This window comes from Chiloscyllium plagiosum, unplaced genomic scaffold, assembly GCF_037043375.1.
Source record: "Chiloscyllium plagiosum isolate Xiang-an unplaced genomic scaffold, Cpla_swu_hap1 HiC_scaffold_38, whole genome shotgun sequence".
Lineage (NCBI taxonomy): Eukaryota > Metazoa > Chordata > Chondrichthyes > Orectolobiformes > Hemiscylliidae > Chiloscyllium > Chiloscyllium plagiosum.
In genome coordinates, this window is record NW_028270176.1 from 7,843,733 (window position 1) to 7,915,821 (window position 72,089).

At 43.3% G+C, this 72,089-nt stretch overlaps 1 protein-coding gene and 1 pseudogene across 1 annotated transcript; one reads left to right on the top strand and one right to left on the bottom strand.

The window, feature by feature from the left end:
• The first annotated feature begins 20,394 nt into the window (after window positions 1-20,394).
• Window positions 20,395-24,896, top strand: LOC148138987 (putative G protein-coupled receptor 139). The gene is made up of 2 exons (XM_087980801.1): window positions 20,395-20,461; window positions 23,986-24,896. The coding sequence occupies exons 1-2, from the start codon at window positions 20,395-20,397 to the stop codon at window positions 24,894-24,896; spliced, it is 978 nt and encodes a 325-aa protein (XP_087836927.1).
• Window positions 24,897-44,915: 20,019 nt separating this feature from the next.
• LOC148138988 (putative G protein-coupled receptor 139) lies at window positions 44,916-51,959 on the bottom strand (annotated as a pseudogene).
• Between the last annotated feature and the right edge of the window lie 20,130 nt (window positions 51,960-72,089).

Consider the following 72,089-nt stretch of genomic DNA (forward strand, 5'->3'; position numbering starts at 1 on the left):
TTCCCAATCCGTTTCTCCACATCTCTGCTGCTATTGGGGGGCCTATAGTAAACACCCAACAAGGTGACTGCTCCTTTCCTCTTTCTGACTTCAGCCCATACTACCTCCAAAGGCAGATGCCCCTCGAACTGCCTTTCTGCAGCCATCATACCATTTCTAATTAGCAACGCCACCCCCCCTCCTTTTTTACCACCCTCCCTAATCTTACAGTAACATCTCTAACCAGGAACCTCCAACAACCATTCCTGTCCCTCTTCTATCCACGTTTCTGTGATGGCCACAACATCGTAGTCCCAAGTACCAATCCACGCCTTAAGTTCACCCACCTTATTTCTGATACTCCTTGCGTTGAAGTATACACACTTGAACCCATCTCTGTGTCCGCAAGTATTCCCTGTCAGTGCTACCTTCTCCACAGCCTCCCTACATTCTTGGACATCCTGACAAACAGCTAGCCTACTTGCTGGACTACAAGTCCGGATCCCATCCCCCTGCCAAATTAGTTTAAACCCCCCGAAGAGTGCTAGCAAACCTACCTCCCAGGATATTGGTGCCCTTCTGTTTCAGGTGCAACCCATCCTGCTTGCACAGGTCCCACCTTCCCCAGAATGCAGTCCAATTGACCAAATACCTGAAGCCCTCCCTCCTACACCACCCTTGCTGCCACGTGTTCAACTGCACTCTCTCCCTATTCCTTGCCGCACTGTCACGGGACTCCGGCAACAACCCAGAGATGACGACTCTGTCCGTCCTAGTTTTTCGCTTCCAGCCGAACTCCCTGAGCTCCTCTTCCTACCTATGTCATTGGTGCCAATGTGCACCACGACTTCTGGCTGCACATCCTCCCCCTTAAGGATTCTGAAGACATGGTCCGAGACGTCTCGGACCCTGGCACCCGGGAGGCAACAAACCATCCGAGAGTCTCGCCCATGTCCACAGAACCGCCTGTCTGTCCCTCTAACTATAGAGTCTCCGATAACTAGCGCTCTCCTCCTCGCCCCTTTTCCCTTCTGAGCCTCTGAGCCAGACCTCGTGCCAGAGACCTGGTCACTGCAGCTTACCCCTGCTAGGCCGTCCCCCGAACAGTATCCAAAGCGGTATAAATATTGTTGAGGGGAACGACAACAGTGGATCCCTGCACTGCCTGCTTCCTACCCCTCCTACCCAGCTACCTCTGTTCTCTGGCATAACTAAGTCCCTGTAGCTTCTATCCATCACCCTCTCAGCCTCTCGAATAATTCTCAGTTCATCCAACTCCAGCTCCACTTTCCTAACGCGATCTGTGAGGAGCTGGAGGTGGCTGCACTTCCTGCAGATGAAGTCAGCAGGAGCATCGTTGGTCATCCCTACCTCAAACATCCTGCAGGAGGAACATTCCACTGCCTGCACTGCCACAACTCTACACTTACTCTCCAAAACAAGAACACTAAGTATCTTACCTGGTCAGCCGACTGAGTCCTTTTTTTCGGTTAGAGGAGGAGGGAGGGTGGGAGACACGACACCTGATGAAGGGCATTTGCCGGAAACATCAATTCTCCTGCTCCTCGGATGCTGCCTGACCTGCTGTGCTTTTCCAGCACCATACTCTCAACTCTAATCTGCAGCATCTGCAGTCCTCACTTTCCCCTGACTGTTGCAGCTGCACTTGTCCAAAAACTTCTTGCGTTCGAAAGGAGCAAATATTTGATTTCAATAATGTGTATGTAGCTGCCCATCATCGTTGGTGGTGAGGGGTTGAATGTTTGTGGAAAATAGTTTGCTCGTTGCTTTGTCATGTATGGGATTAAGCTTCTTGAATGTTGTAGCTGCACTCATCCAGTTCAGTGGACAGTAGGCAATCCCGCTCTTGCCATGATGTAATGAGCCTTCTCAGGCAGCCTCCATCGAACACCATCTCGGTAGGTTCACAGAAGCCCTGATGGTGTATTGTGGAGGGCCAGATACACCAGCCACCCCACACTGATATCAACAAGTGAGAATGGATTGAGATTTCATTTTGTTATAAATCATCCGCCGACATTTCCGCCACCTCCAAACAGACCCCACCACCAGAAATATATTTCCCTCCCCAACCCTTTCCGCCTTCCGCAAAGACTGATCCCTCCGTGACTATCTGGTCAGGTCCACGCCCCCCTACAACCCACCCTCCCATCCTGGCACTTTCCCCTGCCACCGCAGGAACTGTAAAACCTGTACCCACACCTCCTCCCTCACCTCTATCCAAGGCCCTAAAGGAGCCTTCCACCTCTATCAAAGTTTTACTTGCACATCCACTAATATCATCTATTGTATCCGTTGCTCCGGATGCGGTCTCCTCTACACTGGGGAGACTGGACGCCTCCTAGCAGAGCGCTTTAGTAACATCTCCGGGACACCCGCACCAATCAACCACACCGCCCCATGGCCCAACGTTTCAACTCCCCCTCCCACACTGCCGAGGACATGGAGGTCCTGGGCCTCCTTCACCGCCGCTCCCTTACCACCAGACGCCTGGAGGAAGAATGCCTCATCTTCCGCCTCGGAACACTTCAACCCCAGGGCTTCAACAGTTTCCTCTATTCCCCTTCCCCCACCTCTCCCGAGTTCCAAACTTCCAGCTCAGCACTGTCCCCATGACTTGTCCGGACTTGTCCTACCTGCCTATCTCCTTTTCCACCTATCCACGCCACCCTCTCCTCCCTGACCTATCACCTTCATCCCCTCCCCCACTCACCTATTGTACTCTATGCTACTTTCTCCCAACCCCACCCTCCTCGAGCTCATCTCTCCATGCTTCAAGCTCACTGCCTTTATTCCTGATGAAGGGCTTTTGCCCGAAATGTCGATTTCGAAACTCCTTGGATGCTGCCTGAACTGCTGGGCTCTTCCAGCACCACTAACCCAGAATCCACTTCGGCTCTCAGTCCCTCTCTTCCCTCCCACAATAACAAAAGGCCTCCCACCCTCCCATCCTCACCTACCATGGCCTTGAATATCAGATAGTCCTCCCTGAGTCACCATCCATCACATCCTTCTCCTTTGTGAATACGAATGCAACATGTTCATTAAGGACCTTACCCACTTCCTCTGGCTCCACACATAAACAACCCTTTGTCCTTGAGTGAACATAGAACATAGAACATAGAACATAGAAGAACACAGCGCAGTACAGGCCCTTTGGCCCTCGATGTTGCGCCGATCCAAGCCCACCTAACCTATACTAACCCACTATCCTCCATATACCTATCCAATGTCCGCTTAAATGCCCATAAAGAGGGAGAGTCCACCACTGCTACTGGCAGGGCATTCCATGAACTTACGACTCGCTGAGTGAAGAACCTACCCCTAACTTCAGTCCTATATCTACCCCCCCTTAATTTAAAGCTATGCCCCCTTGTAATACCCGACTCCATACGCGGGAAAAGGTTCACACTGTCAACCCTATCTTACCCCCTAATCATCTTGTACCGACCTTTTCCCAAGTTACTCTTTCGCTCATTATACAGTTCCTGAGAATTTTCCTTAATATTGTCTGGCAAAAACATTTCGTGGCCTCTTTAAGCCCTCCTGTTTTCTTGTTTGAGTTTTTCCCTGGGCCCTTCTATTCTTTAAGGATTCTGTTGGTCTTCGGTCTCCTAATCTTTATCTTTTGGATAAACTCTCAATTTCTCTTGTCATCCTTGTCACCCTTATCCTTCACTTTCACAGGATCTTACTGGTCATGAACACAAATTAACTGGATTAAAGAGATTCCTGTGTGCCAGATGTAAAGTTATACTCAACCAGTGCCCCCAGTCTACGTTCTCCAGTTCCTGCTTAATGTCCCCTTCCTCGGTCACCTCCTGGCTGTTGACAGGCCTGGAGTAGAATCAAGTCAACATGATTGTATCCTTCCCTCCCTGAGCTCAAACCATATGGCTTTGTGGGTGAGCCTTCCAAGGGTCTTGCCTCAGTAAAGTTCTGATATTCTCCATTATCAGGAACACAGTTCCCCCATCTGTTAACATCCCGATCTCACTTGAAACCATCAAAATCTTGGAATGGTAAGATACCAGTGTTGCCCCTCTTACAATAAAGTCTCTGTCGTAGCTACAGCATCATAGTTTAACATATGAATCCAAACGCTAAACCCATTTGCTTTACCTGCCATCCCCTTCACATTCAAACAAATACAGCCCAGACCAGCAATCCTGATATATTCAGTTCTCTCCATGTCTGTTCTTCCACTGAACCTTATTGCCCTTAATCTCTGCCTCATCCAGAGTCATTTCATTCACTGACCGACTGCTCTCATTCCTGACCCCCTGCCACATCAGTTTAAACTCTGCTAAGTGACACTGGAAACCCTCCCTGTCAGTATATTGGTGCCCCTTTGGTTTAGATGTAACCTTTACTTCTTGTACAGGGCCCACCAGCCCAGGGAGACTTCCAAACTTCCATGTACCTGAAGCCCTCCCTCTATTACCAGTTCCTTAGGCACTAATTTAACTGTACTATTCCTCTTCTCAATGGCATATGGCACAGGAAGTCATCCCAAATTACAACACCAGAGATCCTGCTTTTCAACTTCCTACCTACCTTCCTGAACACCCTTTACAGAACCTGATCTCTCTTTCTGCCGATGGTGTCAGTACCAACATAGACTGCAACCTCTGGCTGCTTACCCTCCACCTTCAGAATATCCTGTTCCTGCTCAGAGATGTCCTTGACCTTGGCAACAGGAAGGCAGCACATCAGTCAGGAGCCCTGCTTACAGCTCAGAAATGCCTGTCTGGGCCTGATTATACAGTCTGTTACCAATACAGCTCACCTACACATCGACCCTCCCTGCTGTACAACAGAGCCGGTCATGGTGTCATTACATTGGCTGCTGCTGCTGCTGCTGCTTTCCACTGAGAGGCCATTCCCAGCTCCCACCCCTCCCAAAATATATCCAAATCAGTGTACCTGTTTATGAGGGGGATGGCCACAGGGTCTCCTGCACTGCCTGCTAACGCTTACTCATCTTCCTGGTGGTCACCGTATTCCTCTCTGTCTGTGTAGCCCTTCATGGTGATGTGACTAGCTTGGTAAACGTGGTATCCATGACTTCCTCAGTCTCATGGATGCTCCATAATGTGTCCATCAGCCTCACTCAAAAGGCAAACAGTCTTTCATTTGACCTTTTATTCTGATAAAAGATGTGTTCAAACTTTCAGTCCCCATTCAGTGTGGGTTGCAGTAACTTAAATAGGCTGGTAATCCACAAATTGTTCCCTTAACCTCAAAATGAAGAAACTGATTTCCAAGAATAGAAAATTAATGCGGTTTAACAGACCTCGATCTGGTTCCTCAGTTAACATAAGTTCTTATCAGTTCCCATAGAAACATAAAAAACATTTAACCACATTCCCTCCACACTCCGTGATGCTTTTAATAATTTAAACATATATCAATCTCTTTCTGGAATGTCCTCAGGGAGTGTCTTTAAGACAGAGACAGATCAGTTCTTGATTTGTAAGGGGATCAAAGGTTACAGGAGAAGGCAGGAGAATGTGGTTGAGAAACAGAGCAGCCATGTTTGAATGATGGAGCAGACTCTCCGGGCAAAATGGCCTCATTCTGCTCCTATATGGTCTTTATGGTCTTATGTTGGCCTGACCAAGTAAGGACGGCAGATTTCCTTCCCTGAAGGACATTGGTGAATCAGAGCGTTCAATCCATCAGGACAAATAATTTTCAGAAAATGTTGATCTCAAGGAGATTCAAGATGGCGGCAGTGTGAACAGTCTGCTGTGTTGGGTTCTGTACCATACACCAGGCAAGTAGCCCAGGCAAGGTGGGCTCCTAATCCCCGTCCCCCCGTTAGTCACCCCTGAGGAATGTTTGCAGCATAAAGTAGGTAGAGCAGTTAAAGCCCCTTTAAATAAAGGTTTGGAAGATTTGGAAGTGATATGAAGCTCTCTAAGGGAAAGGGAGCGAGGGGAGTGCAGCAGGCATACCACACGATGTCGGCTATACCAGCAGCCGTTACCTCATCTCCCTTGGCAGCGCCCTTGGATTCAGTGGAGCAACAGAATTTGCTAACGGAGACTGCAAAACTCCGTCAAAAATTGAGGGAGCGCTGGAACAAGTTGCTGCCATGCTGACAGACCATGAGCAGGAGATCCAGGCTTTGGATCAGCGCGTGGACGTGGTGCAGCAGAGGACCGTACCTCGGAGGCTGGTCTTATGTTGGCTAGACCAGGTAAGGACGGCAGATCTTACCTGGAAAGGTCCGAGGGGCAGATCCGAATGTTGGAAGGTCAGGTTCAGGCCTGCAGGAACAAGGAGACGACCGCTAAAATCGAGGTCAGCAAACAAAATCTGTGGATCCTGGATTTACCTGAGCATGAAGAAGGTGAAAACCTCGCTGATTTAGTCGAGAGGTGGCTTTCCGGAGTTGCTGGGCCTGGAGATCGAGTCAGGCTGGGTGAGTGTGGAGCGGGCCTACCGGATCACAATGTCCAGGTCCAGGTCGGTCCAACGCTCCCGCTCGGTCTGAGTGTAGCTCCAGCATTACAGGGAAAAGCATTTAATAATAGAAACAGCCAGAAGACTGGGAAGAGACCCACAGGCTTTGGCTTATAAAGGTTCAAAAATAAATGTTTTTTCATGACTTTTCTGGGACCATAGTTAAGGAAAGGAAGACCTTTGATAAGGTAAAGAAAAAATAAAAAATTTAAACATCCAATACTCTCTGAGGTACCCGGCAATGCTACGTTTCAAATGTGAGGGAAATGTCTATAACTTCAACTCGGCGGAAAAAGTAAAAGAACTTTTGAACTCGGTGAAATGATAGACTTTGGCCGAAGAGGGAGGAGGAAAAGAGACAGACGGACAATGGCATAATATAACTCTTTTGTATCTTCTCTATCTTTGTTCTTCTCCCTTTTGGGTCTCCGAGGTTACAGGTTTGATATTGTTGTGGAAGAATCACTCAATGTTCGAGAAAAAAAAATACCAGGAGACGCAGAAAATCCTTCATGAAATTAAACTTTATCTTTCGAAACTAATCATCGTCTGCCACACTGATTCCTTCCATCACACTTAACCTATCACATTACAACACCATCATCTTCAGCATAAACTAACCTATTACAATGCACTACCATTATCTGTTACTGGAGCCCTGTAGCATGATCCCGGGCATACATTGCAACGCTAAGTTAACTACGTTACTGCCATAATAACTTCCATAGTAGGAAAAGATATGATAGCAAGGTTTACGAGGCATTTAGACACAGACATAATCAGGCTGGGAGGTGAGGATACAGAATATACGTACAGACATGGGATTAATTCAAAGTAGCATCATGATTGGCAGACACTTTGGGGGCTGAATGGCCTCTCCTTGTTCTATAGTGTTCTATGCTTAAGTTTGTACAGGTGTCAGGATTGAATTGTCCTTGTGAAACCCCAAATAGGTATCAATGAGGCGATTATCTAGCCTGTGATTTGAAATGATACATTGCCTTATAAATGGTTCTTATCATATTAAATATCTAATTAGAATTAGTTCCACCAGGACGTTTTGAGTCCAGGGGATACAGGGTGACGGGTGACATTCAGAAGTAAGTCATAACAGTCTCAGAATAAGGGATTGGTTGGTAGAATTGACGTGAATCTAAATTCCTTTAATTAAAGAGTTGTGTTAATCTGAAATTTGATATATGTAAGGGCAAGCGAGCAACATAATATTGAAAAGGACAGAGTGATAAAGTTTGCTGTTAGAACCGCACAGATATCTCACCATTTTATTTTGTTTAAATTTTGATTCAGAGCTGTGTGCTGAGAGATGGAAGGTGACCTTTGGAGTGTGAGTAGCAGCTTGTGTTAAGAAAAAAACAAGCAAGATCTATTTTGTTTTTGAGGCCAGGCCTGAAAGGTAGTTGCAGGTTGTTTCTTGTAGATTCTTTTACTTTGAAGTGGGAGTGTGTTGACTCAGAGAGCAGGTGTTTGGACACTAATAAGGAAATGAGATCACCAAGCTGGGAAGAAAACAGATTGATCAGACAAAGGCAGGAGTGGTACTTTTTAAAAACTGTTTTGGTCTGGGGATTTCTGAGAGAAGGATTGGGCTGTTGTTTCTACAGAAAAAAGGCATGAGAGCTCCCTGCCAAACATCCAAATTCAGAGAAAAGTAACAAAGCTGTTCGCATTATTACCTTTTCATCTGAAAGAGCTGGAAAAGATGGCAATGAACAGAGAAGTACACCACAGGAACAGGCCTTTCATCCCTCAAGCCTGTGCCAACCATCGTGCTCTATCTAAATTAAAAAATAAATTTTCTGCTCTTATTCAGTCTGTATCCCTCTATTCCCTCCCTATTCATGCAACCATCTGGATACCTCAGATATGTCGCCAACAAACCTGCTTCTACCACCTCTTCCAGCAGTGTCTTCCAGGATCTACCAAACTCTGTGTGAAAAACTTCCCTCACACATCTTCCTGAAACCTTCCCCCCTCTAACCTTTAACCTGTGCCCTCCTGTTGTAGTTGAAACATCAAAGCTGGGAAAAGCCTCTGACTATCTACCCCATCTCTGCTTCTCATAATTTTGTGGACTTCTATCAAGTCTCCTTTCAGCTGCCATCTTTCCAGTGAAAACAATTCCATTCTTTTTAACCTTTCCTCCATACCCAACGCCCTTGAGACCAAGCAACATTCTGGTGAACCTTCTCTGCACTCTCTCCAAAGCTTCCACGTCCGTCTGGTAGTGCAGCAACCAAAACTGCACACAATACTCCAAATGCAGCCTCAGAAGGGTGTTATAGATCTGCAACATTGTTTGCCAACCTTTTCACTCCAATGTACTGCCAAGGAAGGCAAGCCCGCCATTTGCCTTCTTAATTACCTTGGCCATCTGTATTGCCACATTTAGGGAAATATGGACCTGCCCACTCAGATCCGTCTGTATGTTAATGTTCCGAAGGATTCTGCCATTTACTGTATAATTCACACTTCAATTTGATCCTCAAAAATCCATCACCACACATTTGTTTGGGTTAAACTCCATCTGCCATTTCTGTGCAGAAGTCACTCATCCTGTTGCATCCTTTCAGTATCAGCAGTATCAGCACCTCCACCAATTTTCATGTCATCTGTAAACTTACTAATCAGCGCACCCACATTTTCCTGCAGATACCACAAACAACAGAGTACCTAACACTGATCCCAGTTGAACACAATTAGTTACCTGTCTACATTCTGAAAAATCACCTATCCATTGTTACCCTCAGTCTTCTATGATCAAATCAGTTTTGTCTCTATCTGTCCAGCCCACTCCAAATCACAAACAATTTTAGATTTTGTACCAGTCTGCCACGTGGGACTATATCAAATGCTCTACCAAAGACCATATAAACTGTAACCACAATGCTTCCCTCATTAATTACATTGGTCACTTCTTCAAAAAATTCAGATTGGTGACACATGATCTTCCCATGCAGCCTGTCACTAACTGGCCCATTTTCTTCCAAATGTGGGTATATCTTTCCCCTCAGTATCTTTTCCAAGAGCTTCCTCACCACAGATGTCAGACTCACCGGCCTATAATTTTTTGGATTATCCCTACTTCCAAGGGAACAATATCGGCTAATCTCCAATTCTCTGGAAACTCACTTGTGGTCAAGGAGGATGTGAAAATATCTGCTAATGCCCAACTATTTCTTCCCATGCCTTTCATTGTAACTTTAGATAGATTCCATCAGGCCCTCAGGATTTACCTACCTTAATGCAATTTAGGATACCTAAAACATATTTAGGATACCTAATACATTGACATTTTCTCGAGTACTCTCGTAATCATCCCTGATCTCAACATCAGTCATGTCCTTCTGAGTGATTACCAACACAAAGTATTCATTGAGGATCTCTCCCACTTCCTGTGGCTCAACTTGTCTTCTTTAACCTTGAGTGGGCCTAGTCTTTTACTTCAAAACATTAATGTTTCATCCTCCCCATTGACGCTGACAGACCTGCTGAGTTTCTCGAGCAATATCTGTTCTTGTTTAAGAGATGACATTTTCCACATTAAAAAAAGGATTCTTTAATTGTGCTTGTCTGTATATCTTCTGTGTGAGAATGTGATCTGAGAACAAATGTTATTGGGTTTAAGTTTTCCATTTCAGCCGGATATCTGGTGTCGATTATCATCTATTCTCAAAGTTTGGGTCTGAACATTCAGTTAGTCTGACTAGGAAGCTTTGAGGTTAATTTTTAAGGTACATGGACATTCTCACTTTACTGTGTTATGAATCCAGATGGAGGGAGGCTGATTTGATTTGGTTCTGGATCTCAGTGTGGTGAATGTGTCCTCAGGGATGAGAGATAAACCGTGATCATATGGAATGACAGAGCAGGCTTAAAGTGCAAATAGGTTACTGGTGTCCCTCATGATTATGTGACATTCTGTCCTGTAAAAACAGCCAAATAATTTCTGCCACTCAGCCAAAAGTGAGCTTCAGCTACACTATTTAAAAATGTAGATTCGAACTGCAAAGTTCCATGAATAGAGTAAAACTTGTCTGTTTGTGGAGTCGTGGGATTTCTTTTTACCCAAAGTCATAAACGTCAGTGAAAATGTCAGCATGTGTGAGCAAGTTGAAAACAACTTTCAGAAAATGAATGCTACTCATCGTGCTATTTTCTGTTTAAGGCAATGTCTGCATTTTAAAGTATTTCTTAGTCGTCCAAAATATCTTTTAGAAAGAATTCAATAATACTGCCGTAATTTGTTGTTTTTTTCTCTCCATTTGATAGCAATAATCAGGAGAGGAACTGTCCCAGTGGAGACTTACACACCATATAAATGAGGGCTCATTCAGAGATCTCACAACAGAGTATTTTCAGAAGCTAACATTTCCAGATAAACAGAAATCACTTCTGAACACAGAAATGGGATATGCGCATTCAGTAATAATTCAGGTAGAACGTGTTTACTATCCAATTCTTGCGGTGTTTGGAGTCACTGGTGAGCCACTATCTCATATTACTGCTGTGAATCGGAGTTTATTGCGACTATACAATCGTACTTCTGTTATTCCATCTGAGTTTTGCATGGCCATGTCTTCTGATTTATCTTGTGGTATAATAAAGTGCCAAAACTCTGCTATTGTATTGCGTTAATGAAATTAATGAATTAAAAGTCTTTTGTATCCAACTTTTGTGAACTTCCTGGATTATTCCCTCCATTTGCTGTATTGAGATGAGATATTAGCTTAGAAAATGCATGAAATAATGATGTTCAGAAATGGCTTCATCTCGAGAAGCTAAGCTATTTCAAAGTTTGATTCACAAATTATAGCTTCAATGCCAAATATTGAGATAGCTCATCGTCTTTGTGTTGGATTGAGATAGCATGCCCAAAATAAACCGGTACATCAATGTATTTATAAGCTACGACTGTTCTGAAATGTTATATCCATTACCTAAAATTACTTCACAGATTGACCAATGAATGGAATTCTCTGCTATCCTCTCCAGATATTCCCCTCGATCTAACTGAGGATAACACTTGCCAACTGGCTGTGAAATTAAACACTTTTAAGTCTTTGGTTACCTCACTTTCAAGTGTGTCAATTGGAATGATGCACTGTTTTGTTTCTCAGTATGTCAGACATCATCGGATTGCACTGATGATCACTAATTGTAGAGTTCTGTCTTTTAACATTGTAAATGGATTTCAAAAGAGTTGCCTGCCATTGTGTAATACTTCCTGGAGAGGAATGCTGCCCAATTCTTTCAATTATTTCTATTAATGCAATGATTTATGGAAATATTAAATATAACAAAGTTCCAGTATTCTCTGAGTGAGATATTTTAGTGAATCATGTGAAAATTGTGCTAAGTTTACTCACTTTATTGTTTGATGTCCACATTGATGATAATTATCTTTAATATAATCACCTAAGAGTGTGCTTTTATTCAAACAATAAGTTTTGAATGCTTACTGTACCCAGAGGATTAGATGTGCCATTCTACATCCTCTAAAACTATTGGCTGAGGTATTGTCTGGAAACATTTTTATGTTTGTTTTCCTTTTTCTCTCTTCAAGCTAATATGTTGGTGATTATTATTCTGTCTCGAAGAAATTGTGGCCTCTCCAGATGTATTTCTTGCTACTTGATTGCAATGGCAGCAGCCGATCTCCTGGTCGTTATTGCTGAACCAATATTCTACAGGATTGCTCAGATGTATTTCTATGGTTCATTCCTGTTCATTACTCCGGTGTGTAGCTTTATTTATGCGCTCGTTTTCACATCAACAGAGATTTCCGTTTGGCTCACAGTTGCTTTCACCTTCGATCGGTTTATGGCCATATGTTGTGATAAATTGAAAGCAAAGTATTGTACAAAGAAAATGGCAGCTGTTGTAATAGGGACAGTGACTGTTTCGGGTTGTTTAGTATCTGTCGCCTGGTATTTCAGATATGAACCTCTGTACATGATTGATAATATTCCCTGGTATTGCATTACAAAAGCCAGCTTCATCACTTCGACTGCATGGTCTGGTTTTGTCATCTTTTATTTCATTTTCATTGTTTTTGTGCCATTCTTAATCATGTTACTCCTCAACCTTCTGACTGTCAGACGTATTTTAATAGCAAGTAAAGTCCGCAGGGCACTGCGTGGCCAGCTCAATGGAGAGAATGGCAAGGATCCAGAAATGGAGATGCGAAGGAAATCCATCATATTACTCTTCAGCATATCTGGCAGCTTTATAACGTTATGGGTGACCCAGCTTGTATTTTACATTTATCAGCGAATTGTAAAGGCATATTCTTACTCTGTCACAGATCCCCTTTATTACCTGGAATCCATCGCCAATATGGTTCAGCTTCTCAGTACCTGCAGCAACACATGTATATATGTCCTGACCCAGAATAAATTCCGAGAGCAGCTGAAGACTGCAGTTAAATACCCCTTTGACCTCATTATGAATTGGCAAAATTTCATGAAAGGCTAAGTTATTTAGGTGATCAAACTAAATTCATTTCATTACTACATTCCATTTGTGCCCTTCCCCTGTATAATATACTCTGGGTGGAAAGTAATGCAGCATAGACCCAACTGACATCTGTTTATGATATTCCCCATGCAGGTTATGCATATCTGTGAAAAACATAACTCAGTGTAAGACTTATTCAGCAGACCCGAATTGTAGGGAATACCCGCATTTCGCGCCAAATGTATGGCTCTGAAACATTCATCATGTCTTCAAATATGTTCCTGTATGGCACAAACAGAACTAAAGCAAAATTCTTTAGCAAAAACCTGACTGCAAGCCTGTTTATTGATATGGTACAGTTGAGACAAATATAAAGAAAGACAGTAATGGACAAAGTTTGGAGAACTGCTAAAGACCATTGTGCGTGTTAAGAGTACGTGATCATACACATAAATAAGTCACAGGTAAGCACATTTAATATAACCGTATGCTGTAATTGGCAAATACATTTATGATCATGTGAGAGATACAGGATGGCTAAGTCATAGATTATTAGGGAAACTGTCATTTCATTATTAAGTAAAGGTAAACCAATGATGAAATTTAGAGATATAAGTAAACACTGCTGACGATACCAAACCCACCGGTGAGATGTTTCTAACAAACAGATGTTTCTATCGGTTAAGAAAGCAGACCATCCTGTTCAGAAAGCTAATGAGGTTACGAAGATTGTGGAGAATGCGGAAATATTTCTAAAACAATTACACCAGAAATATCAGGTGATCAAAGTACTAAGGAAATGGGTCTGTATTATTGAGAAAGGCAAAGAACAGATAGCTGTCATGGTGCAACATTGTACAAATCTTATCTGTGTACAGAGCTGTTTTGGATTGTGGTACATCAGCTCAGTCAGGAACTCATGGAAAATAACACAACACAGGGAGCCCTCAAACAGGAACTGTGTGACGGTAGAGGAACGTTAAGAGAGTCAACTACAAAGAGCTGACAGAAAAGCAGGTTAATCTTTGCGTAGACTTCAGTTCCTGGAGTTAGATGAATTTGGGGAAATGCCGTATTAAAAGTTGGTCAGTTATAGAATGATTGTGAGATCTGTTCAGGAGAAAGCACGGATTTGAGATAACCAAGTGAAGGAGCTATTCGGGATGGTACCGGGGCAGCTGTCCAGCTGACAGCTCTGCCCTTGAATAGCTGCAGGTAAACATTTCAGTTGGTCTTGTTATTGAACACACAAATGACGATCTGCAGCATCACGTATTAAATAGGGAGTTGAGTTCTCACTGTCTTACACCAAGTATACAGAGGTTTTATGTGGAGAATTAGGATTTATTGAATTGGAAGATGATCCTTGTGATTGAGCAGGAAGTGAAGAGTATCCCGAAGTGGATACGATGGATATGACAGGCCTACACAGAGCAGCATGCCCTACTGGCAGCTGAACCCACCACCCTTGTTCACAAAGATCTTACACACGTCAAAACATTTGCATCCACACTTTCATCACTCAGCATCCAGAGTTGGATCCAATTGCAGGAATCAGTTAAATTCAACAATAGTTTGTTGACGCCCTGAGAGTACTTGCAAAATGGTTTTAGAATAATTCTCAGCTTACTCAGTCCCAAGGTGCCAATAATATCTTGGCAGAGAGCATGATGAGAAATTTAAATCATTGAATGAGTACTTTTCTTCAGTATTTATGAACGAGAGGGACCGTATTGTTGAAGAGGAGAGTGTGAAACGGACTGGTAAGCTAGAGGAGATACTTGTTAGGAAGGAAGATGTGTTGGACATTTTGAACAACTTGAGGATAGACAAGTCCCCTGGGCCTGATGGGATATATCCTCGGATTATGTGGGAAGCAAGAGAGGAAATTGCAGTACCGTTGGCAATGATCTTTTCGTCTTCACTGTCAACGGGGGTGGTACCAGGGGACTGGAGAGTGGCGAATGTTGTGCCCCTGTTCAAAAAAGGGAGTAGGGATAACCCCGGGAATTACAGGCCAGTTAGTCTTACTTCGGTGGTAGGCAAAGTAATGGAAAGGGTACTGAGGGATAGGATTTATGAGTATCTGGAAAGACACTGCTTGATTAGGGACAGCCAGCACAGATTTGTGAAGGGTAGGTCTTGCCTTACAAGTCTTATTGAATTCTTTGAGGAGGTGACCAAGCATGTGGATGAGGGTAGAGCAGTGGATGTAGTATACATGGATTTTTGTAAGGCATTTGATAAGGTTCCCCATGGTAGGCTTATGTGGAAAGTCAGGAGGCATGGGATAGAGGGAAATTTGGCCAATTGGATAGAAAACTGGCTAACCGGTCGAAGTCAGAGAGTGGTGGCAGATGGCAAATATTCAGCCTGGAGCCCAGTTACAAGTGGAGTTACGCAGGGATCTGTTCTGGGTCCTCTGCTATTTGTAATTTTTATTAATGACTTAGATGAGGGAGTCGAAGAGTGGGTCAGTAAATTTGCAGATGATACGAAGATTGGTGGAGTTGTGGATAGTGAGGAGGGCTGCAAAGAGACTTAGATATGATGCAGAGCTGGGCTGAGGAGTGGCAGATGGAGTTCAACCCTGCCAAGTGTAAGGTTGTCCATTTTGGAAAGACAAATAAGAATGCAGAATACAGGGTTAACGGTAGGGTTCTTAGTGAGGTGGAGGAACAGAGGGATCTTGGGGTCTATGTTCATAGATCTTTGAAAGTTGCCACTCAGGTGGATAGAGCTTGTAAGAAGGCCTATGGTGTATTAGCGTTCATTAGCAGAGGGATTGAATTCAAGAATCGTGAAGTGATGTTGCAACTGTACAGGACTTTGGTTAGGCCACATTTGGAGTACTGTGTGCAGTTCTGGTCGCCTCGCTTTAGGAAAGATGTGGAAGGTTTGGAGAGGGTGCAGAGAAGCTTTACCAGGATGTTGACTGGAATGGAGAATAGGTCGTACGAGGATAGGTTGAGAGTGCTAGGCCTTTTCTCGTTGGAACGGCGAAGGATGAGGGGTGACTTGATAGAGGTTTATAAGATGATCAGAGGAATAGATAGAGTAGACAGTCAGAAACTTTTTCCCCGGGTGCAACAGAGTGTTACAAGGGGACATAAATTTAAGGTGAAGGGTGGAAGGTATAGGGGAGATGTCAGGGGTGGGTTCTTTACCCAGAGAGTGGTGGGGGCATGGAATGCGCTGCCTGTGGGAGTGCTAGAGTCAGAATCTTTGGTGACCTTTAAGCGGCAATTGGATAGGTACATGGATGGGTGCTTAAGCTAGGACAAATGTTCGGCACAACATCGTGGGCCGAAGGGCCTGTTCTGTGCTGTATTGTTCTATGTTCTATGTTCTATAGAATCCCTACAGGCCACTTGGCCATCAAGTCGACACCAACCCACTGAACATCCCAGCCAGACCCACCACCCCGATCTATCTTAGTAACCTTGCATTTCTCATGGCTAATCCACCTAGCCTGCATTTTCCTGGACACTCTGGGCTATTTAACATGGCCAATCAATCAAACATCTTTGAACTGTGGAGGGAAACCAGAGCACCTTGAATAAACCCATGCAGACACGGGGAGAATGTGCTAACTCCATACAGGGAGTCTCCTGAGGTTGGAATTGAAACCAGTTTCCTGGCGCTGTGAGGCAGCAGAGCTAACCATTGATCTACCCCGCTACCCCACATTGAGGTTAACTCCATGCTTAAGTTAGCCCTAGGTGTACCTAGTCATGCTGCTGAACATGGACAGAGTGGAAGGTGACTCCAGTCAGGCAGAAGAGACAGTCAGGGGAGGATATAAGTTACAGCTAAACAAATAGCAATGTTGCATCAGATAGTATCCATCAGCTAATGTCTGATTCCCTCAGAGTATTTTCCACTGCACTAACTCGGTAACTCCCCGCTGGAATTCAGCTCTTGAATCCAGGTTTGACCCAAGGCTGTACTGAGATCAGGAGCTGGGTGATCCTGGCAAAACCCAAACTGGGGGTCACTGAGCAGGTGCTGTTTGATAGCACGGTTGATGACCCCTTCCATCACTTTACTGATGATAGAGATTAGATTGATTGGACAGAAATTGGCTGGGTTGAATGTGTCCTGCTCTTTGTTTACAGGACATACCTGGGCCATTTTCCACATTGTCGGATAGATGCCAGTGTTGGAACTGTACCAGAAGAGCTTGGTGAGGGGCGTGGCACACAAGTCTTCAATACTATTGCTGGAATGTTATCAGAGCCCACTACCTGTGCAGTATCCAGTGCCTCCAGCAGTTTCTTGATATCACGTGGAGTGAATCAAATTGGCTGGGGACTGGTATCAGTGATGCTGGGGAACACTGGAGTAGCCCAAGATGGATCAATCACTCAACACTTCTGACTGAAGATTGCTGCGAATGCTTTGTGCTGATGTGCTGGGCTCCTCCATCATGGACGGTGGGGATATTTGTGGTGCCTTCACCTCCTGTGAGTTGTTTAATTGTCCACCCCATTACGACTGGATGTGGAAGGACTGCAGAGCTTAGATCTGATCCCTTGGTTGTGGGATCACTTAGCTCTGTCTGTGCCATTTAGCATGCTAGTAATCCTGTTTGGTAGCTTCACAAGTTTGTCACCTCATTTTTAGTAATGCTAGATGCTGCTCCTGGCATGCCCTCCTGCACTCTCCATTAAACCAGGGTTGATCCCTTGGCTTGATGCTAATGGTTGAGTGGGGGATATGCCAGGCCATGAGGTTACAGATTGTGTTGGAGTACAGGCCTGCTGCTGTTGATGGCCCACAGTGCCTCATGGATGCCCGGGCTTGAGCTACTAGATCAGTTCAAAGTCTGTTGCATTTAGCGCGGTGATAGTGCCACATAACACGATGAAGGTCATTCTCAATGTGAAGGGGGGACTCCATCTCCACAAGGTCAGTGCAGTGGTCACTTTTACCTGGACAGTCATGGACAGATGCTTCTGCAGATTAATAAAGATGAGTCAAGTATGTTCTTTTTCCCCCCTTGTTGGTTCCTTCACCACCTGTCACAGACCAGTCCAACAGTGAAATCCTTTAGGACCCGACCAGCTCAATCAGTAATGTTGCTGCCGAGCCACTCTTTGGTGGTGGACATTGAAATCCCCCAGGCAGAGTACGTTTTACACCCTTGCCACCTTCAGGGCTTCATCCAAGTGTTGTTCAACATGGAGGAGTACTGATTCATCAGCCGAAGGAGGAGGGTACGTGGTAAACAGTAAGGGATTTCCTTGCCCATGTGCTGGGTCTGTCCTACCAGTCAAGAGGTGGTAATGGTGGTGTCTGGGGTGTTATGTGTAAGGTCTGATTCCATAAAAATGACCTTGTAAGGCTGTTACTTGACTGGTCTGTGAGACAGCTCTCCCAATTTCAGCACTGGCCCCCATGGTCGATAGGGCTGTTTGTGGTGTTGCTGTTGTCTTTTCTGTTTCCAAGGTCGATGCCAGGTGGTCTGTCCAGTTTCATTTCTTTGCTGTTTTCTTCTCGCGATTGATACAACTGAGTGCCTTGCTGGGGCATTTCAGAGGGCAGCTGAGAGTTAACCACATTGCTGTGGCTCTGGAGTCACATGTAGGCCAGACCAGGTAAGGATGGCAGATTTCCTTCCCTGAAGGGCATTACTGAACCAGATGGGTTTTTCCGACAATTGACAATGGTTTCATGGTCATCGATTGACCCTTAATTCCAGATTTTTTTTATTGAATTCAAATTCCACCATCTGTGGCAGGATTCATACCCAGGTCCCCAGAACATTATACTGGGTTTCTGGATTAATAGTCGAGTGATAATACCACGAGGCCATCACCTCCCCATAGCCTTGATTAGTCAGGGCATAGAGCTTCAGAGCAGGGAGGTTATGTCAGAATCATAGAAAGCCTTGGCGGGGCCACAGCTAGAGTATTGTGTGCGGTTCTGGAATCCATATTATAGGAATGATATGAAAGCACAGGAGAGGGTGCATGGAAGGTTTTACAGGATATGCTGAAGAACGGTCACTGGACTCAAAATGTTAACTCAGCTTTCTGTCCACAGATGCTGCCAGAGCTGCTGGGATTTTCCAGCAACTTCTATATTTGTTTTGCAGGATTATAGAATCTCTACAGTGTGGAAACAGGCTTTATGGCCCAACAATTCCACACCGACCCTCTGAAGAGTATCCCACCCAGACCCATTCCCCTACCCTACGACTTGACATTACCCCTGACTAATGCATCCAGCCTACACATGACTAGACACTATGGGCAATTTAGCATGGCCAATTCACCTAACCTGCACTATTGGACTGTGGGAAGAAACCCATGCGGACACAGGAAGAATGAGCAAACTCTACACAGACAGTCACCTCAGGCTTGAATTGAACCCAGGTCCCTGGCGCTGTGAGGCAGTAGTGCTAACCACTGAGCCACATTTCTGCCCCAAAGCCATTGGCACTCATAAGGATGTTACCGAGACTGGAGGGTTTGAGCTATAAGGAGGGACTGGATAGACAGACTCACACTAATTCTTCCTTGGAGTGTCAGAGGCTGATGGTGGACTTTATAGAGGTTTATAAAATCATAAGGGGCATGGACAGGTTGAAGAGGTGAAGTCATTGTTCCCGGGGGTAGGGGACTCCAAACCGAGAAAGCATAGTTTGAAGGTAAGAGGACAAGATTTGAAGATTTAAATTTGAAAGAGCGGCAACTGTTTCACATGGAGGGGTGGTGTATGTTTGAAATGAGCTGGCAGAGGAAGTAGTCCAAAGATGTGCAGGTTGGTTGAATTGGCCATGCTAAATTGCCCATAGTGCCTAGTGATGTGTAGGCTAGGTGCATTATTCAGAGGTAAAGACACATAATAGGGAGTGGAATGGGTCTGGGTGGAATACTCTTCAGGGGTAGGTGTGGACCTGTTGGGCCATATAACCTGTTTCCACACTGTAGGGATTCTATAATCCTGGTAAACCAATACAGAGGAAAAGGCTGGTGCTATTACAACATTTAAAACTCATTTGGATGGGTCCATGAATAGGAGGGGTTGAGAGGGATGTGAGCCAACTGCTGGCAACTGCTGGATGAGGTCGGAATGGGATGTCTAGTTAGCATGGACGGGTTGGACCGAAGGGTCTGTTTCTGTGCTTTATGACTGTTGACTCAATGATTTCTCCAATCCATCACTCACAGGGATTGTCCTATTATTGGGTCACTCAAGCTGCAAAGCTTCTCTTTGGTGTTTTCCTCTGAGGTCTCAGAACTGAAACATTCTAATTAGTGACTTAATATCTCTGTGGGAATATATGTTCCCAACCAAAACTGAAATAGCAATGATACAACTTGAAAATTCCCCTGGGAATCTGAAACAGTATAACACCATGTCCCTGAATACAGCAATACCGTGTTTAATTCAGAGGTTTTGGCTACAACACCCAGGAACAGATCCTTCATATGCAAAATGCTGGAGTTGTTCACCATTGTTGACAAAGTATATTACATCACAATTGCTGCTATCGGTGTCCCTGGTAAGGCATTTTTAAAATTTGTTAATGGAATGAGAGCCAGCATTTATTTCCCATCCCTATTTGCCCAGAGAGCAGTTTCAGAGTCAACCACATTGCTGTGGGTCTGGAGTCACCTGTCAGTCAGACCAGGTAAGGATGGGAGTTGCTTTGTTTCAAGGGCATCAGTGAAGCCGATGGGTTTTTCCAAAAATCAATTCATGGTCATCATTAAACGTTTAATTCTAGAGTTCTTTTCATTGAATTCAAATTCAACCGTAAGCACTGCAGGATTCAATGCCAGCTCCCCATTACCGGGCTCTCTGGATTACTCGTCCTGTGGTAATACCTGATGAGGGGCTTTCGCCTGAAACGTCGATTTTCCTGCTCCTCAGATGCTGCCTGACCTGCTGTGCTTTTCCAGCACTACTCTAATCTAGACTCTGGTTTCCAGCATCTGCAGTCCCTGTTTTTACCTGTGGTAATGCTGCTTGTCCATTGCTTCCCTTCAGTGTAACTTTGGGCGTTGCATGAATCTGTGCTGTGGAGTACCATGCTTCGGAGGTTATATCTCACTGGAAGTATTTGCCACTGTAGAACTGGGTTAACTGTGGGTCAGTCAGCACTGCCTTCATTGGGGATGATCAGGAGTTTTATTAGTTTTGATTTGATCTGTTGTGGGTGGATCACACTGAGTTGATCACATGCTCGGACGTCTTTTTCTTGTTTAACAAATGTAATCCCCTGCAAAGTGGATTTGAGTTTTGAACAAGTATGGTTTTCTTTCAATGAATAGTTTCAAGGAAGGAGCACCGACATTTCCTCATCCCAGTGAGTTACACATCACCAGGACTGAGTCTTCAACAGCACAGATTAGATTGAAGTTGAGTAATTCCATTTCTCAAGAACATCTTCATAATCAATGGTTTGTAAATGCTGTCTTTAAGATTTGTCTAATATACCAAATGAATACGGGACATCGTTATTGATCACCCCACCTCTGCAACTAAATAAAATCTGACTGGCCAATTCCTCTCTATTACTCACACTCCCCCCACACGAGAAACCTTCAAGGCATGCTGTCTTAGCTCACTGTGTCAGAAGAGACATACAGAATGGAATAATACACCATTGTAGTTTTATCTCATCTTAGCAGAGATCAGGCTTGTAATTATGAAATAAATATTGCAGATTTTTATCACATGATGTCCTTTAATGTGCACAATTCTAATTTAACAAGTACCTTTGCAATTGATTAACAGTGCAGGAGTAAATTACAACAATGAAACTAATTCCCATCAACCTTCCTTCTGTTGTTGTTTCCTTCCATATGAGAGTTTCCAAATCCTGCTCGAATGCGATCTGCATTTTTTTGTTTCAGTGCTTTGTTGCTTCAAATATCAAACCTTCCCACACATTTATCGAAGCAACTTGTTTTAATAACTCCAAGTGTAAGCAAGGACAATATTCCCGCAACTTCCTGATGAAAGTAATTCCTCACGATTGCCGTATCTAATCTACAATTGTCCATTTCATGATTATCTCCAAGATCACATCCCTTTGTAAGGAAACTTAACTAAGCTATATTTACACAATCATTCTTGGAATGGCTTTAAAGAGCTTTGGTTGTTATTTGTCAATGAGCAATTTACATGGGAATCAGGAATGGGAGCAGATAATTCAGCTCCCAATGAAGGTATTATGCCTGAATCGTCAGTTCTCCTGCTCCTCAGATGCTGCCTGACCTGCTGTGCTTTTCCAGCACCACACTCTCAACTCTGATCTCCAGCATCTACAGTCCTCACTTGCTCCCCGGTTAGATTATCATACACCTCGATCAGACTCCCCCTCATTCTTATGAATTCCAGCCAGTACAAGCCCAAATTATTCAGCTGCTTCCATTAAGGCAGCCCTTTCATCCTGGGAATCAACCTGGTGAACCTCCTCTGACCTTCCTCCAGTACCTCACATCCCTCCTCCTTTAGTAAGACAACATCCAACCTCTTCAGTCTGTCCAGATCGTTATAATCGATCAGTGAGTATTTATTCCTTTATAATGATTTGCAGCTTCTCAAGTGTCAGAGTGCATGATTCTGCATTATGGTTTCAGAACTGTCCACAGTGTGCTGAGTGACTGATAATTAAGTTGCAGTTTCAATTTTATGCCAAACGTCACTGTTTTTATGAGTTTACTGTCCAAATTGACGGCAGCTTATGGTTTGCATTTTGCTCCATGTGTTCAGAAGCAGATTATGGCAGATGCTGGAAATGTGAAACAAACATGGACAGAAACACACAAAACGCATACACAGTTCAGAAGAAGTCGCAATTTTACCAATGTTTCTCTCTCCACAGATATTGTCAGACCTGCTGAGGTTCTCCAGCATTATCTGTGTTTGCTTCATACATTGACATGTAAATTTACTTGCAACCAAAACTGTGTCTTTGAAATTCATTACATATTTGGTCATGTTGCCATTTACTTCCTCGTTTGTAATTTCAATGTCTGAGGTTTTTTTTCATGAATTTATCCTTAGTTGCTGTCAACGCAAAGTTCATCACATGGTCAGTATCTCTCCAGAAGCTCAGACTGGTAGATCCCACTTGTAATTTCTTACCTCAGTTCCCTGAAACCCCCATTCCTGTAGGAAAGTGTAACTACCTGACCAGCTGTGTACATTTTCACAGGAGCAGTGTCCTGCTTCATCCCTGCTACCAATGAAATGATTGTAACTAACATACTATTTAAATAATCTTGTCACTTTAAGCTGAGATGTGATTGTGTGCGCCAGTACAGGTTGAACCCATTGAGGAAGAGCTAAAACATGACATTTTTTCTCCTACTTTGTCAATGTTGTCAATTCGTTCTTTGGTCCTGAATGAAAGTAATCTCAAATTTGCCTTGAAATCCCCCCTCACGTTCCCACCTTGATTCATGCTCACCTATTCCCAGCTTTCCTATTTCAGTTTCCATGGTAAGCTACTGACCAATATCTCCCATGAGCTGACTGGTTCTGCTGAAGCTCTGACTCAGTTTCCTCACCTCCCTTACTTCCTGCAAGGAGTCTATTTCGTTTGTCCTTTTTTTACATCTGAACAACACCAGCGTCTATTGTACAAACACCTGAGATCCCTTTCTTTATCATGTGAAAGAATTCTTCTTTCTGTCTTTTATTTTTAAAGGTGCACATTGTTAAACTGCTGAACAATCTACTGCTTCTTTTGGTTATCTTCATGTTCATTAATCATCCCGTTTATTTTGTACCATATTTCAGTTTCTCAATGGATATCCCTTACCATCCATGTGATCACACACCACTGTCCCATTTTCCAATCCCCAGCTTGAGGTCCCCTCATTGGTAGGTGTTTGGATATAATTACTTTTTATCGGAGGCCATTGTTCCAAAATTGAGATTATTTTTACATTCTGTTATTCTTCTCGACCATCCTTGAATTGTATGCTAAAACCTAATCATTGCCATCTCAATTCATATTGAATACTGTTTAACCTGCAATTTCTAAACTAATTTCCATACTTCCTCTTACAGTTAATGCACTGGCGATTGTGATCCTGTCCCTGGGGAAATGTGGGCTTTCCAGGTGCACGACTCATTACCTCGTGGCCATGGCAACAGCAGATCTGATGGTCATCATCACTGATGTTATATTGTATCAGCTGAATAATTACTTTTACCAGGGATCCTTCCTGCAGCGCACATTTGCCTGCATTATGATCAATTTCCTGCTTTTCCTGAGCTCTGACTCCTCTGTCTGGTTCACCGTTGCTTTTTCTGCTGATCGGTTTGTGGCCATTTGTTGCCAGAACCTGAAGCTGAGATATTGCACTGTGAAAACAGCTGCTGTGATTCTATCAACAACCTCCACTCTGTTCTTTGTAAAAAATGTTCCTATTTTCATTACACGGGAGCCTAAGATTGTGATTGACAATGTTCAGTGGTCTTGTCAAATGAAGCCCAGCTATTTTACTGAACCCAGGTGGATGGTTTATGACTGGCTTGATAAGGTGTTAACACCATTACTCCCATTTGTTTTAGTGTTGCTCTTCAATGCTCTGACAGTCCGATACGTTTTAGTGGCTAATCGGATCCGTAAAGGATTGAGGGGTCAGAACAAGGAAGAGAAGCGCAGTGACCCTGAGATGGACAGCAGAAGAAAGTCAATGATTTTACTGTTCACCATATCTAGTAGCTTCATACTTCTGTGGTCACCCTATGTAATCAATTTCTTATATTATCGAATTGCAGCAATTGATCCCAGATCTTACAACGACAGTTGGCACGTATTTGAAAGAATTGGATTTATGCTGCTGAGTTTGAGTTGCTGCACAAATGCATTTATTTATGGAGTAACTCAATCGAAGTTCAGGGGACAGTTCATTTACGCAGTAAAATACCCACTGATTTTAATCAGCAGAGTCTTTACTTTGAAAATGAATTGATGACAATCTCGAAGACAGTACCATACCCACCTGCTTTCATGGGGCAGTATTGAGGAGAAAGCTTCCATCGAATGGTTTGTGTGAACAATGTTTGTTTGAGTGAAAATATGAATAACAATATCGGCTTATTTTCCATTGGGCATTGTTTTCTTTTGGATTGCCATAATATTGAGACAAGATTTTTAATCTTCAACTGATGTTGGTTTAATATTAATTTGTTCAAAAAGGTATAACATTGCAGCATCCACAGAAATAAAGCAAGATTCCTAAAACATCAATAGGTAGTCTTGAATGAGGGAGATTGGATTCCATTAGTCTGTGTTGTATTGTAAACGAGTCCACTCACATTTTGTCAGCCTCATTTCAGTTTTATTTCACATTAACCTTTCCTCTCATATCCTTATTTCATTCACCTCAGAAATGATCTAATATGAACGCAAATGATGTTTCTTTTGGACAATTCAGATTCAAAGCAGCAATCTGGATCATGTTTATTTTATCTTCTCATTTAAGATGGTAGCCTTTCATTGAAAGATAAGTGTCCAATTCTGCCTACTTGGTGTTAGCAATGAAACAGGAGAGTCTTACTCAAGGAAACAACAAGAATGAGGAAGTACCTCTGCTCTTCACATTTAACATAATTTGAAAGTTTTCAAAGCACATGGCAAAAATATACTCCCCACTGTCACAAAGTCATCACATTCCAGTATTCAGGTACCTTGGAGAGAGTTTCATTCTGTATCACACATGCAGCTAACTGTCGACCTCAGTGTCTCATTCACTTTGTAGTCTTGAGAGTTGTTCACCTTTCCCTTGACTATTCACACAATTAATCTTGAATATTCTGAGCATCAAATGACCCTATCTGATTCATAACCAAAGACGTCTCATCTGGAATTTTCATATTAAAATACCCACAGTAGGATAACTCTGTTTCAAATTGTTCTAAATTAACTCCTTTCTGGAGAAGAATCTGTTACTCTGCATATAGCCTTCCTGTCTGCCCAAGAATTGTTGCAAATACTTCACCATCTATGTTTACATTTCAGAGGAAAATCTTTCTTCTTCAAAACTAAAAGACACCAAATGCACGTCAAGGAATGCCTTCATTGATCATAAAATGCTCACAATACAAACTATCTTTCAATATCCCACCAGTGTCACCCCAGTGAGGTAATTTCTGAGACACAATGGTATGAAATGATGGCTGCAGTAAGACTAACATATCACTTGTCACCCTTCATGCAGATGGACTTAAACTCATATCTCACTCGTTCAAAAACAGAACCCACAAGGACATTATATTCTAGGGTGTACGTTTGCTCGCTGAGCTGTAGGTTTGATATCCAGATGTTTCATTACCTGGCGAGGTAACATCATCTTTGGCGACCTCCAAGTGAAGCAAAACTTTTGTCTCCTGCTTTCTATTTATATCTTTCTCCTGGATGGGGTTCCTGGGGTTTGTGGTGATGTCATTTCCTGTTCGTTTTCTAAGGGGTTGATAGATGACACCTAGATCTATGTGTTTGTTTATGCCGTTGTGGTTGGAGTGCCAGGCCTCGAGGAATTCTCTGGCATGTCTTTGCTTAGCCTGTCTCAGGATAGATGTGTTGTCCAGTCGAAATGGTTTTTTTTTTCATTCGTGTGTAGGGCTACGAGGGAGAGAAGGTCATGTCTTTTTGTGGCTAGCTGGTGTTCATGTTCCTGGTGTCTAACTTTCTTCCTGTTTGTCCTACGTAGTGTTTGTGGCAGTCCTTGCATGGAATTTTGTAGATGATGTTGGTTTTGTCCATGGGTTGTACTGGATCGTTTAAGTTTGTTAGTTTTTGTTTGAGAGTGTTGGTGGGTTTGTGTGCTACTAGGTTTCCAAGGGGTCTTAGTCATCTGGCTGTCATTTCTGAAAATTGTTTGATGGATGGTAAGGTGGTTAGAGTTTCTGGCTGTGTTTGGTCTGCTTGTCGTGGTTTGTTCTTGAGGAATCTGCGCACTGTATTTTTTTTTGAGTATCTGTTCTTCTTGAATACGTTGTATAGGTGGTTCTCCTCTGTTTTCCAAAGTTTGTCTGTGCTGCAGTGTGTGGTGGCTCGTTAGAATAGTGTTCTGACACAGCTTTGTTTGTGTGTGTTGGGACGGTTGCCGGTGTAGTTAAGTATTTGGTCAGTGTTTGTCGGTTTTCTGTATACGCAGGTTTGTAGTTCTCCATTGTCCTTTCTTTCGACTGTGATGAAGTGCCTGTGCCTGAAACGTCGAATCTCCTGTTCCCTGGATGCTGCCTGACCTGCTGTGCTGTTCCAGCAATAAAGTTTCAACTTTGATCTCCAGCATCTGCAGACCTCACTTTCTCCTCGGAGATTTCAACCTACTGCGAATCCTCTTACAAGGATGCCTTCCTTGAAGAAGCTCTCTGCCTCTCTCTACAAAGATTTCAGTGAGTCCCTCTCTCACTGCACACCCCAGGTCATCTCCTCTGCACAGAAGCTCTTCAGCCACATTCTGAAGCAGACTCGTTACCACAGCCATATCTCCTTTCTCAGCACCTGCCTACGGAACCGACTGATCCCCCATGGACTCCAGATCACCTTCCGACCAACACAATTTGGACCCAACCAGGACTACCAGTACCTGCAACAAATCCGCAGCCTCCAGCAACGGACCTCCCTCCGGATCCTCCACTCGATTCCTGAAGAAGGGCCTGTGCCCGAAACGTCGAATCTCCTGTTCCCTGGATGCTGCCTGACCTGCTGTGCTGTTCCAGCAATAAAGTTTCAACTTTGATCTCCAGCATCTGCAGACCTCACTTTCTCTTCGACTGTGATGACCAGGAATGCGAGTTTGTTGTCGGTTTCTTCCTCCTTGGTGAACCTTATGCCTTTGAGGGAGTTGTTGATGATGTTAAATGTCTCTTCTATCTTGTTTCGTTTTGTGATGACAAAGGTGTCATCTATCAGGATTCATAGCAGAAGCGGTAATGCAAAGACTAGAACAAACAGCCCTACCAACCATCAAACCAAAAATCTGGGTCCGCTGCTTAACTTCACCAGCAACCATCTCAACACACTCAAACAAAGCTGTATCAGAACACTATTCCAAAGAGCCACCACACACTGCAGCACAGACGAACTTCAGAAAACAGAGGAGAACCACCTATACAACGTACTCAAGAAGAACAGATACTCAAAAAATACAGTGTGCAGATTCCTCAAGAACAAACCATGACAAGCAGACCAAACACAGCCAGAAACTCTAACCACCTTACCATACATCAAAGAAGTCTCAGAAATGACAGCCAGACTACTAAGTCCCCTCGGAATCCTAGTAGCACACAAACGCACCAACACTCTCAAACAAAAACTAACAAACTTAAACGACTCAGTACAACCCATGGACAAAACCAACGTCATCTACAAAATTCCATGCAAGGACTGCCACAAACACTATGTAGGACAAACAGGAAGAAAGGTAGCCACCAGGATACATGAACACCACTAGCCACAAAAAGACATGACCCTCTCTCCCTCGTAGCCCTACACACGAATGAAAAAAAAAACACCATTTCGACTGGACAACACATCTGTCCTGAGACAGGCTAAGCAAAGACATGCCAGAGAATTCCTCGAGGCCTGGCACTCCAACCACCACAGCATAAACAAACACATAGATCTAGGTGTCATCTATCAACCCCTCAGAAAATGAACAGGAAATGACATCACCACAAACCCCAGGAACCCCATCCAGGAGAAAGATATAAATAGAAAGCAGGAGACAACAGCTTCGCTTCACTTGGAGGTCACAACTGATGATGTTACCTAGCCAGGTAATGAAAGTCTGGATATCAAACCTGGAGCTCAGCAAGCAAACCTACACCCTAAACCTCAAACTGAGCTACAAACCTTCACAAACCTTGCATATTATATTCTAGCAACATAAATGGCACCCCTCATGTCATGTGCATAAGTTTCTATTTTGCTGCGCTCATGATTTATTTTCGAAACTTCCACATTCTGTATATTTTGATAAATGATTTCCTGATTTTCTGTTGGGTTTAGTGGCTGGTATTTGCTGAGTAAATTGTTTTACACATGTCACGTTTTGAATGTCCATTAAGCTCTCTCCACGTCTGTCTGGCCAAAAATGCAGAATGAAAAGTGACATTATTTGGATGTGAGCATAATAGATACAGTTAGTAAGTTTGCAGATGACACCAAAATTGGAGGTGTAGTGGACAGCGAAGAGTGTTACCTCAGATTACAACAGGATCTGGACCAGATGGGCCATTGGGCTGAGAAGTGGCAGATGGAGCTTAATTCAGATAAATGCAAGGTGCTACATTTTGGGAAAGCAAATCTTAGCAGGACTTATACAGTTAATGGTAAGGTCCTAGGGAGTGTTGCTGAACAAAGAGACCTTGGAGTGCAGGTTCATAGCTCCTTGAAAGTGGAGTCGCAGGTAGATAGGATAGTGAAGAAGGCATATGTGAATACGATAGTGAAGAAGATAGTGAAGTATGCTTTCCTTTATTGGTCAGAGTATTAAGCACAGGAGTTGGGAGGTCATGTTGCGGCTGTACAGGACATTGGCTAGGCCACTGTTGGAATATTGCCTGCAATTCTGGTCTCCTTCCTATCGGAAAGATGTTGTGAAACCTGAAAGGGTTCAGAAAAGATTTACAAAGATGTTGCCAGGTTGTAGGATTTGAGCTCTCGGGAGAGGCTGAACTGGCTAGGGCTGTTTTCCCTGGAGTGTCGGAGGCTGAGTGGTGACCTTATAGTGGTTTACAAAATTATGAGGGGCATGGGTAGGATAAATAGACAAAGTCTTTTCCCTGGGGTTGGGGAGTCCAGACCTAGAGGAGATAGGTTTAGGGTGAGAGGGGGAAGGTATAGAAGAGATCTAAGGGGCATTTTATTCACGCAGAGGATTGTACATGTATGGAATGAGCTGCCAGAGGATGTGGTGGAGGCTGGTACAATTTCAACATTCAAAAGGCATTTGGATGGGTATATGAATAGGAAGGGTTTGGAGGGATATGGGCCGGGTGCTGCCAGGTGGGACTAGATTGGGTTGGGATATCTGGTCTGTTTCCGTGCTATATGTCCCTATGACCCCATGACTCTATGACATTATTAGATATTGTGTAATGACTGTCGATTTTAGTAAAATCGCATTTGGTTCACCATTGCAGCTTGAGGAAAAATAAATAAAAATTTATTCTGACTGACATGTGACTCCAGACCGAAAGGACTGGCCTATGATCAATTACTGATGGGCAATAAATGTTGGTCTAAGAGGCAGCACCCATTTCCAATCAACTATTTTATTTTAAGGAAAGCATCATTTTAAGGTATCTGACTGTCATCTTCTGCATTTGAAGAAAGATTTTGAATTTAAACTGATGACTGTGGTCTCTCATTTCAGATATTATTAAATAATGTTTGAAAACAATAAAATTGTCTTTAGTCAGTTTCTCTATTCTCACTCACAAAGTTAATGACTCAGCCTCTCTTGATTACAAGGCTCCAGGGCTGATCTTTTCTGTTTTTGCGACTCAATAGGAACAGTACCTTCCAGAACTGAACCATTGATCCCTCTCCATCCTGTCGCCAGTCATTGAAAGCTGAAATTCATATTGATAGTTTTGCTACTTTAAACTTGACTGTTCCTAGACATTCTGGACAGTATTGAGAATGCGAGGACTGCAAATGCTGGAGATCAGAGTCGAAAAGTGTGGTGCTGGAAAAGCACAGCCAGTCAGGCAGAATCCGAAGAGGAGGAGAGTCAACGTTTCGAGCATGACCTCTTCATCAGGAATGAGAGGTTAGCCCAAGGGGGTTGAGAGATAAATGGGAGGGGGTGGGGCTGGGGGAAGGTAACTGGGAATGCAATATGTAGGTAAAGGTGGGGTGTGATGGTGATAGGTTGGAGTGGAGGGTGGAGCGTATAGGTGGGAAGGCAGTTGGACAGGTAGGACAGTTCATGAGGGCAGTGCCGAGTTGGAGGGCTGGATCTGTGATAAAGTGAGGGGAGGGGAAATGAGGAAACTGGTGAGATCCACATTGATCCCGTGTGATTGGAAGGTCCCAATATGGAAGATAAGGTGTTTGTCCTTCACGCGTCGAGTGGCTGGAGGTTGGCGGTGGAAGAGACCCAGGACTTGCATGTCCTTGTCTGAGTGGGAGGGGGAGTTAAAGTGTTTGGCCAACGGGTGATGGGCTTATTTAGTGTGCGTGTCCCAGAGATGTTCCACAAGTTGGCGCCCTGTCTCCCCTGTGAGAGGAGACCACGTCGAGAGCAATGGACACAGTGGATGAGGAGAGTGGAAGTACAGGATGTGGAAGAATTATTTGGGGCCTTGGATAGAGGTGAGGGAGAGGTGTGACACAGATTTTGCACCTCTTGTGGTGGCAAGGGAAGGTGCAATGAATGGAAAGAGTGATGGTAGGGGGGGCGTGAAACTAACAAGGGAGTAGTGAGGGAATGGTCTCTGCAGAATGCAAATAGGTGTGGGGAGAGAAACATCTCCCTGGTGGTGGGGTCTGTTTGTAGGTGGCAGAAATGGCTGAGGATGATGCGTTGTATCTGATGGTTGGTGGGGTGGACTGAGGACCGGGGCATTCCATCCATGTTGTGACTGGAGGGGTGGGGTTCAAGGGCAAAGGTGTGGAAAGTGGAGGAGATGCACTGGAGGGCATTGCCGACCACTTGGAAGGGAAATTGCGGTCTTTGAAGAAGGAGACTAACTGGAATGTTCTATAGTGGAATTGGTCCTCCTGGGAACAGATGCATTGGAGGCGGAGGATTTGGGAATAAGGGATAATATTTTGAAAGGAGGCAGGATGGGAGGAGGTGTAGTCCAGGTAGCTGTGAGAGTGGGTTTGAAGTAGACGTCTGTGTTGAGTTAGTCGCCAGAATATTTTTTATATTCGTTTATGGAATGAGGACATCGCTGGCTAGGCCAGCATTTATTGCCCATCCCTAATTGCTCAGAGGGCAGTTCAAAGCCAGCCACATTGCTGTGGGTCTAGCGTCACCTGGAGGCCAGACCGGGTAAAGATGGCAGTTTCCTTCCTTGAAGGACATTAGAGAACCAAGTGGGGTTTTCCAACAATCGACAATGGATTCATGGTCATTATTAAACTCTTAATTCCAGATTTTTGTTGAATTCAAATTCCACCATCTGCCTTGGCAGGATTCACACCGGGCTCCCCTGAACATGGCCTGGGTCTGTGGATTAACATTCCTGCGATAATCCCAGGAGGCCATCACCTCCCTATACAAGGCTATCACCTCCCCATGGAAATGGAGATGGAGAAGTCCAGGAAGTAAAGGGAGGTGTCTGAGATGATCTAGGTGAATGTGAGGTCAAGGTGGAGGATGTTCGTGAAGTTAATGAACTGTTCCATCTCCTTGTGGGAACATGAGGTGTCGCCGATACAGGCATCAATGTAACATTAGGAAAAGGTAAGGAATGGTGCCAGTGTAACTGTGGAAGATGGACTGTTACACATAACCAACAAAGAGGTAGGCATAGCTGGGGCCCAATGTGGGTGCCCATGGCTACCTCTTTGGTCTGGAGGAAGTGGGAGGATTGGAAGGAGAAATTGTTGAAGGGCTCATGTGCAAAACGTCAACTCTCCTGCTCCTCAGTTGTTGCCTGACTGGCTGTGCTTCTCCAGCACCATACTTTTTGATTCTGGACAATATGTCATATTCCATCACCATCAAACACAATTAAGAAAGAACACAACTAAATTTAAACTGTATTGGGATCTTTGACTCGGTTAAGATGACTTCAGCTTTATCCCAGATGAGATGCTGAGAGACTGGTTGGCATGTGGGATTAATGATGTAAACATGCAAAAGCACCTTCCAGATGAAGGCCAATTGGATCTTCAAACAGGGCACTACAACTGACATTAATGATTGGGAAATGTGACAAGTGGAGGAAAGGAGTTGTAGGGTATTCTGGAAGTGGATACCCTCGCCAATTCGACTGAACTTGCAGAACACCACTTGTGTGAAGGCAATTGCATAGCCACACTCGGGGCATGTTCTGAACAGAGGGACTCAAGGTCAGCCCACAGCAAAACGCCAAAACAAAGTCAAGCCTTAGCCAAATGATTAATATTTTCTTCAGGACCTTGGCTGGCAAGTCATTGTAGTTGTTGTTGGTATGTGGACTTGAGAAAGTAAAGGAGCCCTACTACACCTAAATTGAGTAAGAGGTCTCATAGGCCTCGTAGACTAGTATCTAGTAGAGCGCACACCCTGCACAGTCCACCTATTTATGAATTGGAACAGTTAAATTGCTTAGCAATATCCACATCAAGTGGAGTTGCAGGTGAACAGGATAATGAGAAAGGTTAGTGGTATGTTTGCCTTTATTGGTCAGAACTTGAGTATCAGAGTTGGGAGGCCATGTTGGAGCTGTACAGTACATTGGTTAAACCACTTTTGGAATAATGCGTTCAATTATGGCCTCCCTGTGATACAAAAGAACGTAACATGGTTCAGTCAAAGATTTCCAGCCTTTTGGAAATCTTTTTGTTTCCAGGGTTGGAGGATTTAAGCTATAGGGAGAGGCTGAATAGGTTGGGGCTGTTTGAGAACATAGAACATAGAACAATATAGCACAGAACAGGCCCTTCGGCCCTCGATGTTGCGCCGACCTGTGAACTATTCTCAGCTCGTCCCCCGACACTATCCCAAAATCATCCATGTGCTGATCTAAGGATTGTTTAAATCTCCCTAATGTGGCTGAGTTAACTACATTGGCAGGCCTTTTCACTCTCTGAGTGAAGAATCTGCCTCTGACATCTGTCTTAAATCTATCACTGCTTAATTTGTAGCTATGCCCTCGTACAATCTGACGTCATCATCCAAGGAAAAAGACTTACACTGTCTACCCTGTCTAATCCTCTGATCATCTTGTATGTCTCTATCAAATCCCCTCTTAGCCTTCTACTCTCCAATGAGAACAGACCCAAGTCTCTCAACCTTTCCTCATAAGACCTTCCCTCCAAACCAGGCAACATCCTGGTAAATCCCCTCTGCACCTTTTCCAATGCTTCCACAACCTTCCTGTAATGGGGCGAACAGAACTGTACACAATATTAACGTTTTGTATGGTTGCATCAATCCCTCTACCAATGAAACGTAACACAACGTATGCCTTCTTAACACCACTATCAACCTGGGTGGCAACCTTCAGGGATCTATGTATATGGACTCCAAGATCCCTCTGCACATCCACACTGCCAAGAATGTGTCACTCCTACTCCCATGTGGTGGAATGCACTCCCATGTGCATTACTGTCAACCACTATTCACCTAAAGGGCAGGTCAGAGTCAGCCACACATTGCTGTGGGTCTGGAGTCACATGGAGCCAAGACCAAGTGTAAAAGGCAGTTTGCCTTCCCTGAGGAACATTCATGACCCAGATGGACATTCCAGTCAATTCAGAGTTGTCATCTGGTTAGTTTTTTTATTGCAGTGTTTTTATTTTCAATTTACATTTCACCATCTGCCGTGTTGACATTTGGATGATTATCTTGGAGTTCCAGTGAAGGTAGCACAATGTCTAGTCCACCACCTCCCTCAATCTTCGAAGAGAGGCAGTTTGTCTGAATAAGGAAAGGTTTTACTGGGAGAAAGAAGAACTGGACAAGAGAATCCAAACTTTTGGGCAAATCCTATTTTTGTTTGTGTCTGTTATTAGTTTGAAACGTACAGTTAAAGACGGGAGATTCCCACACTTAAGGAAGATTTGACAAGATCTACCCGGGGGGTAAAACTGGAATTGGTCTTATTTCCTTAAAGGAACAGCTCCTCTAAAACAGTGCCTGATGGATCCCTTCTGTTTGGAGAAGATGAATCTTGTCAACTGAGTGCAATTTATTGTAAACTTTAATCTTGAAATGAGCGTAATTTTTTTTTAATGGTGAAAACAAATGTAAATATAACTTCATTTGAGAAAAATAACCAATTAAATGGAGCATATCAAAGCCAGCAGCATGAGAAATGTGTCACAGCTGCAACCTGTGAGCTTGAGGCTGGAATACAGACACCATGTCCCATCGGGTCGGGGAATGTTCACTGGATAATTTGCATCAGGAGGCTGTCACACCTTCGAGGGTGAGATTGTCTGATTCGGTCAGTGTCCAGAGACTGGAGAGTGTGATATTGAGTGACGTCTGGATGGGGGACTCAGAGAGCAGGAATTCAGGAGCATCATCCTTGGCAAGAGTGATTTGACCTTGACGCCAGAAGGTCATTCAAGTGGAAGAAACCAGAAACAATGCAATGGTAGTAGGGGGTGATATAGTCACAGGAACCTTTCTACAACAAAGAACGTGACTCCAGGAGGCTGTGTTCCCTTCCCATGCTGGGTTTCAGGATGTATGGTCAGGACTGAAGACAAGTTTGCAATGAGATGGGCATCTTACTGATCTGTGGAGATACAGACAACATATGCCAGGCAGGAAGCAAGGTCCTGCCTCATCATTGTCAAGACCTCAGAGTCTAATTAAGAAGCTGACCCTCAGATATCTGGATTAATATCTATACCAAGTGTTCATTGGCATTGGGCCAATCAGATGAGGGAGTGACATTGAGACTCAAAGACTGGTGTGGGAGAAATGGGTCTGAGTTCTCTCATCACAGATGCTGCCAGACCTGCTGAGGTTATATTTCAGATTTACAGGAACAGAACTTTTCTCTCTTTATGCATTTTCTGTTTTGTTTTAACTCAATGCGTCATTTGTAATATCTAAGAGCCAAGATGTTTGCTAATTCCCCCTTCAGCACATCTTAAAAGACCAATGTACATGACCCTGTTCACACTTAAAACTCCCCACTTCGGTCGATGGTGCCCCTGTTTAATCTTTCCTGCCAAACTCCGTTACTGCAGCCTTCAGCCTGTTAAATTCCCTCCAACACTTTCTGCTATCTCCTGGTAATATTATTCTGACCCTATCTGTGCACCGAAGCAGTTGACCGATATCATCCTGATTATCTGCACCAAATCAACACTTGGCATCAAAGCATATTTTGATTTTATTTGTATATTTGAATATCATTTGTACACAGCAAAAAAAATGAGAATGAAATACCATAACCTTGCATTAAAAAACCCTTCTGCTACCTGCAAGTTGCAGTAATTTATAATCACTCAGCATTGTTCTGTCCTAACACATTACTTCCCCACGGCAAAGCTGAACCATTGATTAAAATTACTTTAGTTTTCATCCAGCTTCTTCTGCAACAATTTGTGAAACACATTGCACGGCTTTGCCTTCATTAATCAACAATTCTTTTTAATCCGAAACAGTTGTTTGATTTTTAATCCACACTGACTCCCCTTAAACAGATCTGTCCTCGCCAGTTGGATTTGTGTTGATCTGCTCCTGGTTATCCCCAGTGTACACAGCACTGGTGCCAAACTGAGCCACCTGTAGTGTTAGAAATGTACTCTCATGGTACTTGAGAGAAGCATATCACATTTTCAAGTTTCCCTGGAGGGGCAGAAGTATGGGGTTATGGTGTGGGTTGTCATGTTATGAAACAGAAAATTAAATGTGACACGGAGTTAGTGACAGAAAAGCTGCTGACCTCATCAGCTTGACCCTGTTCTCTTGTTCTTCCTTCTTCAATCCATGGATTTTCCAGGTTCGAATACAGATTTCCTGGATCTCTGTGACTGGCCTGGAACAGTGTGCTGAATGGACTCCTGCTAGTCACAAGAGGAGCTTTTCCCACTGTACTGCTACCATGGGTTGAATGCTGCATACTGAGGTCCCACAGGCCCACTCTCCTCCTCACTGACTGAAGTCACTCACTAGAAACAGGTTGTGTCTCATAGGTTAGTCTGGAAGCATTGAATCTGTATCAGTGAATGATGTGCTCAGCAACAGAAGTGAAATAAACTTTCTATCTGAGCAAAAGAATACTGGCATGCAGGTGCAACAGGTAATTAAGAAGGCAAATGGGATGTTGTTCTTTATTGCTAAAGGAATTGAGTTTAAAAGCAGGGAGATTATGTTGCAGCTGGATAGGGTGCTGGTGAGGGCACACCCGGAGTACTCTGGGCAGTTTTGATCACCGAGCTTGAGAAAAGATGACAGGAAATGACATCACCATATGAAATGACATCACCATGGGAAATGATATCACCAACCCAAAGAAACCAGAATACATGAATAGAAAGCAGGAAGATCAGCAATGCTTCGTCCAGAGGCTCACTGATGTTGTTACCAAGTATGGTGACGAAACGTCTGAACATGAACCTTACAGCGTAGCGAGAAAACCTGCATCCAGAACCTCAACCTGAGCTACAAATCTTCTCAAAACTCAGTGAAGGCTATACGGGCACTACAGGGGATGAAGGGAGGAGGTGAAAGTGTGGTAGGAGGAGGGCAGGTGCTGAGGAAAGAGACGTGGCTGTAGTAGCGGGTTTGATTCAGGATGTGGCTGAAGAGTGGAACAGAGGAGGTTCACCGGGTTGATTCTGGAGTTGAGGGGGATGGCTTATGAGGAGAGACTGAGTAGACTGGGATTATATTCATTGGAACTTAGAAGATTGTGGTGGGGGAGATCTTATAGCAACATATGAAATTATGAAGGGAATCGATCAGCAAGAAGTAGAAAGTCTGTTTCCACTGGCGGGTGAAACTAAGCCAGGAGGGCAAAGCCTCAAACTTATGGGAAGCAGATTTAGTACAGAATAGAGAAGGGATGTCTTCACCCAGAGGGTTGTGAATCTGTAGAATTCCCTGTCCAGTAAAGTAGTTGAGGCTTCCTTAGTAAATGTTTTTAAAGCAAAGCTAGCTAATTTTTTGAACAGTAAAGGAATGAAGGGTTATGGTGGGAGGGTGGGTAAGTGGAGTTGAAGACACGAAAAGATCAGCCCTGATCTTATTAAAGGGCCAGACAGCCTACTCCTGCTCCTAGTTCTTGTATGTTCTCATGTTCTTCTTATTATCGCTCTTAATGATCCACTTGTCTGAGGTGAAGTCATTTAATTGGGGAATGAGGGCAGAGGGGAACCAATGACATTTTGAGAATTCTGGAGGAGCTCACTGAAGGGCATCTCTGAAAGTTAGAATCGGAAAAATGCTGTTCTGCATTGTAAGAGTTTAAGGTGAATCATAGTTACATGGAGATGGCAAACGTAGATTCTTTCAAAATTGCCTTTGAGTGAGAAAGGAAGAAACAATCTCGATTTGTTCATCCAGTTGTAACTCCTGTGATATTGTGAAGACTTTTTCCTCTAGTATCCCTAACCCTTCAGGTTTAATGCACTGCGTACAGGTTCAGAAAAACCTCGTGGTTTGGACAAAGTAAGTCCATATTTTTAAAGTTTGTTACAATGTGCTGTTACAACAACTACCTGATGAAGGAGCAGCGCTTTGAAAGCTAGTGCTTTCAAATAAATCTGTTGGACTTTAACCTAGTGTTGTGTGATGTTAGACCTGTTACAACATGGCGGTGAACTCCTCTGTTAATTTAACCAAACACGCAGAAAGGTTTACCTCATAATCTGTTAACGTATGAGTGACAGAGAACTCCTCAAATTCCACTATTAGATTAGATTAGATTACTTACAGTGTGGAAACAGGCCCTTCGGCCCAACGGGTCTATACCGACCCTCCAAACAGCAACCCACCCAGACCCAATACCCTATATTTACCCCTTCACCTAACACTACGGGTAATACAGCGTGGCCAATTCACCTGACCAGCACATTTTTTGGACTGTGGGAGGAAACCAGAGCACTCAGAGGAAACCCACGCAGAAACGAGGAGAATGTGCAAACTCCACACACACAGTTGCCTGAGGCAGGAATTGAATCCAGGTCTCTGGCGCTGTGAGGCAGCAGTTCTAACCACCGTGCATATCAATTTAACCATTAAAGCATATCAATTTATTCTTTAACTCTAAAAGTGAGCATTAAACAACAACTACAAGGTGTATTTACAATGCTAAAGCTCCTTTCCCTTAAATACTTGGTATCTACCTCTCACACTATAACAACATACTGGTCCAATAAAAGCCCTTGTTAAAATTACAGCAACTTAATTTTCAAAACCAGACAGTGGTTGTTGTCTCTGGTGTCTGTCTTCCTCTGGCTGTCGATCTCCCTGGCTCGTCATCCGTCTTTTGTAACAAAGATGTTTCATATGAAAAAGATACCTTTGATAAGGAGTATTTTGAATGGCAGGTTGTCACTCCAGATGGCAGGTTGTCATTCTCTCTGCTAATTCTCAAAATCCCTCCTTATTTATACCCCGAACATCAGATGTTGGCAAAACAGTAAAATTCAAGTTAGGTTGGGTTTTCGTCTCCTGGGGCATAATTTAAACTGATGGTTTAAATTCAAGTGCTGGTCAAAACAACTGAGGAATCTAGTTTACAGCTAACTGTTGCATATTTTCAATTTTCCAGTACATTTTGAGACTGCTAGTCAGTCACATGACAGTTGCCTGCGTTCTCTCACTGCCAAAAAACCTTTCACTCTCTCTTAAAGGTACAGTACACACCTTCAACTTCACAACAGTGAAGCCAAACAAACAAGAAATGACATTCTCCACTTTTACATTTTCAAGCTGCCAACAATCCTTTATGTGCTAATTCTCCATATACCTCCTATCCATTGTCAAAAGTAAATTGGAGCATGTATTTATCTGGGTTGACATCTTTTACTGGGCACTGATATTATTTCTCAGTAAAGTTCCAACAGTGTCCTGGTTACATTGGACCCTCTGATATTCCATTGGTTTGTAGTTTCCTGACCCAGCTGAGAGTCAGTACAATTGAATTTTGAGCTGTTAGTAGGTAACTAACCAGAGGCCTGTCTACCAAACGTACACACAAGAAACAAGAGGAGGCCATTTGGCCCTTCGAACCTGCTCGCCATTCTGTAAGATCGTGGCTGAATAGAGTTTAGACGCAACTCTACATTCCTGCCAAAATGCATCGCCTCACACTTCCCCACATTTCTATAGCTACATTCATATTCACACTGAAGATGCCCCACCGAACAATGGATCGCCTCTGGAGCTTGAATTGAATGAAATACTGACCTACATTTGTATGAGGGCACTCTCAGTCAGTAACAGAGAGACCACAGGGAGCCTTCCCTTTGCCTGCCTCAGCCTGTTTTGGGATGGTCTGGAGTAGTTGGACCAGATGCAACAACTTGAAATAAAATAGCGACCAGTCAGTGAGAGAATTTCAAAGGAGAGCTAAAAATTTCAAGAAGGGGCTGCCAAAAGAAAAGGGAAAGTCCTGGGAACGATCACTCAGTGAGCTGGGTTGGAGTCTATCAGCGAGAACAGGTTTCACAGCTTCCTTTTTTTACAGGAGTACAGAGGCTGATGGGTGACCTGATAGAAGGACATAAAATTGTGAGAGGCATAGATAGCGTGGGTAATCGGAGTCCTTTCCCCTGGGAGGCAATGTCAAACACTAAGAGGTATCGTTTTCAGTGAGAGGTGGAAACTTTAAATAAGATGTGAGAGACAAGTTCTTTAAACAGAGGGTGTCCAGAACACGCTGCCTGGAGAGGTTGGAGAAGTGGATATTGTAGCAACGTTTAAGAAGAGTAACACCATGAGCAGAGAGATGGAGTTGGTTACCATGGCATCATGGTTGGCACAGATGCAGTGAGTTGAAGGCCTGTTCCTATGATGTACTGTTCTATTCTCTATGATTGGCAGGTTTCCAATGTAACACCTTCATTTAAAATAGGAAGGAGATTATGTTACAGATGGCACAAATATAGGTTAGGTGAATTGGCCATGCTAAATTGCCCGAAGTGTTAGGTGCGTTAGTCAGGGTAGGGGAATGGGTTTGGGTGGGTTTCTCTTCGGAGGGGCGGTGTGGACTTGTTGGGCTGAAGGGCCTGTTTCCACACTGTAGAGAATCTAATCTAAAATATAGATTGGATGGCAAGTGCACAGGGGAACAGATAAGTTAAACAAATGGGCAAAAGCATTCCAGATAAAATATAATAGACAATAGACAATAGGTGCAGGAGTAGGCCATTCTGCCCTTCAAGCCTGCACCACCATTCAATATGATCATGGTTGATCATCCTTAATCAGTATCCTGTTCCTGCCTTATCTCCATAACCCTTGATTCCACTATCCTTGAGAGCTCTATCCAATTCTTTCTTAAATGAATCCAGAGACTGGGCCTCCACTGCCTTTTGGGGCAGAACATTCCACACAGCCACCACTCTCTGGGTGAAGACGTTTCTCCTCATCTCTGTCTTAAATGGTCTACCCCGTATTTTTAAGCTGTGTCCTCTGGTTCGGCACTCACCCATCAGTGGAAACATATTTCCTGCCGCCAGAGTGTCTAATCTTATATGTCTCAATCAGATCCCCTCTCAGTCTTCTAAACTCAAGGGTATACAAGCCCAGTCACTCCAGTCTTTCAGTGTAAGGTAATCCCGCCATTCCAGGAATTGACCTCGTGAACCTACGCTGCACTCCCTCAATAGCCAGAATGTCTTTCCTCAAATTTGGAGACCAGAACTGCACACAGTACTCCAGGCGTGGTCTCACCAGGGCCCTGTACAGCTGCAGAAGAACCTCTTTGCTTCTATACTCAATCCCTCTTGTTATGAAGGCCAGCATGCTATTAGCCTTCTTCACTACCTGCTGTACCTGCATGCTTGCCTTCATTGACTGGTGTACAAGATCTCTCTGTACTGCCCCTTTACCTAAATTGATTCCATTTAGGTAGTAATCTGCCTTCCTGTTCTTGCCACCAAAGTGGATAACCATACATTTATCCACATTAAACTGCATCTGCCATGCATCTGACCACTCACCTAACTTGTCCAGGTCACCCTGTAATCTCCTAACATCCTCATCACATTTCACTCTGCCACCCAGCTTAGTATCCTCAGCAAATTTGCTAATGTTATTGCTCATACCATCTTCTATATCATTAACATATATTGTAAAAAAGCTGCAGTCCCAGTACTGATCCCTGCAGTACCCATTGGTCACTGCCTGCCATTCCGAAATGGAGCCGTTTATCACTACTCTTTGTTTCCTATCAGCCAACCAACTTTCAATACAAGTTAGCACTTTGCCCCCAATACCATGCGCCCTAATTTTGCTCACCAACCTCTTTTGTGGGACTTTATGAAAAGCTTTGTGGGCGGCACGGTGGCACAGTGGTTAGCACTGCTGCCGCACAGCGCCAGAGACCCGGGTTCAATTCCCGCCTCAGGTGACTGACTGTGTGGAGTTTGCACGTTCTCCCCGTGCCTGCGTGGGTTTCCTCCGGGTGCTCCGGTTTCCTCCCACAGTCCAAAGATATGCAGGTCAGGTGAATTGGCCATGCTAAATTGCCCGTAGTGTTAGCTAAGGGGTAAATGTAGGGGTATGGGTGGGCTGCGCTTCGGCGGGGCGGTGTGGACTTGTTGGGCCGAAGGGCCTGTTTCCACACTGTAAGTAATCTAATCTAATCTAATCTTTCTGAAAGTCCAGGTACACTACATCTACTGGATCTCCCTCATCCATCTTCAGAGTTACATCCTCAAAATATTCCAGAAGATTAGTCAAGCATGATTTCCCCTTCATAAATCCATGCTGACTCTGACCTATCCTGTTACTACTATAATATGGGAAGATGTGATGTCATGCACTTTGACAGGAAAAATGGACAAGCTGAATATTACTTAAATGAAGAAAACAAGGTAACATCCACGTTCAGCAAGCACTAACAAAAGCAAAGAAGCACTGGCCAATTTTTGAAAAGAAATGGAGTATAAAAATAGGTTGGTCTCACTATAATTATACAAGGTACTAATTAGACGACAATTGGAATATTATGAAATGCTGTGTTCCCCTTCTGTAAGGAAGTACATATTGGCATTGGAGATAGTCCAGGGAAGGAACACTGGGTTGAACCCAATTATGAAGAGACTATCTGATGAGGAAAGGTTGAGTAGGTGTGGACCTATACACATTGGAGTTGAGAAGAATGAGAGACTAACCTATAGAAACCTCTCAGAGTCTTAGGACACATTACAAGGCAGATGTGGAAATATCATTTCTCATTCCAGGCGGTTATAGGGTCAGGGGGTGTAATCTCTGCAAGGTGTTTCCTATTTAAAACAGAGATGAAGAGGGACTTCTCCCCTGTCTCTGAACCAGGAGGCCCCAGTTCAACTCCCACCTGCTTCAGAGGTGTGTTATCACATTGCTGAGCCGGTTGGGTAGAAAATAGGTTTAAACAAACTTCTCTCAGAGTGAATCTGTGAAATTCTTTAATGTAGAAGGCTGCAGAGTCCTCGGTGTCTTTTTTTTATGGTTCATTTAGAGATCAATAACTTTAGTTCCTAGACTTTATAACTAATGGCATTGTCCAATTATGCAAAGAAATGCTCTTTTAATCACAAATAATCAATATACATTCAGCACCATTCAGTTTGAACAGGGTCATGACGTATATGGAAATTTAAGGTAATCAGGTTTCTAATTAGTAAAAGGTTAATGTGGTCAGTACTACAAACTGTGAGGTTAACGATTATCACTGCAACCATGAGCTTATTGAAGGAGGGAAGAGATTCAATTGGCTAAATTGTCTCATTCTTCTCCTTCCCCCAATGGTCTTATGGTCTCAATAGAGATAAAAGAAACATAATATTGTGATGAAAAGAGTCCAGCCGTCCGACAATTAATAGCAGAACCACTGCCTTCCAAAGGCAAGATACAGCATGAAGATATAAATGTTGTCTTTCATGCTTCAGGTTTGTTTAAAGGTTCATTTGGCGATATATAACTTAAGTTCACATATTTTATAACAAATAGCATGGTCCAGTTATTCAAGGAATTTTCCTTTAATCAAAATTCAGCAGCCATTCAGATTGGACAGTTTTCTAGAAGATAAAGTATCACCTGTAAATGTGAGTTGAGGACATTTGTGTGGAAGGCAGAGCCACCACTTAGAATGACTTTCAGAAACAGAACAGGTGAAGTAGGGAGGTCATGTGCAGATAGAAACACTTGTGAGTCTTCACTTTGCTGAACAGCCAAGTCATCAATAAATATCAAAATACATACATGATTTATTTGCATCTGTGCAAAATTGAAAAAGAAAAGAGTTGAAGTTATAATATCATAATAGAACATCAGTGTCAGCTGTAAATGAGAGTTTATACCTTTGGTTCCCATACTGCAGAAAGCAAAGGTAAAGAACCACTAGAAAAGGCAGAATAAAACATTTCCAAGATGACAGCACATCAGAGAGTTCACAGCTGTCTGAAAAGATTGCAAATGTTTGTATTTTGTCCCTTGTTTTCGAAAGTGAGGCACCAGAATTACAAGATGGTGACTAATAGATATAAGAGAGCAACAGGAGAAAAATGTTCCATTCGCCAAGAGGTTACAAAGTGGAACTCACTGATAGAAACACATCACTTTCAATTCATTCGCAGAAAGTTGGAAATATATGGACAAGATCGAGAAAATGGTTGAATTGGAGTATTCTATAGACCATTGACAAAAGCATGGAATAATAGAACAAATTTTCCATAATCTGTTATAAAAGTGAAAGTGCTGACAAAACTCAGCAGGTCTGTGAATGCCTGTGGAGAGAGAAATAGAGTTGACATTTGGAGTCTAATATAACTGTCCTTCATAACAGAAGAACTGCACATTTGCCTTATACAGCCAAATTCTACATTGTATGTATCTGGTGATTTACACCTCTGAACTGTAACTCAGGTGTATCAGCCTAGCAAGAGAAGAATTAATTACAAAAGGAATGGGGAAATCCATTTCAGTACAAAATAGCTGAATCAGAGAGCAAAAGTCACGATGTCCTTCCACAAACAAAATGGTATAAACATTATTAAAGAACATCATGCTGTTTCCGAAACCACGCAATTGTTCTGCTATTGTTCAACATTTCAGAATACTAGTAATTCCTGGTATCACTCATTCTGTGGAATTGAGCTACACATTTCATTCAATGACTGGAAACAACAGGACAGTTTGTGCTCAGTTCCTTATTTTATTGATTAATTCAACAAATGACAACAATGGATATTTCAGTGCATTCATGAACTGCTCTCTGAACTTTGACTGAGTCACCCCATAAATAAATGTATTGGTGCAGCAACTCAAACTCAACAGCATAAATCCAGCCTGCTGAAATAAATATAGTGAACCCTCATAATGTTCTGGATTTGTTCCTGTAATATTATAGTATAAAAAATGTAGAACATACATTGACCACAGCAGTATGAAGCTGGCCGATATAGTGAAGAGTAGAATTGCTGATTTCCGTCTGCTCTCCACCTCTGGGTCTTTGTGATTTCCTCCTTTACACTGCCCTCTCAGTCGCTTCCGTACTCGACTGGCTACCAAGATGTGTCGGACTGTCAGTGCATTGAGCAATAAAATGAAAGCAAATGGAATCAATGGGGTTAAAACTGTGGCAAACCAATCAAAACCCACCCATCCTGGCTCAGTATAATAGCTTGCTTTTGAATCACAAAACCATGGCACATTGTCTATTACTTCTTTGGGTTCAATTATAAAATACAAAGGAATATTTTTTAAACTGAGCAGAATCCAGGTTGATGCTAGAACCACAGCTGCAGTTCTGTTTGTACAATATTTAGTTTTCAGCTTCTGGCAACAAATGGCAACAAATCGGTCAAAGGAGAAAGTGACGGTGCATCAGACTGAACAATCTATTGATGCATGAACTAGAAGAGTGAGAAAACTACACACAGGAGTGATTTCCAGAAAAGATCTTGGAAAATAATAATGGGTCACCTGTGACAGTATGACATCAGTTAAAATGACCAAAAGATCTGCAGATGCCATAGCCACGAGATAATATGTAGTGCATGTGGATAGTCCACATTTCCCTTGGGACAGGATCATAATCGCAATTAAGTTAACTGTAAGAAAGACAAGAGGAAAGATGCATTAAATTACTTATAAAACAACCACCACATTTGAGTCCAGAGACTAAGATTGGATACTTACTCTTAAAATTCATCGATTTGGGACGGTAAAGAGAATCTTTTTAAAATGTGAATCTCCATGCTGACATGATACAACCTTCTTTCTTTTCCTTTTAACAGTGTCAAGATTCAATGTTATTGAAAAGGATAATTGGCTGCATTATTTCAATGTGACTGGCACCATGCAAGATAACCTTTAGCTGTGATCTACCAGCACTCACTGACTTTGAAAACTGGGTCACTGAAGAGATGCAAAAACAATTTTTCTCACTATTTGAAACTTCAAGGATGGCCAGACAATGAAGTGCCAGACTAAAGTAAGGTTTTTTCATAGATATTCAGTACAATTTTGTTCGAGATTCAGCAAAAGAAAATGTAAGCATAAGATTAGATTAGATTAGATTACATTAGATTAGATTTTTTTTTAGATTACATTACAGTGTGGAAACAGGCCCTTCGGCCCAACAAGTCCACACCGACCCGCCGAAGCGAAACCCATCCATACCCCTACATTTACCCCTTACCTAGCACTACGGGCAATTTAGAATGGCCAATTCACCTGACCCTGCACATCTTTGGACTGTGGGAGGAAACCGGAGCACCCGGAGGAAACCCACGCAGACACGGGGAGAACGTGCAAACTCCACACAGTCAGTCGCCTGAGTCGGGAATTGAACCCGGGTCTCAGGCGCTGTGAGGCAGCAGTGCTAACCACTGTGCCACCGTGCCGCCCACGGTAAGTAGGTTTTACAGCAAAACTGGAAGGGGAGAGGCAGTTGCTGAAGGAATAAGGATCATGTGCTGAAGGAGCATAGAATGGTCAACAACTCAGTCACTGAATTTATGTCTAGACTTGGCAAATGCACAGGGGACCTCTTCAGGACTAGAGAAGTGAACATATTAAATTCACAGAAGTAGAATTACTTAGTTATTTCAACCAGAAGGATTTTGTGGCCTGAGCTCCTGAACAGGAAGGAGGTGAACATTTACCCAAAGGTAACAGAACTCTACTATAAATAAGAGTTTGTTCTTCAACAGAGAAGTTCTGATTCCACTAATATTAAAATATGTGAATACAAATCGTAAAGAGACAATTAACATTATTGTGTTCATGTTACATGCTTTCTTTCCTAATTGGTAAGATGCCACACATACAGGCCATGACTTTAACTGAGTTTGGGGATAATGCTAAAACATTCAACAAGCTACCTGTTAACATTTTATTTTGCAAATTGCTGAATGAGGATAAATGGAGTTTCATCAAAGTTGGTATTGGGACAATATTTGTTCACCATTAGTACAAACAGATCATTCAAGCAGTTGGACATATTAATATAGTTTATTCAATGAACCAAGCATTTCATTATTAAGAGTTTACCGTTATCATTTATGGCTCTGGGACTGACATCATTATTGTGAAAAGACAGCACATTTGTACTTCAGTTACACTTACCTGAACTCAGAGGGACACTTCATTGAGTTATACCTGAAAGAGTGAAAGCCTACATGAAAGTTGGTTGAATCCTATTTAAGAACTGGTTTATCCAATTTTACTTCCAGAAGTGGAATGAGCAAGAAATAAAACAAAAGCTTCACTCAATATATTAGTGAGAGAAAAAGACACACTTATGGCTGAGAGATTGGAGTGTCTCCATGTGCATAAAAAAAGATAACATTATTATTTAATTAGATTAGATTCCCTCCAGTATGAAAGAGGCCCTTTGGCCCAACAAGTCCACACCAGCCCTCCAAAGAGTAACCCACCCATAGCCTATATTAACCCCAGAGTAATGCACCTAATACTATGGGCAATTTAGCATGGCCAATTCACCTGACCTGCATATCTTCAGCTTGGGGGAGGAAGGGTAGTAATGAAGGGTATGTTGATGAGTTTGATCTTAGAGTAGGATAGAAGAGCATTGATGGCTGAAGGGTCTGTACTGTGCTATAGTGTTCTATATTCTTAGAATCACTGCTACTTTAATATTTTTGCTAATAAGCACATTAAGGGATTCAATGTTAACTATTCGCTGACAATTAAAACATCAGGGCAATACCCAGAGGAAGCCCACACAGACACGGGAAGAATGTGCAAACTCCACACAAACAGTTGCCAGAGGCTAGAATCAAACCAGGATCCCTGGCACTGTGAGGCAGCAGTGCTAACCATGCTGCCCCTATACTGGGAAAAACATGTCATTGCACGGGTAATTTGACTACTGTTAGAGTACTGAGTGTGGTGCTGGAAAGCACATCATTTCAGCAGCATCCAAGGAGCAGGGGAATCGATGTTTCTGGGTTTCTCCTGCTTCTCGCATGCTGCCTGACCTGCTGTGCTTTTCCAGCATCACATTTTTGATTCTGATTTCCAGCATCTGCAGTCCTCACTCTCTCCTACTATCCCTGAATGTTTTAATTGCCCTGTATTGCCCTGAATGTTTTAATTGCCAGCGAGGAGTTAAAATTGAATCCCTTAATGTGCTTATTAGCAAAAATATTAAAGTAACAGTGATTCTAAGAATATAGAACAGTATAGCACAGTACAGACCCTTCAGCCATCAATGCGACTCTATCCTACTCTAAGATTAAACTCATCGACATACCCTTCATTTCTATCATCCAAGTGCCTCTCCAAGAGTCGCTTAAATGTTCCTAATGTCTCTCACTCTGCGACCACTGCTAGCAGTGCATTCCACTCTCTGTGTAAAGAATCTACCTTTCACATCTCCCCTAAACCTTCCTCCAATCACTTAATAATTACACCCCTTATGATGCACATTTCCGCCTGGGGAAAATGTCTCTGGCCATTCAGTCTATCTGTGTCTCTCATTATCTTGTACACCTTTATCAAGTCTCCTCTCATCCTTCTCCGCTCATATGAGAAAAGCCCCAGCTCCCTCAGCCTTTTTTCATGAGATATATGCTCCAGTTCAGGCAGCATCCTGGTAAATCTTCTCTGCACTCTCTCTAGAGCTTACACTGCCTTCCTAGAATGAGGGGACTAGAACTGACACAAATTTCTAAGTATGGTCTAACCAGGGCTTAATAGAGTTGCAGCATGACTGCATGATTGTTAAACTCAATCCCCCTGCTAATGAAAGCCTATACCCCTTCTTAACAATGTTATCAACTTGGCTGGCAAGTTTTGGGGATCCAATATCCCTCTGTTCCTCCACACTGCCAAGAATCCTGCATTTAACCCTGTACACTGCATTCAAATTGGACCTTCCAAAGTGAATCACCTCACACTTCTCCAGGTTGAACTCTATCCGCCAATTCTCAGCCCATTCTGCACCCTGTCAATGTCTCCCTGCAACCTACAACAGCCCTCCACACTATCCACAATTTCACCAACCTTCGTGTCATTGGCAAAATTACTAATCCACACTTCCACTTCCTTATCCAAGTCATTTCTAAAAATCACAAAGAGCACAGGCCCCCGAACAGATACCTACGGAATACCCTGGTCACCGAGCTCCAAGCTGAATACTTTCCATCTGCTATTACACTCTGTCTTCTATGGGGCAGCCCACTCTATATCCAGCTGGCTAACTTGCCCAATATCCCATGCCTCCTTACTTTCTGAATGAGCCTACATTGGGGAACCTTATCAAACGCCTTGCTAAAATCCATATACACCACATCCACTGCTCTCCCTTCATCAATGTCTTTTGTCACATCCTCAAAGAATTCTATACGGCTTGTGAGGCATGACTTGCCGTTCACAAAGCCAAGCTGACTATCTCTAATTAAGCTTTGCTTGAACAAATAAACATAGATCTTGTCTCTCAGAATCCTCGCCAATAATTTATCCACCACGGATTGGTGGATAAGACTGACTGGTGTTTAATCCCAGGGTTATCCTTATTCCCTTTCTTGAACAAGGGAATAATATTTGCCACCTTCCAATCATCTGGTACTACTCCTGTGGACAGTGAGGATGCAAAGATTATCAGCAAAGATGCAGCAATTTCTTCCCTTGCTTCCGGTAGCAACTTTGGTTATATCCTGTCTGGCCCAGGGGCATTAAATATCCTTATTTTTACAAACATTTCCACCACATTCTCCATCTTACCATCAACCTGTTTGAGCATATCAGCCTGTTCCATACTGTCCTCACAAATGACAAGGTCCCTTTCACTAGTGGATACTGAAGAAAAGTACTCAGTAAGGACCTCCACACCTCCTCCGACTCCAGGCATAACTTTCCTTCATTATCCCTGATCTGGCCATCTACTGTAACCCTGGCCATCCTCTTGTTCCTCACATCAGTATAGAATGCCTTGGGGTTTTCCCTAATGCTACCCACCAAGGCTTTTCGTGTCCCCTTCTCGCACTTCTTCAGCTCTGTCTTCAGTTCCTTCCTGGCTACCTTGTAACTCTCTAGAACCCTGTCTCATCCCTTGTCACCTAAGGTCCCTTCACCCTACCAACCTTTCCTTGCCGGAGTGGGACAAACCTATCCAGCACTCACAGTAAGAGCTCCCTAAACAACTTCCAGATTTCCATCCTGCATTTCTCGGAGAACAACTGTTTCCAATTTATTCTCCACAGCTCCTGCTTAATAGCACTATAATTCCCCCTCCCCTAATTAAATACTTTCCCAAACCATCTACTCCTATCCCTCTCCATGACTACAGTAACGGTCAGGGAGTTGTGATCACTATCACTGAAATGTCCTCCCACCGAGAGAGCTGATGCCTGACTTGGTTCATTGCCAAGCATTAAATCCAATATGGCCTTCCCTCTAGTTGATTCCTTCCTGAACATACCTGACAAAATCTGCTCCATCCAAACTATTTGCACTAAAAAGGTTCCAACCAATATTCGCGAAGTTAAAAATCACACAACACCAGGTTTTAGTTAATTTGGAAGCACTAGTTTTTGAGGTGCTGCCTCTTCATCAGGTGGTCATCACTTTTTAACTTTGTCCACCCCAGCCCAACCCGGCTCCTCCAAATCATGAATATTAACAAAGTTGAAGTCACCCACAACAAATCTGTTACTTCTGCACCTTTCCAAAATCTGTCTCTCCATCTGCTTCTCCCTGTCTCTGTTGTGATTTGGGGGTCTGTGGAAAGCTCCCAACAAAGTGACTGCTCCTTTCCTGTTTCCTGACTTGCAGCCATACTGACAGAATAGACAAAGCCTCTTTGATGACCTCCCTTTCTGCTGCTGTGATACTATCTCTGATGAGCAATGCCACACCCCTCTCTCTTTTACCTCCCTCCCTATTCCTTTTGAAACATCTAAGTCCCGGACCATCCAACAACAATTCCTGCCCCTCTGATACCCAACTATTAAAGTAAAATCTTAAATTGCCCATTGTTACCTTTATTGAACAAGAATGAAAATCTGTGGATGAGAAATCAATCATCTGAAACATTGATTTTGATGAGTCAATATGGTTTCTTGCAACCTGGTACTGACGTAACCTCATTTCTATACTGAACCAAGCAGTATTGGAGAAATTGAATATATTTCACACCAGTGGGTAACCTGCACTCAGTACAGTTCGACAAAGGGAAATGTGGCTAATACACAAATACTATTGCAAGGTGTTCCCCTCCTGTTGGCCAACCACACTCAATATAATTTGACAGTAACCAAAATTCTCAGCCATTCCTACACCATAAGGGCTGACTGAGCAAAGATCTGAGTCAAGGATGCAAAATGTTTCAGCACACACACAAGGTTATTCAGTCCACACAGGAAGTTAACAAAAAACAGAGTTTTATATTCACTAGAACATAATTAAGAAAAAAACTCCATCAGCAATTCAGGACACTTGAGTTGAAGAAAAATATTTTGCTGAATACATATACAAAGCTGATCAGTGGAACACCATGTTCCAGCATAAATCTGAAAAGTAGGGATAGTCTTCACCCACTACATATACACACATACTCTCTCTCACACACACAGGCAGACACACACGGACAGATGGACCCACACAAACAAAAGCATGTTTAAAGACCATCAATTATTACCCACACTTACCAGGAACACCAATAACAGCAATAATGGTGTTGTATATTTTTTCAACCTGTTCAAGTGTATCAATCATTCTCTCCGGCCAATTCTCTGAAATCCGTTCTGAAGGTATATATGCCTGGAAGTGGTAATTTATGTACAGTGGGTTAGACATGGGCCATTGAGTTTACATAAAGGAGTAAAAATTAGATTGTTTCCGTCTAACTGAGCGGATGACGACAGCCTAACTAAATCCCTTCTGTGATTCATAATGATGAAGCAATTAAATTCAATGTTTAAAAAACAACAGGCTGGAGAATTCTGTCAGGTAATGATAATTGCAGCATATATTTTCCAGCAATGGCTCTGTCCTTTGTAGTATGACCAGTGTCAATTCTAGATTTCATTGTTTCAGGGTTGCCTTCACTGTATTGTGTATATTCATTAAGTGATTATCAGATCACAGAGCCCCCTCTTTGTCATATGATACTGAGTAATTCATGTCGATGGAAATTTATATTGATGTGAAACCACAACATATTACAATACCTTGAGCGAACAGATTTGACTGATACAGCATCTCAGGCTAACAGAATGTTTCAGATGCCAAAGAGGCAATGCAGAATTGGCAAAATAAAAACTAGCATTATGAAGCCTTTATTGCGAGGGTTTCCCTGTCACTAAAGAAAGAGTAGGTTGCTGATTGTTTCTCTAAGAAATAGAAGGCAGAAGGGTGGTCTTATAGAATTAATATGAACACAATATGAAAGTGTGTGATGGGGCAAGGGAGGACAATACGGTTTCTGTTACAGGCAGGACTAACATGCACAGCCATAAATATTAAACTGTCATTCCAAAAAGGAATGGAAGATTACTCAGGGAGTGGCTATTGTGGCAATTCTCTTTCATAAGTGTCAATTGATACAGGAGCATTGTGCCCTCATGAGGAAGCACATCAGGAACAAGCAGATGAAAAGATTATTTACCCCCTTTGACCATGTCCCGCAATGTAAGTTAGTCACAGCAATTCTGCAGCATTCCTTATGTTGGCTGCCTTTGCCTCATATTCCTTACTGCTTGTGCTGATTGGTGGCAGAATGTACTAAATGTCTTTATGGGTTAAAATGTTTCCAAATTTCTTCCCTGAAATATCTGTTCACAGATTTTTAGATTATTCTCCTGAGTTTTAGATTATGAGCAGATGGAAATTGTTGCTCACTTCTGAACTGATTATAATGCGGCCGGCCAGATGGACTCTGTGGAATCTGAGTTCCCTGATTGGGGCTGTTAACCTGGTCCAATCAAGGAGCCCTGGCTGACAGATATAAACAGGAATGCGAGGGGTTCTGCTCACTCTAGGCTCTGAGCGAGCTGGGTCAGTGTCACGTACTATTCATGGGGTCAATGTTAGAAATGGGGAAATGTGTTGTTTTTGTAGATATAGAAAAACCAGAGTGTGTGTACAGAAAAAGGGGTACAGCGAGAAAACTATTAACTCAGCAAGTATTTAGGGAAGTTTATCTTTATCTTTAGTGTATAATTGTGGTTAATTAGGTACTAATTTTGGTGCATAATTATTATCGCAAATAAGTTCTTTTAAAATTTTGGTCTCAGCAAAATAGCTGAGATAACTGTAATGCTTGAGCTAGGCAAAAAGAGATATGATTGCATGTTCAAGAATGGAATGTACCACGGAAGTTGTTACAAGATGTTAAACTCGTATCTTGATGTCCTTTTAACAAAATATTCCTTGTGTCAGCACTTACAGAGAGGAGGGTCGCCAACTTGGGGAAGGGGGAAGTAATAAGGGCAGAGCGCAGCTGGGTAGTGGTATGGCACAGTAATAGAGATTGGGTAATTAGGAGTCTGGAGAGATGATCTCACGCAGCTCAAAGGTATAACTGTATACTAACCTGAGTTCTAATTTGCTCATTTGCTTATGCAATTGAAGCCCTTACTTGCAAGTTTGTAATAAATTGTCTTGTTTCCAGATTTGTTGGTCTTGTCTAAAATTTTATTAAGTTTGTTTCTTACAGATTTGGGGGCTCGTCTGGAATCCCAAGCTCCGGTCTCTCGGCATTTTTGGGAAAAACGGAGAAGGCTCACCTCACCGATTTTGGAGGTCTCTTGTTTCCCTCATTGCTGCGGCGGCTTGGACAAGCGAGATCCAGGCAGGGAGACCCTGGAAACAAGGCGGACAGACACGGTGGGTTCGGTCAGGTAACTCTTGTGCACAAGACCCAGGTAAGAAAAGGTCTTAAAGACTATATCTTGGTGACTGGGGTAGGTAGTGGGTTTTTTTTGTTGTCAGTCTTTGCCACGGGACGAGGTGCACTGAGATGCGTTGGTTTGGTTGAGTAACTCTTATGGACTTAAGACTCAGGTAAAGGTAAATTTCGGGCAACCAGGATTGGCAACGGTATTTGCTGCCAGGTTTTGCCACGGGATGAGGTGCGCTGAGACGTAGTGGTTTCGGTCAGGTAACTCTTATGTACACAAGCGATCTAGATTGGCAGCGGTATTTGTTGCCAGTCTTTACCACGTGAGACGTGGGGTTTCGGTCGGGTAACTCTTGTGTACCTAAGACCGGGGTAAAGGTAATTTTCGGGCGACCTAGTTTGGCAACAGTTTTCACTGTTACGTATTGCCGTGGGACGGGGCGCGCTGATACGACCAGGTAACTCTTGTGCACAGACCAAGGTATGAAAATTGACCTTCAAGCATTGTCTTGGTGGTTGCATACATACGAGAAGTACGAGGAATTGGCAACATTTATAATAAGGTCATTAATTGGCTAGATTCTAGATTAATCTAATGAGGAAGGTGTCTACCTGATTCGATCACCCTGCCTTAGCTCGGTTGTTAAGAGGGGAAATCCCCCACATGAAGGTCAGGACCCTGAAGTGGGTGTGGAAGAAGGTGATACCGGACCTCAGTAAGGTTAATTCAATTACATAAAGAAACAGCCGAGTATTAAAATAGGAAATAAGAATAGTGGGTTTAAATGTCGAAGGAGACATGTGAGAAAAATGTTAAGAGATTGGAAGTACAATCCTCGGACAAGAGGAAGGGATAAAAATGATAAAATGTCAATGGAAAACAGTCTTAGAGTCAGGAGGAATCAGATTATGCTTCGTGTCAGAAGGGCTAGTAGCTGAAGGGCTACTGAGGGTACACTTCATAACTAACTTATAGCCAGACATCCAGAAAAACATTCAAAACCTAGAGGAGTTGTTGTGGGAAGCTCAAAGTGTATGTGTCTGTGTGTGTGAGAGAGAGAGATAGAGAGAAAAGAGCTGTACAGCTAGTAGAAAGTGTAACCCTTTGTGATTCAGTTTGAATGCACATTTGTTTGTTGGTGATTGAATGTTCCCTGGAGCTTGAGATCCGGGACTGTTTTGAATCTAATTTCTATTATGGAAATTTTAACATGATTTCTTTTAAGGTTAAGGATTTTGCAGATTATAAAATAAAATGTTAACTCCTGCTCTTTTTACAGGTCATGACTGCCTTACTATTAGTTTCTAACTAATCTCTTTTATCCTTACATAAAAGCGATTTGTGGAGGACAGTTGAAGTCTCGGTTCAACATTAATAAATCAAAAAAAAAATCCTATGATTAAAATCGGTGACCTTGGATTCGGCCATTATTCATGCATTAGAAGTTTTTTTTAAATGACCTGTAGCATTGTAATTGAGCAATGACTGGTCAGGACTACAGAAGAAAACTAATTTTGGATTTAAATCAAGGGGCTAAAACTGAGTAATTATAGTGGATTTCAAAGTTGGGAACTGTATGCATTTTACATTTTAAATATTAAACAGTGAATAAATGAATTTATAATATATAAATATATATATATATATACACAAGTAAGATTCCTAAATGTATATTTAAGAACAGACTTTAAAGTTAGACAACCATAAATTGATATTTGAGATTACAGGGAGCAAGAAATATTGCAATATTTCTTTTAAAAATCAAGGTTTAAACAAAACATTGGGTGATGAGGAATGGCCATGAGGTGGCCCTAAAGTGGTTCAGTTGGTTAAATCGGCTCAGCAATTGATCTGGCAACGTAACATGAGAAGCAGAAACAGAAGGCAAAATTAATGCTAGCCACAGTTGATGAAGTAATAAAGAAAAGGACAAAACTAAAAGGAGAAGGAAACCGGAATGGTGGCGGGCAGCATGTTGAAAATAAAGGGAGGAGAAGGGATTGGGGAGGAGATGTTAAGGGGTCTGGTGGACAGGAACAAGGATCAACGTGGAAATTCCCACAGGAGAGATGTTATTACTGTGGAAAGACAGGTCACTTTATGAGAGAGTGTCCTGATCCGAAAAAGGAAGTAAAGGCAGTGCCATTTATGAACCTTGATGAAAGATAGGGGTGTAGGAGTTCCTGCCCCCGGGGACCCACCAGGAACCCTTGATAAATTTAAAGGTGGGACCTTACAAAGAGGACGTAGTTTTCCTGGTCGATACGGGGGCAGCAAGGTCATCCTTAAATTTTAAGCCCAAGGGAGCGGGAACGAAAATGTTAATTGGATTATGGCAACAGTTGTGTGACGAGATGCACGAAGAATCAGTTTTGTGTTCATGGCAAGATACTGCCACCAAATTGGGGATTGAATTAACTGCAAATGGTGCGATGGAATCTGTTGAGGTTCTTAAAAATGAATGTGCTCGAGCAAAACAATTACAGAAACAGAATGAGAAGTCACAAGTGACTGGTAAACAAACAGAACTGCGCAATTACAGTTTCTAAAATGATTTAATCAATTATTGTGTTTCCACCCTGAATTATATAATATATATAATTAATAATTAATATTTATAATAAATCAATTGTGTTAGCCTGAATCAATATTAATTGGCAGGATTCCTTCACACATTCTCAGTGACCTGTCAGATTGATTCATGGTTAATTTAAAACATGACTGCATTAATTCATTGTTCATTTTAGAATGGAAAACTACATTACTGACCAGAGTGTGTGCAGGCAGTGGTAGCCTTATTGGTAGAGTCGGAAACTTACTTTAGCGGTGCCTTAATAGTCAGCACCCCACATCAGGTATGGTCAGGAGAAGAAAGGGACATGATTAGAAGAGCTGCTCTGAAGGAATGGGAAAAGAGACATCTGGTGGGTGGGGGAGTGATATCAGCCAAAAACAAATTCCCGAATGTGGACCCACGTTGGAAGGAAATGGATGAACACGATAGAGAAGAAATGAGGGACTTTTGAGAAATGGTCACGTTGGGTATTAAAGAGGCGGAACCTAGATCTCAGAATTTTGTGAAAGCCTTTGAAGTGAGACAGGATAAAGATGAAGCCCCATCGGCTTTCTTACAGAGACTGAAAGAGATCACTAGAAAATATTTGGGAATGGATCCCGATGACCCGGTAGCTCAGGGACTCTTAAAGGTCCAGTTTGTGACTCAATCATGGCCGGACATACAAAAGAAACTACAGAAATTAGATGGATGGAGTGAAAGACAGATGGAGGAATTGTTACATGAAGCACAGAAAGTGTATGTAAAAAGAGAGGACGAGAAACAAAAACAGAAAGTTAAAATAATGGTTGTAGCAGTTGAGGAGATTACGAAGAAAAGGATAGAATCAGAGAACAACAGGGGAGGACAAGATCGACAAAGAACAGATTGTCGGGAAGAAGGCAACCGGCAGGATGTTATTACTGCGGAAAAATAGGGCATTTTAAAAAAGGATTGTCCAAAGTTGGTACGACAAAAAGAGGCAGTTTCATTGATGACTATTGATGAAGAATAGGGGTGTCAGGGGTTCCTCCTTCCTGTGACCCACCGGGAACACCTGATAAATCTAAAGGTGGGACCTGAAGGAGAGGAAACGGTGCTTTTAGTGGATACGGGAGCAACACAATCATCCCTAAGCTTTAGACCGAGCGGTGTTAAATTAACTAACAAAGGTCTCAAGGTTTCTAGAGTAAAAGGTGAAGAATTCTTAAATCAGAAAGCAGGACAATGGCTCACAGACTCTAGGACCTTGAAATATGAGACAATCTTAATAGAACAGGATGACCTTGTGTTAGTCACAGACAGTTGCTTGAACCCAGCTGCATTTCTGTGGCAGAGAGAAGGGGGGTGTGGCCTTTGGCAATCCAGAACATGACTGCCTTGATATTACTGAATATCAGACTAAAGTGCGACTGAACTTAAGAGACGTACCGTTGCATGCGAGAGTTCGGTTGTTTATCGATGGGTCCTCCCGGATGATTGAGGGTAAAAAGCACAATGGATATACTGCAGTAGACGGGAGAGAGGGAAGCGTTATCGATGCTGAAAGACTGCCTAACGGCTGGTCAGATTTCAATGATAAGTTTTAAAGAACTATATTGTGGCGCTCGGCTCTTCTTTGTCTTCTCTTAGGAATAAAGGCCTGTTGGTACAGACACTGCCACTCGAGTTTGCCGTACATCGAATACAACCGTGTGATTGGGTCCTGATCAAGACCTCTAAAGATACCAAACTGCACCCGGGCTGGGAGGGACCATTCCTAACCCTCCTAACTAGTGAAACAGCTATTTGGACTGTTGATAAAGGCTGGAGTATTCACACTCACGTTAAATGTCCTGTGAACACCCCTGTGGCACGCTCATCCTACAGACAACCCCCTGAAAGTTAAGCTGAGAAAGAAAGAATGAACTGAGACAAAAGACTCTTTTAAAGTTTAATGATATATATTGTTATTGATTGTAAGGGCTGTCTGGACTCACCTCTCCCTGGCGCCTAAAGGTTTAAGACAGATAGGTAGAAAGGTAGACAGGGGTTAGAAATGGGTGGGTACTGGTATAGTATTATAACACTAGTAGTACTAACTATTCAAGGAGACAGGAAAAATCACTTTACTCCACTATGCCAAAACTATACTAAACAAGAGGGACTTACCAACTGTTGGGTCTGTGCAGAGGTCCCACACCATGGCGAATCTGGGATCCCCACCTCGGTAATACCGCTCACCAAAAGAGAAGTGTACGATGTATAACAATTTGAATCGGGCTCAAATGAAACAAAGTGGAAATCTGACAGGGGTAAATATAACCTCGCGGGATGGTTCCCCAGATGAGCCCTGAAAAACCCATGGAATTATCGGTGGCCTTATAATTTCCCCACCGAAAGGAGCAGTGAATACCACCTGTTTTTGTAATCAGAATGATGCCGCACCCTTCCAGTTCGGAAAATCATCTTGTGTCTACACCAGCCAAGCCACTGCCACGACCGTTCCCTGAATATTGAATGGAACATATTGGGTATGCAGCTGGAAAGCCTATCCATTTATTCCCGGGGAAAAATACGTTCGAGTGGCCGAATGTATAGGAATAAATGCATGTTTTGATGTTGATGAATCACTGCCTCAAAGCCAGAAAGGCTGGAGTGGCTGCTGTTACCTCGTTTATATAGTCCCTCACCTCCGATTAGAAAAACATGAACACAACGTGAGGAAGAAAGGGGGAATAAGACGTAAGACCCGAGAGGTCTCTGACCGTCTGTTGTGGACACTATTCCCAAACTACGGCACTGCAAGGGCAGGGGTAGAGATACATAAACTGGCGGCTGCCCATGAGAAATTAATTAATAATACCGACGTAATGGGAGAAACTCAGTCCCAAATATTGGCCATCGCCACCGAAATGATTGCCACAAGACTAACAGCCTTACAGAATCGAATGGCTTTGGACTATCTCTTGGCCGAAAAAGGGGGAACTTGTGCACTGATTGGTAAGGAATGCCGCACCTTCATCCCAGACACCACTTCCCTAGTGGAAGATAAGGCAGAAATAGTAAAGGAAAAGATAAAGAATATAAAAGAAATTGAGGATAAACTTCGAAAAGATGAGAAATAGGGACTGACCGGTTGGAGAAAATGATTAGCTAATTTAGGCATTTATGTATTACTGATAATAGTAGGTTTAATAATAGGATTTAACGTGTTAAAGTGGATAATGAGTAAGTTGATAATGTCCTTAGGAGACAACAATCAATGATGGTCATGACAAAAGTAAGTGCACAAGAAAGAGAGAGTAATAGATTACTCTTGGAGTTTGAAAAAAAAGACAGACTCAGGAGAGCAGAAATGGCAAGACTGTGAACCCCTACACCTCAGGGTGAAAAGAGGGCAGAAAATAAAAATTACAAAAACAACAAATGGTAAAAGAAAAGAAATGGGGGAGTTGTTAGAAATGGGGAAATGTGTTGTTTTTGCAGATATAGAAAAACCAGAGTGTGTGTACAGAAAAAGGGGTACAGCAAGAAAACTATTAACTCAGCAAGTATTTAGGGAAGTTTATCTTTATCTTTAGTGTATAATTGTGGTTAATTAGGTACTAACTTTGGTGTAAAATTATTATTGCAAAAAAGTTCTTTCAAAATTTTGGTCTCAGCAAAATAGCTGAGATAACTGTAATGCTTGAGCTAGGCAAAAAGAGATACAATTGCATGTTCAAGAATGGAATGTACCACGGAAGTTGTTACAAGATGTTAAACTCGTATCTTGATGTCCTTTTAACAAAATATTCCTTGTGTCAGCACTTACAGAGAGGAGGGTCGCCAACTTGGGGAAGGGGGAAGTAATAAGGGCAGAGTGCAGCTGGGTAGTGGTATGGCACAGTAATAGAGATTGGGTAATTAGGAGTCTGGAGAGATGACATCACGCAGCTCAAAGGTATAACTGTATACTAACCTGAGTTCTAATTTGCTCATTTGCTTATGCAATTGAAGCCCTTACTTGCAAGTTTGTAATAAATTGTCTTGTTTCCAGATTTGTTGGTCTTGTCTAAAATTTTATTAAGTTTGTTTCTTACAGTCAGTACAAGGTGACTTGGTGATGGGATACCAGCCTTCATGGAGATTTTTTTCCAGTTTTCATCTGTGCCTCCAATATCAGAGACATCTCATTGATGACACTGCCCTGTCTTCTCTCACTGAGACCTTTCATTATCTTATCCAGTGACCCTGTATGAAGGCCATAAGTCTGGCTTTGAACATCTGCTGCATGTAACTGTCAACCCCTTTGAGCCATCTTGTATTAACTAAAAAGCCCTGGCAGCTATTTTAAGTCAAGTTTAGTCATGGACAGCTGCAAGACATCCCCCACAAGTCCCTTGGCTCAGACACCAAGTGAGCGGATGTAACTTATGGGACATATCTGCTACCTCTGCTATCATAACCAGTAAGGGGGGAGGTGGGGGGGCGTGTTATCACTCTTTGATACTTCAATTGCTCTTACAGACCAGTGTTACCAACACAATCTAAATTACAAATCGTGTTACTATAGTTACAGGAGTTATGATCTTGATCCATGGGTGTAGAACATAGAACATAGGACATAGAACAGTACAGCACAGGCCAGGCCCCTCAGTCCATGATGTTGTGCCGACCATTGATCCTCATGTATGCACCCTCAAATTTCTGTGACCATATGCATGTCCAGCAGTCTCTTAAATGTCCCCGATGACCTTGCTTCCACAACTGCTGCTAGCAACGCATTCCATGCTCTCACAACTCTCTGTGTAACGAACCCCCCTCTGACATCCCCTCTATACTTTCCTCCAACTAGCTTAAAACTATGACCCCTCGTGTTAGACATTTCTGCCCTGTGAAGTAGTCTCTGGCTATCAATCTCTATCTATTCCTTTCATTATGTTGCATACCTCAGTTAGGTCCCCTCTCCTCCTCCTTTTCTCCAATGAAAACAGTCCAAGCTCAGTCAACCTCTCTTCATAAAAAATCCACACTTGGTAGTGTGGATGAGCAGAGGGTTCTTGGTGTCCATGTACACAAATCTCTGAAAGTTGCCACCCAGGTAAATAGTGCGGTGAAGAAGGCATATGGCGTACTGGCTTTTATTGGTAGAGGAATTGAGTTCCGGAGCCTTGAGGTCATGTTGCAGTTGTATAAGACTCTGGTGGGGCTGCATCTGGAGTATTGTGTGCAGTTTTGGTCGCCATACTATAGGAAGGATGTGGAGGCACTGGAACGGGTGCAGAGGAGGTTTACCAGGATGTTGCCTGGTATGGTAGGAAGATCGTATGAAGAAAGGCTGAGGCACTTGGTGCTGTTTTCATTGGAGAAAATAAGGTTTAGGGGTGACTTGATAGAGGTGTACAAGATGATTAGGGGTTTAGATGAGAACCTTTTTCCACGTATGGAGTCAGCTATTACGAGGGGGCATAGCTTTAAATTACGGTGTTGGGGTAAATTCTTTACTCAGCGAGTCGTGAGTTCATGGAATGCCCTGCCAGTAGCAGTGGTGGACTCTCCCTCTTTATGGGCATTTAAACGGGCATTGTATAGGCATTGGAGGACAGTGGACTAGTGTAGGTTAGGTGGGCTTGGATCGGCGCAACATCGAGGGCCAAAGGGCCTGTACTGCGCTGTATTTTTCTATGTTCTATGTAAGATCTCCAGTCCAGGCAGCATCCTGGTAAACCTCCTCTGAACCCTCTCAAAGCATCGAGATCTTTCCTATAATAGGGCAACCAGAACTGGATGCAGTATTCCAAGTGCGGTCCAACCAAAGTTTTATAGAGCTTTAACAAGATTTCACGACTCTTAAACTAAATCCTCCTGTTAATGAAAGCCAAAACAACCCTGTGTCTTAACAACCCTGTCCACTTGGGTGTAATTTAATTGATCGATGTACCTGCACACCAAGATCCCTCTATTCCTCTACGCTGCCAAGAATCCTATCCTTAATCCTGTACTCAGCTTTCAAATTCGACCTTCCAAAATGCATCACCTCGCATTTATCCAGGTTGAACTCCATCTGCCACCTCTCAGCCCATCTCTGCATCCTGTCAATGTCGCGCTGCAGCCTACAACAGCCCTCTATACTGTCAACGACACCTCCAACCTTTGTGTCGTCTGCAAACTTACTTACCCATCCTTCTATCCCCTCATCCAAGTCATTAATAAAAATTACAAATAGTAGAGGCCCAAGGGCAGAGCCCTGTGGAACACCACTCACCACTGACTTCCAGGCAGAATATTTTCCTTCTACTACCACTCGCTGTCTTCTGTTGGCCAGCCAATTCTGTATCCAGACAGCTATGTTCCCCTGTATCCCATTCCTCCTGACCTTCTGAATGAGAAGGTCATTCATGGGGAACCTTATCAAATGCCTTGCTGAAGTCCATGTACTCCACATCCACAGCTCAACTCTCATCAACTTTTCTAGTCACATCCTCAAAGAACTCGATAAGGTTTGTAAGGCATGACCTGCCCCTCACAAAGCCGTGTTGACTGCATTTAATCAAGCCATGCTCTTCCAGATGGTCATAAATCCTATCCCTCAGAATCCTTTCTAACACCTTGCAGACGACAGACGTGAGACTTACTGGTCTGTAATTGCCGGGATTTCCCTATTTCCTTTCTTGAAGAGAGGAATTACATTTGCCTCTCTCCAGTCCTCAGGTACGAATCGAGTGGAAAGCAAAGATCTTTGCAAGTGGCGAAGCAATTGCATTTCTCGTTTCCCAAAGCAGCCGAGGACAAATCTGGTCCGGGCCTTGCGACTTGTCAATCTTAATGTTTGACAAAATTTTCAGCATATCAGCTTCCTCTATCTCTATCCATTCCAGCATGCACACCTGCTCTTCAAAGGTTTCATTCACTACAAAGTTCGTTTCTTTCGTAAAGACAGAAACAAAAAAAACTCATTTAGGGCTTTCCCTACCTCCTCAGACTCCACACACAAATTCCCGATGCTATCCATCGGCCCTACTCTTTCTTTGACCATTCTCTTATTCCTCACATAAGTCTAAAGTGCATTTGTGTTCTCCCTAATCCGTTCTGCCAAGCCTTTCTCGTGCCCCCTCCTGGCTCTCCTCAGACCTTCCTCACCTGCCTGTAATCCTCTAGAGCTGAGCTTGAGCCTAGCTTCCTCCACCTTATGTAAGCTACCTTCTTCCTTTTGACGAGAAGCTCCACCGCTCTCATCATCCAAGGTTCTTTTATCTTACCACTTCTTGCCTGTCTCAGAGGGACATATTTATTCATCACTCGCAACAACTGTTCCTTAAACAGTCTCCACATGTCTATAGTGCCTTTACCATGGACCAATTGCTCCCAGTCCATGCTTCCTAACTCATGTCCAATCATATCATAATTTCCTCTTCCCCAATTAAATATCCTCCCACTTTGCCTAATCCTCTCCTTCTCCATAGCTATGTAGAATGTGAGGCAGTTGTGGTCACTATCACCAAAATGCTCTCCCACCACAAGATCTGATACCTGCCCTGGCTCGTTTCCGAGCACCAAGTCTAGAATGGCTTCTCCCCTTATCGGCCTGTCAACGTACTGAGTTAGGAAACCCTCCTGAACACACCTTACAAAAACAGCTCCATTTAAATCTTCTGCTCGAAGGAAGTTCCAATCAATATTGGGAAAGTTAAAGTCACCCATTACAACAACGATACTACGTCCACATTTTTATAAAATCTGCCGAGCTATGCTTTCTTCCATCTCCCTGTTGCTATTGGGGGGCCTGTAGTAAACCCCTAACAAGGTGACTGCTCCCTTGCTGTTCCTAATTTCCACCCATACTGACTCGGTGGGCAGATCTTCCTCGACAATGGAAGCTTCCGTAGCTGTGATACCCTCTCTGATTAGTAGTCCTCTACCCCCTCCTCTTTTTCACCCCTCCCTATTCTTTTTAAATGTTCTAAACCCTGGAACATCCAGCAACCATTCCTGCCCCTGAGAAACCCATGTCTCTGTTATGGCCACAACATCATAGCACCAGGTACTGATCCATGCTCTAAGTTCATCACTTTTATTCCTGACACACCTTGCGTTAAAGCAAACACACTTTAACAGATCCCTTGGTTTCTTCCCAGGAAAATCCCTCCCACTTTTAGATGTATCATTTCAGTTACATCAAACTGTAAACTTTTGATATAAATTCTGTCTTATAATCGTGTCCTCCACAACCACCTGATGAGGGAGCAGTGCTCTAAATGCGAGTGCTTCCAATGAAACCTGTTGGACTATAACCTGGCATTGTGTGGTTTTTACCGATGAACAGGCTGGGCAGGTAACACTGAGAATCAAGTGTGTACCATCCTCAAACCCAGGGAGCCTTGGAAAGGTGGTCTCAGAACCTGAAGATCATGTTAACAGCGTGCTGTCAGGATTATTGGAATGATTGGGATGAAGGCATCCCATTCACATTGTTTACCATTCGAGGTGCCCCAAACAAATTGACTGAGTTTACTCCTTTTGAATGAATATTCGGACATGAAGTTTTGGGGCCTTTGAAATGAGTAGAGTTATTGAGTTACAGACCTGGGGGGTATTCCAACCAAGTTCTGGCCATCATTGTCTCTTTCAACCAATGGACCGAGCACGAGTCTGGGGTCGGGGGTGGGTGCAGGGTCGGAGGGGGGAACTATCTGTCTGTTTCTGCTTGTCTCTGTGTGAGAATTTGAATCTCAATCCTGGTTTTGATCCTTTAACCTCAATCCCTCCCTGAACAGCTCTCCGAAAGCAAGGCGCTGGGGTAGGGTCTGTCCCTAATTGGAAAGAGTGGGTGTGAGAGACCATCGAGAGACATGGGGCCATCTGGACAGATGACTCTCACCTCCTTAATCTCTCCATGTCATCCTGTGACTCGTCCTAGTATCTGTCGGATAATTCCTCTTCCCTCTCTTACCTCTGTCTTACTCACTTTCTACTTGTCTCGCTCTCTATCTCTCAAACTTTCTCTCTCTTACTGGCAACCTTTCATTTTGCCTTTTTTTCTCTTTGATCTCTTCTCTCTACTTTTGCACATGTTCCTTCCTTCCATCCTCCCTCCCTCCCTGAGACTACAACCTCAGCCATCTCCAGAATATGTGTTGGACGTCTTTCCATGAGGAATAACGGTGGGTTACACAGAGACTGTGGACACAGAAAGACTCTGTCCTAGCAAGGCTACAACAGCTGGTGGGAATGGGGAAAATGGAAGGGCCAACAACCCGGGTTAAAACCTTTGTGCTCCCACCAGACCAGATCACTGCAGAGGGTGACATACTGGGGAGCAAGATTGACTGTCCCAGGCAAAGGTCACCACCAGATACAGGCGGAAATAAATCAGGGTCATCCAATGGTTTCCAAGATATCCTGGGAAGAAGCTATGGCTGGATACCGACATAGCTGCATTGGTGGGGCAGTGCCCAGAGTGCCAACAAGAGAAAAATCGCCACCAGTGGTTCCCACCCCACATTCACGGGAATGACCGTGTTAATCCTGAATTCGGTGACATGTTGTCTATGCCTGTCCTTTCATGGGTGCAATGTCCCTGGTCAGGTTGGATGGCCATTCAATGTTGTTGGATCTGCACGTTTGAGAAGCGAAATAATCTATTTCTGTTCATAAACCTCATGTTCACATTGAAACCATTAGGAGCCTCTCGGACGTAATACAAAAAGGCATCATTGACAAATTAGGGCCAGACAGTTCTGGTGCAATGGTTGGAAACATTTCAACACCCACAGTGTGGTAGGTGTTCACTTCCACATATGGCAGTTGGTGGTAAATCAGTTGTTAGTTTTAAATCTGAAATTGATTATTGCTGTACAAAAAAATTAAGGGACATGGTCAAAGGCAGATAAATGGATTGAGGCCACAGATCAGTCATGATCTCATCGAATGACAGAACAGGTTCCAGGGGCTGAATGTCACACTCCTCTTCCCAAGAAACAGCTTGTTCATGTTGTTTCAATATCTCCTTCCCAGGATGGTTAATGAACATGTTACTTTTAATTCCTCTATGTCAGTTTCTCCTTGTCCCTCTCACCTCAGGAACCAGTTTATTCCTGAAAGAGTTACTGCTGATTCATTCAATCCATGAAAAGTTATCAAAGTTCTAAAGTTCATGCAATCACAAGAGAGAGCCAAGTGGGGCTTTAGGGAATAGGAAACACAAAGTGAGAAACAGAAGGAAAAGCTGGAGAAAGTCAGGCTGAGGTGTGCTGAAAGGACCTGGTGAGCACTGCTGCTGTGGAAACACTGACAGAGCAAGTCAGCAATATCTGTCCCAGTTGCTTCTGACTCGAAGTCCAACAGAGCAATATCACTGATCAAGTTTGAAAAGATTCTGGAGTAAAACACTGAAAAGAGAAATGCAGTTTTTGAGAATAATGTCACATCACCAAGAGAAAGGTAGGTTCTGAACAGAAAGAAATTTGTAGGTTGCTGTTCAGCAAGAGTAAAAGACAGTTTGAGAATAAATTCCCATATTAATTTGTCAATAATAATGGCATTTCCTTCTGTGAACACAAGGGGGAGAGCCTTGGTACATATGGATCACCCAACAAATCTTCCAACTGACATCTGTGCTTATACTGTAACCTCATTTTTTGGAAAGTAAGGAACCATTTTCCATCTCACTGCATTGAATTTTATTCTGGATTAGAGTGGTGCTGGAAAAGCACAGCAGTTCAGGCAACATCCGAGGAGCAGGAAAATTGATGTTTTGCGCAAAAGCCCTTCATCAGAAATAGAGGCAGAGTGCCTGAAGGGGGGAGAGATAAATGAGAGGAGTGTGGGGGTGGGAAGATAATGGCATAGAGTACAATAGCTGAGTAGGGGAGGGAATGAAGGTGATAGGTCAGGGAGGAGGGTGGGGGAAAGATAGCAAAGAGTACAATGGGTGAATGGGGGTGGGATGAAGGTGGTAGGTCAGAGAGGAGGGTGGATTGGATAGGTGGAAAGGAAGGTACGACAGGTCATGGGGATGGTGCTGAGCTGGAAGGTGGAACTGGGTTGAGGTGGGGAAAGGGGAATTGAGTAAACCGGTGAAGACCACATATATGCCCTGGGGTTGAAGTGTTCCGAGGCGGACGGTGAGGCATTTTTCCTCCAGGCGTCTGGTGCTGAGGGAGCGGCAGTTAAGGAGGCCCAGGACCTCCATGTCCTCGGGGGAGTTGAAATGTTGGGCCACGGGGCGGTGTGGTTGATTGGAGCAGGTGTCCCAGAGATGTTCCCTAAAGCTCTCTGCTCGGAGGCGTCCAGTCTCCCCAATGTAGAGGAGACCGCATTGGGAGCAACGGATACAATAAATTATATTGGTGGATGTGCAGGTAAAATTTCGACGGATGTGGAAGGCTCCTTTGGGGCCTTGGGTGGAGGTGAGGAAAGAGGTGTGGGCGCAGATTTTGCAATTCCTGCGGTGGCAGGGGAAGGATGGGAGGGTGGGTTGTTGGGATGGCATAGACCTGACCAGATAGGCACAGAGGGAATGGTATTTGCGAAAGGTGGAAAGGGGTGGGGAGGGAAATATATCCCTGATGGTGGGGTCCATTTGGACATGACGGAAATGTCGGCGGATGATGTAGTTTATGCGAAGGTTGGTAGAGTGGAAGAGTTCTATCCTTGTTATGGTTGGAGGGGTGGGGTCTGAGGGCGGAGGTGCGGGATGTCGATGAGATGCGTTGGAGGGCACCTTTAACCATGTGGGAAGGGAAATTGCGGTCTCTAAAGAAGGAGGCCATCTGGCGTGTTCTGTGGTGGAACTGTTCCTCCTTGGAGCAGGTATGGTGGAGGCGGAGGAATTGGGAATATGGGATGGCATTTTTGCAGGAGATAGGGTGGGAAGTGGTTTAATCCAGGTAGCTGTGGAAGTCAAATCGGTCGTCATTATTGGAGATGGAAGGTCCAGGAAGGGGAGGGAGGTGTCAGAGATGGTCCAGGTAAATTTAAGGTCAATGTGCAATGTGTTGGTGAAGTTGATGAGTTGCTCAACCTCTTCGCGGGAGCATGAGGTGGCGCCAATGCAGTCATCAAATTAGCGGAGGAAGAGGTGGGGAGTGGTGTCAGTGTAACTACGGAAGATGGACTGTTCTACGTAGCCAACAAAGAGACAGTCATAGCTGGGGTCCATACGTGTGGCCATGGCTACCCCTTTGGTCTGGAGGAAGTGGTAGGATTCGAAGACCATACTTACAAGGCCACCTGTGCGGTTCCACTCCTTTCCCACAGTGAATTAGAATGAGGGCAGCAGGACACACGACATGGTTTAGGACATAGCTACAGGACCATTGATGAGATGGAGATGTGAAATTAAATACAATGTTGCCAGATTCCCTTATGGTTGAAGATATTATTATTTACGGATCTGAAGAACTGAAATAAACGGACTAATAAACATTTTTTTCAACTGCTCTCTGAACTTGGTCTGGGTGACAGCATAAATAAAAGTGTTTGTGCAGCAGCTCAGGAGCTGCAACATGGAACCCAATATGTCAACAAAACTGGGAAGATAAATCATCACATTTCCAAAATACAGCATTCTCCGCCATATGGAATACACCATAAATATTGACCATAAAAGGATGAAGTTTGCAGAGAGTGCAAACATTAAAATAATAGATTTCCTTCGACTGGCCAACTCTGGATCTTTGGGCCATTCCCCACTGCCCTGAACCCGGAGTCGTCTCCGTGCTCTGCTGCTCCTGAGAATGTGTCTGACAGTGAAAATATTTAGCAGCAGGATCAGAATGAATGGGACCCCAGGGGTCACAAGATGGTGAAGGAACTGAATCATTATCCAGAAATGTGATATCTCATTGGAGCCCGATATTAGACAGAATAAAGTAATGATTGAGAAAGTATATCGATCTGTTAACATAAAATACCAGTGAATGTTCTTTATACAACTGAGGGCAGTCACTGTTCCCAGCACCACAGCTGCAGTTTTCTCAGTGCAATATCTACTTTTCAACTTCTGACAGCAAATTGCCACAAATCGATCAAAAGTAAAAGTCACAGTGAACCAGACAGAACAATCAGTGGCTGCATAACTCAGGGCGGCATGAATATTACACACACGAATGGAGTACCGCAGCTGATAAAATTCTTCGTGAAAAGTCCGTGGAATATGCTGCAGTATCACGTCCAGGATAATCACCAGAAGGTCTGCCACTGCCATGGCCACCAGGTATCGAGAAACACATTTGGAGAGGCCACATCTTCCCTGGGTTAGGATCACAACAGCTATCATGTTAACTGTGCAAGGGAAACAAACAGAGACATTAGAATATGAGCAAAGCCACCGTGTTATTGGGACCTGTACAGAGATTTGCAAATGTGCTATTGTATAAAACTGATTGTATCAGTTACAGTGTATCACATTGTTAATATAGGGACAAGGCTTGCCATTCTTTTGACACTGGACTTCAATAAAATAAATAAGAATTATGAAATGCAATGCATGAACTTGCACAGGTGTCAGTCTCCATTCAATAGTTGCTTTCCTGAGATCAGCAGAGTCATCCAAATGATGCAGTGCCAGGCAGCAAAGCAAGACAGATGGGCTCAGACAGAGCAGCAGGGATGCAGTAACAAAGCTGGCATTTATTGAAAGGGAAATCTGGAATGTGTGCTGACCATCGAGAGAGGCAGCAGATCGAGACTGGAAAGGAGATCCATGGGGGCACCAGAATAAGGGCAAGACTTCGAGAAGAGCAAGTGGGTTAGTTGTACATGAAAGATACTGAGCAGGTGCATATTCCACACCTTATTTCAGAGCAGAGGGAGAGAATCGTGTGATTCTGAACAGCTCCAGACCCAACAGTGAAAGGGACAGACACAAACATATATTTTAGGAGCTTTATCCAAAGGCAGTGAATGTCAAGTGAGAGATGAACAGGATTGTCAACAGAGAGTGTGAGAGTGAACACAGAGTGAGACATCAAGACGAACATCAGTGGGGAGACAGCACAGAGAATGAGTGACCAAGAGTAACATCAGCAGAAAGATTAAGTGCGATGTGAGTCAAGTGAAACGTCAGTGTGGAAAGTGAATGCACAGTGAGACCAAATGAATGTCAGTAGAGAAAGGGAGTGCACAGTTAGAGGCCAACAAGAACGTCAGCAAAGGGATTACGTGTAGAACGAGAGACAACAAGTCACATCAGCACATGGGATCGACAGTGAAATGGGGGCTTCACAGGAACATCAGCAGAGACGGAGAGACAGAAAGGGAAGGAAACAGAAACAGTGTGAGGGGTCAGTGGGAGATTTGGAGGATCATCATTCGGGATCAGATGTGCAAAATGAGAATTAGGAGATAAATCAGCAGAACAAGTTCGCAGAGCGAAAGATTAAGGGAAACATCAGCAGGAAGAGGGAGTGCAAAATGGGAGACTCGCTAAATCGGGAATGAGAATGGGCGGATGATGAGGGACAAAAAACACTTCCACATAGAAAATGGGGCCAGATTGAGAACAAGCAGAAAATCAGCAGCGTTAGTGTAGAGTGAGAAACCAAGAGGAATATCAACAGAGGGTTTGAGTGTCGGAGAAGAAATAATAGCGACCATACGTGTAAAGGGAGAGACCAAGAAGGAACATGAGCAGAGCCAGTCAGTGTTGACTCAGAGACAGAGAAGAACATCAGCAGAGAGAGTAAGGAACAGTTAGTGACCAAAGATTACATTCACCGAGAGAGGGAGTCAGTAGTGAGGGACAAATGGGAAAATGATCACGGTGTGAATGATGGCTGAGTGATCGAGGGACATATGAGTGACATTCAGTAACATTATCGTCCAGAATGTGAGCAGTGGGAAAGCAAGAGGGACAAGAATAGCAAGACAGATAGTGGAGTGAAAGAACAGGAGGATCCTCAGTGGGAAGAGTGAGTGTGGAGTGAGACATCAAGAGGAAGAGGAGCAGAGAAATGGAACTTAGTTGGTGAGGCAGCGTGGAATTTCAGCAGAGAGATTGAGGGTAGACTGGAAGACAAGGATGAAACATCAGCCAAGTGACTGAGTACATTCTGAGGGACAAGAGCAACATGAGCAGAAAGTGTCAGTGCAGAGTTAGAGACCCAGGAAACCAAGTATAAAGAGTTAGTGAGGAATGAGAGAGAAAGAGGAAGATGAATAGGGAGGTGGAGTGAACAGAGGGAGGAAGAGTTCGCTTGCACAGTAAGTGTACGGTCTGACCAAGAGGAACATCAGCACAGAGACTGAAGTGTTGAATGAGGCCATTGACCCTGAGAAAGGTCAGTGCCAGTGGAGAGGGTGAGTCACTGGGATATGGAGAACTCAGCAGGAAAGATGATGTAACAAAGCGGTTCTGCTGAGCAGAGCTATGGAATCCCAATGACCGATTGAAAACCAATAAAAGACAAGTTGTGTATGAAGAATGGTGCTAAATGTGACAGAATTTGAAAAGACCAACAACTCAAGACGAGACATCCATGAGGT

Excerpts from the sequence above, each read along its gene's own strand:
- LOC148138987 (XM_087980801.1), top strand. The coding sequence starts at position 20,395 with ATGCTGGAGTTGTTCACCATTGTTGACAAAGTATATTACATCACAATT. Across the intron at positions 20,462-23,985 it reads TGCTGCTATCGGTGTCCCTG|TTAATGCACTGGCGATTGTG; the intron begins GTAAGGCATTTT and ends TTCCTCTTACAG.